This window comes from Loxodonta africana, chromosome 19, assembly GCF_030014295.1.
Source record: "Loxodonta africana isolate mLoxAfr1 chromosome 19, mLoxAfr1.hap2, whole genome shotgun sequence".
NCBI classification, from domain to species: Eukaryota; Metazoa; Chordata; class Mammalia; order Proboscidea; family Elephantidae; genus Loxodonta; species Loxodonta africana.
Window position 1 is genome coordinate 10,006,971 of NC_087360.1, and position 72,089 is coordinate 10,079,059.

General features: G+C 45.3%; 1 protein-coding gene across 1 annotated transcript; it reads left to right on the forward strand.

Annotated features, from left to right (window-relative positions):
- Nucleotides 1-17,847: 17,847 nt before the first annotated feature.
- ALDH2 (aldehyde dehydrogenase 2 family member) lies at nucleotides 17,848-54,628 on the forward strand. Its single transcript, XM_003420311.3, has 13 exons — nucleotides 17,848-17,988; nucleotides 34,947-35,051; nucleotides 37,738-37,878; nucleotides 39,343-39,422; nucleotides 43,110-43,221; nucleotides 43,778-43,906; nucleotides 44,756-44,869; nucleotides 45,385-45,487; nucleotides 45,946-46,130; nucleotides 48,813-48,977; nucleotides 50,826-50,983; nucleotides 52,700-52,814; nucleotides 54,175-54,628. The coding sequence occupies exons 1-13, from the start codon at nucleotides 17,863-17,865 to the stop codon at nucleotides 54,205-54,207; spliced, it is 1,566 nt and encodes a 521-aa protein (XP_003420359.1). The 5' UTR covers nucleotides 17,848-17,862; the 3' UTR covers nucleotides 54,208-54,628.
- The last annotated feature ends 17,461 nt before the right edge of the window (nucleotides 54,629-72,089 follow it).

A 72,089-nucleotide genomic window follows, 5' to 3' on the forward strand; every position in this document is an offset into this window, starting at 1 on the left:
AAAGACCAGAATGGGTGATGTGGGAGATGCTCTGGTGGAGACTAGGTTTGGGGGCTTAGGGCAGGACTCTTTCCAGGCAAGGCTTTGGAGCCAAGGCCCTGGGGCACAGCGCAGTGCATCTGGGGTAAGGGAGCCAAGAAAGGCAGGACTGAGGTTGGGAAGGTGAGTCCAGCCATATCACTTGGGGCCTTGGAAAGGGGTTTGATGTTGATTCTAAATGTGACAAAGTGGTGAGTTTAGGTAGTGATGTGACATGACCTGGTATGTTGATGTTAGGTGCTATCAAGTCAGTTCCGACATGTGTAACAGAATGAAACACTGCCTGGTCCTGTGCCATCCTCACAATTGTTGTTATGCTTGAGCCCATTGTTGCATCCATTGTGTCAATCCATCTCACTGAGGGTCTCCCTCTTTTTCACTGACCTGTTATTTTACCAAGCATGATGTCTTTTTCCAGAAATTGTTCTCTCCTGATGACATGTCCAAAATAAGTGAGACAAAGTCTTGCCATCCTCGCTTCTAATGAGCATTCTGGCTGCACACCTTCCAAAACAGATTTTGTTTGTTCTTCTGGCAGTCCACGGTATGTTCAATATTCTTCGCCAACACCATAATTCGAATATGTCAATTCTTCTTCAGTCTTCCTTATTCATTATCCAGCTTTTGCATACATAGGAGCCGATTGAAAATACCACGGCTTGGGTCAGGTGCACCTTAGTCCTCAAAGTTAGACCTTTACTTTTTAACACTTTAAAGAAGTCTTTTGCAGATTTATGCAAAATTTTTTTTCCTGAACTTTACTAATTTTGTTGTTGTTTTTGAGAATATACACAGTCAAACATACACCAATTCAACAGGTACAATTTAGTGACATTGATTATATTCTTTGAGTTGTGCATCCATTCTCACCCCCCTTTTCTGAGTTCTTCTTCCCTCATTAACATAAATTCACTGCCCCTCAAGGTTCCTATCTTTCAAGTTGCTATTGTCAATTTGATCCCATATAGATAATTCTTAAAAGAGTATAATGCTCAGTGTAGCACTTTACTAGTTAAGCTAAACTATTGTTCAGTTTTAAGATGACTTCAGGGGATATTTTTGGTTTAAGGTTTAAAGATTATCTCAGGGGAATAGTTCCAGGGGTTTGCCCAACCTTCGTGGGTCCAGAAAGTCTGGAGTCCATGAGAATTTGAAATTCCGTTCTGCATTTTTTCCCTTTTGATCAGGATTGGCTTATTGCACTCAGCATAATGTCTTCAAGCTCCATCCATACTGTGGCATGTATCAAGACTTCATGTCTCCTGGCTGAGTAGTAGTCCATTGTATGTAGGTACCACATTTTGCTTATTCATTCATCTCTTGATGGGCATTTAGGTTGTTTCCACCTTTTGGTGTACAAGTCTCTTTTTGAGTCTCTCCTTTCAAGTCTTTTGGGTATATACCTAGGAGTGGAAGTGCTGAGTAAACAATTTCTTTTATAAAGATCAGCACAGAGCTGGTTCGTATAAGGTGGAGGTTCAAGATGTCCCAAATGTCCAGCTTTTCCAAACTGCTGTACCACTCCATCATCTCTAACGTCAACTACTCTCTCTCTACTTAGTACTCTCCCTCCTGTCTTTGGGTTCTGTAATTTGCTGCAACGTCTCACAGAATTCACATGGTTGCGGAGGCTGGCAACTCCTAAATCTGTGGGTCAAGTGTAGGCTTGTCCCTGCAGGGACTGACAAACCCAAACTGACAGTTCAGGCCACAAACTGCTCGCTCACAAAGCTGCAGAAGCTGGCGAATCAGGTCAGATGATAGGCTGCTGGTCTGTGGAGCTGTGGAGGCCGGTGAATCCCAGAATCGGCCAGTCAGACAGCAGGCCTCTGGCTCAAGTCCCAAGAACTGGAGGTCAATTGATCATGAACTGGATGCGGGATCCAGATGCAGAGAGAGAGAACCCCACCAGGTCATCCACACATACATCTTAGACACAGGCTGCACCCCAAGGAAGGGTGTAACTTGAGTAAGAGTGGGACTTGAGTCATGCCCTCCTGCACCAATCCTGCCTCATCAACATGTAGAGATCAGGATTCACAACACATAAAATGGAGGACAACCATACAATATTAGGAATCAGGGCCTAGCCAAGTCGACACATAACCCCAACCATCACAGGTTCCATATACCTTGTTTGCATAGTCTCACTCAATCAGCATGTGAGTCACAAAGATCATGGCTAGAAGGGCCATATTAAGTAATTCCTTATACCACACTGGGTCGTATGGTAGTTCTATTTTCAGTTTTTTGAAGTACCGCTACATTGTATTCTACAATGGCTATAATATTTTGCATGCCCACCAGCAACGGATAAGGATTCCAATTTCCCCACACCCTCATCAACACTTGTTATTTCCTTTGTTTTTTTTTTAACCTTAGCCATCCTAATTACTGGTGATTGGAATGCAAAAGTCAGTTCAAGAAGGATTGTTGTTGTTAGGTCCCATTGAGTCTGGCTCCGACTCATAGCCACCCTATGCACAACAGAATGAAACACTGCACAGTCCTGCGCCATCCTTACAATCGTTGTTATGCTTGAGCCCATTGTTGCAGCCACTGTGTCAATCCACCTCGTTGAGGGTCTTCCTCTTTTCCACTAACCCTGTATTTTGCAAGCATAGTGTCCTCCAGAGACTGACCCCTCCTGACAACATGTCCAAAGTATGTAAGATGCAGTCTCGCCATCCTTGCTTCTAAGGAGCATTCTGGTTGTACTTCTTCCAGGACAGATTTATTCGTTCTTCTGGCAGTCCATAGTATATTCGGTATTCTTCGCCAACACCACAATTCAAAGGCATCAATTCTTCTTCAGTCTTCCTTATTCATTGTCTAGCTTTCACATGCATATAATGCAATTGAAAATACCATGGCTTGGGTCAGGTGCACCTTAGTCTTCAAGGTGACATCTTTGCTCTTCAACACTTTAAAGAGGTCCTTTGCAGCAGATTTACCCAATGCAAGAAGAAGGATTAGTAGTTTGAAAATATGGCCTTGGTGATTGTCATGGATTAAATTGTGGCCCCCCAAAATATGTCAACTTGGCTGGGCCATGATTCCCAGTATTGTGTGATTGTCCACCATTTTGTCATCTGGTGTGATTTTCTTATGTGTTGTAAATCCTATCTCTATGATGTTGATGAGACAGGGTTAGTGGTAGTTATGTTAATGAGGCAGGACTCAATCTACAAGATTGGATTGTGTCTTGAGCCAATCTCTTTTGAGATATAAAAGAGAGGAGCAAACAGAGAGATGTGTGGACCTCACACCATCAAGAAAGAAGAGCAGGAGTAGATGTCCTTTGGACCTGGGGTCCCTGCACCTAAAATCTCCTAGACCAGGGGAAGATTGATGACAATGACCTTCCTCCAGAGCCGACAGAAAGCTTTTCCCTGGAGCTGACAAGCTGAATTTGGACTTCTAGCCTACTAGACTGTGATAGAATAAATCTCTGTTTGTTAAAGCCATCCAGTTGTGGTATTTCTGTTATAGCAGCACTAGATAACCAAGACAGTGACAGAAACGAGAAGCTGGACTGTATGAAGAAGAGCATTAAGATTGGAAGAAGACTCATTAACAACCTGCAATATGCAGATGACAAAACCTTGCTTGCTGAAAGTGAAGAGGACTTGAAGCACTTACTAATGAAGATCAAAGACCACAGCCTTCAGTATGAATTGCACCTCAACACAAAGAAAACAAAAATTCTCACAACTGGACCAGTAAGCAACATAATCATAAATGGAGAAAAGATTGAAATTGTCAAAGATTTTATTTTACCTGGATCTATAATCTATGCCCATGAAAAGCAGCAGTCAAGAAATTAAATGACATATTGCATTGGGCAAATCTGCTGCAAAAGACCTCTTTAAAGTGTTAAAAAGCAAAGATGTCACTTTGAGGACTAGGGTGCACCTGACTCAAACCATGGTATTTTCAATCGCCTCACATGCATGCAAAAGCTGGACAATGAATAAGGAAGACCAAAGAAGAACTGACACCTTTGAATTATGGTGTTAGCAAAGAATATTGAATATACCATGGACTGCCAGAAGAATGAGCAAATCTGTCTTGGAAGAAGTACGGCCAGAATGCTCCTTAGAAGCACGGATGGTGAGACTTCATCTGACGTACTTTCAACATTTTAACCATCCCTGGAGAAGGAGATAGTGTTTAGTAAAGAGTGAACAAAAAATAGGAAGACTCTCAACGAGGTGGGCTGACACAGTGGCTGCAAAATGGGGCTCAAGCATAACAACAATTGTGAGGATGGTGCAGGACCAGACAGTGTTACGTTTTGTATATAGGGTCGCTATGAGTTAGAAATAACTTGACTGCACCTAACGACAACAATTGATGTGTATTACATTGATTGATTTTCTAATGTTGAACCATCCCTGCATTCCTGGAGAAATCCCACGTGGTCCTGGAGTATGACTTTTTAAAAAAAATTTCATTGTGCTTTAAGTGAAAGTTTACAAATCAAGTCAGTCTCTCATACAAAAATCCATACACACCTTGCTGTATACTCCTAATTGCTCTCCCCGCAATGAGACAGCCCGCTCCTTCCCTCCACACTCTCTTTTCATGTCCATTCCACCAGCTTCTAACCCCCCTCCCCTCTCATCTCCCCTCCAGACAGGAGATGCCACCATAGTCTCAAGTGTCTACTTGATCCAAGAAGCTCATTCTTCACCAGCATCTTTTTCTATCCCATTGTCCAGTCCAATCCCTGTCTGAAGAGTTGGCTTTGGGAATGGTTCCTGTCCTGGGATAACAGAATGGAGTATGACTCTTAATATGCTGTAAGTATTTCATTCACTAGTATTTTGTTGAGGATTTTTGCATTATATTCATAAGACATATTGACCTGTAGTTTTCTTGTGGTGTCTTTGTCTGGTTTGGGTGTCAGGATTATGTTTGCTTCATAAAAGGTATTAGGGAGTATTCCTTCCTTCTCTGTCTTTTGGAAGAGTTTAAACAGCGTTGGTGTCGGTTCTCTAAATGTTTGGTAGAATTCCCCAGGGAAGCCATCTGCTGCAGGACTTTTTTTTTCTTGGGAGGTTTTTGATCGCTGATTTGATCTCTTCACTTGTTATGGGTCTATTGAGACTTTGTCTTTCCTCTTCAGTCAGATTGGGTAGGTTGTGTGCTTCTAAGAATTTGTCCTTTTCATCTAGGTTGTTCAGTTTGTTGCCATACAGTTGTTCATAATACTCTGTTATAATTCTCTTTATTTCTATTGGGTCAGTTGTAACGTCCCCTCTCTGTTTTTGGTTATTTGCATCTTTCCTGTTCTTTTGTTTTTCAGTTTAGCTAAAGGTTTGTCAATTTTATTGATTTTTCCAAAGAACTTCTGATTTATTGACTTTAATGTTTTTCTGTTTTCACTTTTATTTATTTCTGCTCTGATCTTTGTTTTTCCTTTCTTTTGGTAGATTTAGGCTTAGTTTTTTCTTCTAGTTCCTGGAGTTTTTGAGTTAGGCTGTTAATTTGACATCTCCCTTCTTTACTTATGTAGGCATTTATTACCTTAAGTTTCCCTCTGATTACTGCCTTCCTGCATCCCATAAGTTTTGGTATGTTATGCTTTCATTGTCATTTGACTCTAAGAAATTCGTGATTTCTCTCTTGATTTCTTCCTTGACCCATTGGTAGTTTAATAGTGTGTTGTTTAATTTCCATGTGTTTGTGTATTTTCCAGTTTTTTTTCTTTTTTCTTTTCTGTTATTGATTTCTAGCTTCACTCTGCTGTGGTCAGAGAAAATACTTTGTGTGATTTCAATATTTTTAAATTTACCAAGGCTTGCTTTGTGACCTAAATCTGGTTTATCCTGCAGAATGATCCATATGCTCTGGAGTAGAATGTACATTGTTCTGTTTTGGGATGGAGTGTACTCTATATATCTGTTAATTCTAGTTGGTTTACAGTGTCATTCAGGTCCTCTGTTTCCTTGTTGATCATCTTTCAATATGTTCTGTCCAATATTGAAAGTAGTGTATTGAAGTCTCCAACTATTACTGTAGTACTATTTCTCCCTTCAGTTCTATCAGTGTTTATACCTTTAGGTGCCTCGATGTTGGGTGCATATATATTTATGATTGTTAAATCTTCTTAATTGACCCTTTTATCACTATATAATGTCCATTTTTCTCTCTTCTGACAGATTTTGTCTTATTAAAGTCTACTGTGTCTGATATTAAGATTGCCACCCCAGCTCTTTTTTGGTTATTATTTTCATGGAATATTTTTTTCCGTTCTTTCACATTCAACCTATTTGTGTCTTTGGGTTTAAGGCGTGTCTCTTATAAACAGTATATAGTTGAGTCATGGTTTTTTTAATCCATTCTGCCACTCTCTGCCTTTTGATTGGAGCATTTAGCCCATTTACATTCACTGTAATTACTGGTAAGAAGTGACTTACTTCTGCCATTTTGTTATATGGTGTTTGTGTGTGTGTGTGTGTATCTTAAGCCTTGTCTTTGTCCTTTAGTACTGCTTGCTTTTGTGTTTTTTTTTTTGTTTATTGTAGTGAGCCTTTTTGATTCCCTTCTTTCCTTTTGTGTATATTTTTTATATTTTTTCTCAGCAGTTGCTATGACCATTACATTTAAGAGCTTGTATTTATAACATTCTGAGGAGTCCTGGTGGCGCAGTGGTTTAAATGCTTGGCTCCTAACCAAAAGGTCGGCGGTTTGAACATACCAGTTGTTCCATGGGAGAAAGACGTAGCAATCTGCTCCTGTAAAGACTGCAGCCTTGTAAACCCTATGGGAGAGTTCTACTCTGTCCTATAGGTCACTATGACTTGGAATTGACTCAACAGCAGTGGATTTGGTTTTTGGTTTTACTTATGACACTCTACGGTAAGTTGGTACCAACTTAACTTCAGCAACATACAAGAAATTCTGTATCTATACCATTCCTCTCCCCCTCCTTTTGTTGTTTTTATTGCTAATTACATCTTCATATTTCATGTGGCCTGTAATATAATTTTATCCTTGCCTTTTATACATTTATTATTAAAAAACATGAAGGACAAAACATTTAGAATTATTAAGCAGGAATACCTTCTTACTAGCCTTTATACTTGTCCATGCATTTCCCTTTATTAGGGATCTTTCTTTTTATGTGTAGCATTGAATTAGTTTCTAGTGTCTTTTCCCTTCCATCTACAAACTCCCGTTAGTATTTTTTCTAAGGCCGGTCTGGTGGATATAAACTCTCCCAGCATCAATTTGTCTGGGAATATTTTAATTTCACCCTCATTCTTGAAGGATAGTTTTGCTAGGTATAGTATTCTTCGATGACAGTTTTTTTTTTTTTCTTTCAGCACTTTAAATATACCATTTCATTGCCTTGTAGCCTCCAATGTTTCTGAGAAAAAGTTGGCATTTAATCTTATTTTGGATCCTTTGTATGTGAGTGTTTGTTTCTCTCTCACTGGTTCCAGGATTCTTTATCTTTAATTTTTGAGAGCCTAAAAATGATGTGTCTTGGTGTAGATCTCTTTGGGTTTATCCTGCATGAGGGTCCCTGAGCTTCTTGGATTTGTAGACTCATGTCCTTCATTAGATTAGGGAAATTTTCTGTCATTGTTTCTTCAGATATTCTCTCTGTCCCTATCTCTCTCTCATCTCCTTCTGGAATTCTCGTGGTGTGTATATTAGGTTTCTTGACATTATCCCATAATTTCATTAAACTGTTCTTAGCCTTCTTGAGCCTGTATTCTTGTTGCCCTTCAGTGTCTGTAATTTTAACAATCTTATCCTCTAACCTGCTGATTCTTTCTTCCCCCTGATTGAATCTGTTGGTAAGTCCATCTATTGTGTTTCTCATACCAATGATTTCTTGCTTGCTGCTTCTATGGATGTCGATTGTTGATCCAAGTAAAATGAAATCCTTGACAACCTGAACATTACCAGGGTGTTGCTTATTGGTCCAGTTGATAGTCTGTCCTGCAGTCGGCTCCTGGCCTTGTTCTGACTGATGATATTGTGTTTCTCCATCATCTCTTTTCACAGACATAGTTGATTTGATTCCTGTGTATTCTATCTGGCAATGTCCATGTGTATAGTTGTCCAGGGTGAGGGAGCAAGGAAAGAGAGGCAGGAGGTGAGTCTGGAAAGATCACCTGGGACCTCACTGGCCTTGTTAAGGGGTTTGATGTTGATTCTAAATGTGACAAAATGGTTAGTTAGGTAGAGATGTGACATAATCTGATTTGGGTTTTAAAAATTCCACGAGGATCCAAAGTCTGTGAGGATGAAGAAGGAAAAAAGGAGGATTAAAGCCAACTCAGAGTTCCCTCACATTGCAGAAGGTGGCAAAAAAAAAACACTTACAGGAGAGGTGGCCCAAGATAGCAGAGTAGTCAGATGCTTCATAATGTCCCTCTTACAACAATAATCCAAGAAAACAAGTGAGTTGGATATAAATGGCAACTTTGGAACCCTGGGCATTAAAGACAAGGCTGAAGAATCAGACTGAGTGCCAAGTGGCAGGAGAGACAGTATGAAAACAGTGGGCACAGAGAATTACAGATTGCTGGCACTCTGTTAGCTGAACCTGCACAGAGTGGCCATATTGAGACAAAGGAAGCAGCATTCCCAGCCCAACCCCCATCACCTGGTCCAGCCAAGCAGGAGCAACTCTATCCTCACATCTAGAGCCAGGCAGGAGTGTTTCCTGCCCTGCAAAAGTTAAGAGCTCGCACCCCACTCACCACGCCCATCCTAGCCCCCTGTGCCAGAGGCCCACGGACCTGTGGGGCCCTCCTCATCCATCCCTCTTGCCCGCATGCAATCATAGTCCAGTGGCATCCACCACCACTCTGCTCCCTAAGCTGGGAGTCCATGGACTGGAGTCATCTGCCCCTTCACTCAGCCACTCACACCATGTGCCCATGGCTGTGCAGCACCTCCTACTCCCTCCAGCTACCTGCACTGGGGGCCTGAGGACCAACGGTGCCTCCTACCCACTCTGGCCACCCATGCTGGGGGTCTGAGGGCTGGCAGTGCCTCCAACTCCCTCCAGCCACCTATGCCAGGGCTCTGAGAGCTGGCAGTGCTTCCCACTCCCTCCAGGCACCTGCACCAGGGCCCTGAAGACCAGTGGTGCCCCCTACTCCCTCCAGCCAACCAAACCAGGGATCTGAGGGCCAGTGGTGCCCCCACTTCCTCCAGCCACCCATGCCAGGGGCCTGAGGGCCAGTCGTGCCTCCCAACCCCTATAGCCACCGGTGCTAGGGCCTGAGGACTGGCAGTGCCTCCTACTCCCTCCAGTCACTCACGCCAGGGACCTGAGGACCAGCACTGCCTCCTAGTTCCTACAGCAACTTATGCTAGGGACTCGAGGACCAGTTGCACAACCTCCCCCACGACATGCTCTAGCAGACAAGGGCATGCCCTCCAACCAGGCACCCATGGATGGGCAACATTCCATTTGCCTTTCCCTCCACATTGCCCACCCCTCTCGTGCAGCCAGAGGCTTGTCCCCATTCTGAACACCTCTGTGCAGCCCTCTCTGCCCAACACTGTCAGTGAGAGTTTCCACACCACCCACCTGGTGACCAACAACCCAGGCACCCTTGCCCTGACTACCCAGCAACTGGCAGAGCACACACATGACACCCAACCCAGCAACCAGGGAGAACACCCCCTGCACTCATGGCCAGGTAACCAGCTGGACAGATAGATCACCTCTCTAGGAATGCCAGCTACGTCCTCAGCAGCCCTGAAAGACCAGCGAACAGAGACCCGTGCTCACACACCCAGTTGATGCTCCACCTACCCAGAGACAGCAGATGAGAGCTTCAGTGTGGCCAGGTTAGTGACCAGAGTAGGACACATGCCCAGACTACTTAGATATATCAAAACAAAACAAAAATTCAGGACACAGCAAACAAACATAGAATAAATAAATAAGTATAATAACTTCTTTATGCCTCAGAGTCAACAGACAATATCAATCACATAAAGAAGCAGGACAAGATGGCTCCAGCAAGTGGCCAAAATAAAGAATGAGAAAACCTTCTGGAGGTAGAAATGGCAGTGGAACTACCTGATGAAGAATTCAAAAGACTAATATACAGGGCTCTTCAAGAGATCAAGGAAAACACAGACAAAACCAAGGAAAACATAGACAAAATCAAGGAAAACACAGACAAAGCAATAGAAGACCACAATCAACCAACTCAATCTCACAGACATATACAAGAGCAAAACAACAAAATAAATAGACAGTTAGAAATAATACAAAAAAAAAGCAACTAGAAATCCAAAAGATTAACAATAAAATTATAGAAATAGGCAACTCAGTAGAAGGGTATAGGAGTAGAATTGAAACAGTGGAAGACAGAATAAGTAAATTTGAAGACAAACCCCTTGACACCAATTTTTTTGAGGAAAAATCAGAAAAAAGAATGAAGAAAAATGAAGAAAGCCTAAGAATTATATGGAACACTATCAAGGGGAAAAATTTGCACGTGATCAGAGTTCCAGAACAGGGAGAACTGTGGAAGATTTCCTGTCAGAAAACATCACTAATATCATGAAAGATGAACCAAAAAAAAAAAACCAAACCCAGTGCTGTCAAGTCAATTCCGACTCATAGCGACCCTATAGGACAGGATAGAACTGCCCCATAGAGTTTCCAAGGAGCACATGGCGGATTCGAACTGCTGACACTTTGGTAAGCAGCCGTAGCACTTAACCACTAAGCCACCAGAGTTTCCTATGAAAGATGAGAAGATATAAATCCAAGAGCCTCAGTGGACTCTATAGAAGATAGACCCCCAAAAGAAAGTCACCAAGACATATCATAATCAAACTCGCCAAAACCAAAGACAACGAAAAATGAAAAGTCACCTATAAAGAGCAACCAACAAGATGAAGCTCTAATTACTTGGCAGAAACCATACAAGTAAGAAGGCAATGGGATGTCATATATAAAACTTACCAACCAAGAATTATGTATCCAGCAAAATTGTCTCTCTAATACAACAGCAATGAAAAGAGAAAATAGACAGTTCCACAATAATAGTAAGAGAATTCAACACACTGCTTTCAGTGAAGGACAGAACATCTAGAAAGAAACTCAATAAAGATAAAGAAGATCTAAAGACCACAATCCACCAACTCAATCTCATAGACATACACGGAACTCTCTACCCAACAGCAGCAAAGTATAAATTCTTTTCCTTATGTACATGGAACATTCTCCAGAATAGGCCACATTTTGTGCCATAAAACAATCCTTAACAAAATCCTAAACATCAAAATAATACAAAGCATTGTCTCTGATCACAATGCCATAAAAGTAGAAATCAGTAACAGGAATAGCAAGGGAAAAAATAAAATAAAATACATGGAAATTGAATAATACCTTGCTTAAAAACCACTGATTAATAGAAGAAATCAGAGATGGAATAAAAAAATTCTAGAATCAAATGAGAATGAAAAGACATCTTACCAAAACCTTTGGGACACAGCAAAAGCAGTGCTCAGAGGTCAATTTATAGCAATAAACTATACACCAAAAAACCAAGAAACGGTCAAAATTAAAACATTAACCCTAAAACTCAAACAAACAGAGAACATCAACAGAACCCCATAGTCACCACAAGAAAGGAAATAATAAAGATTAGAGCAGAAATAAATGAAATAGAGAAGAGAAAAACAATAGAATCAACAAGACCAGAAGTTGGTTCTTTGAAAAGATCAACAGAATTGACAAACCACTGGCCACAGTGACAAAAGAAAAGCTGGAGAGGAAGCAGATAACTCTAATAAAAAAATGAGATGAGTGACATTACAACAGAACCAACTGAAATAAAAAGTATGATAACAGAATACAATGAAAAATTGTACTCCAACAAATTTGAAAATCTAGAAGAAATAGACAATGTTCTAGAAACACACTGGCTGCCTAAACTATCACAAACTGAGGTAGAAAAACTGAACAGATCCATAACAAAAGAAGAGATTGAAGAAGTAATTAAAAAAACTCCTGGCTTAGTCATCCAGTGCTGCTGTAACAGAAATACCACAAGTGGATGGCTTCAACAAAGAGAAGTTTATTTCTCACAGTAAAGTAGGCTAAAAGTCCAAATTCAGGGTGTCAGCTCCAGGGGAAGGCTTTCTCTGTCGGCCTTCTCATCAGTCTTCCCCCAAAGTAAGAGCTTCTCCAAGCAAGGATCCTGGGTCCAAAGGAAGCACTCTGCTCCCAGCATTGCTTTCTTGGTGGTATGAGGGCCCCCTGTCTCTCTTTTATAACTCAGAAGAGATTGCCTCAAGACACAATCCATTCTTGTAGATTGAGTCCTGCCTCACTAACACAATTGCCACCCACCCCCCCTCATTAACATCACAGTAGGCAGGATTTACAACATATAGGAAACTCACATCAGATGACAAAATGGTGGACAATCACACAATACCAGGAATCATGACCCAGCCAAATTTATACATTTTTGGGGGGACATAATTCAGCCCATGAGAACTCCCAACAAAAAAAAAAGCCCTGGCCTGGATGGCTTCACTGGAGAATTCTATCAAATATTCAGAGAAGAGCTCACACAAATACTACTCAAGCTATTTCAGAGTATAGAAAAGAAAGGTATACTCCTGAAGTCATTCTATGAAGCCAACATAACCCTGATACCAAAGCTAGGCAATGACACAACAAAAAAAGAAAATTACAGACCAATCCCCCCCCATATCCCTCATGAATACAGACACAAAAATTCTCAGCAAAATTCTAGCCAATAGAATTCAACAGCATATATATAAAAAAAAAAAATCATGATCAAGTGGGATATGTACCAGGTATGAAAGGATGATTCAACATTAGAAAATCAATCAACATAATCCACCCCATAAATAAATGTAGGTAGCATAATCGAAAAAAAAAAAAAAATCTACCCGCACAAGTAAAAAGGAGCTTAAAAAGTACGGGCACAAAATTCAGAGAATTGAAATAAAAGGTGATGTAGCTTGGTCCAAATCTCATTGCTTGCACCTTCAGCAAACAACTGGCATTTCTGGTTGACCAGGTGTGGTCACTAATTATGCCCTCTGTTGAATGGAAATAAATATGTGGGTATGGGTGCCTGGTTGGGCGTGAACGTGTTTGGTTTGGTAATGATTGTGCCTGACCAGTTTTATTTGTGGAAGGCTTAACCTTTTGCCACCATTCCTACAAGGCTGGGCCTGTCTTCTCATTAGCGTGTCCTGGGAAAGGGAACAAAAGGGGATCCTAACACACGAAGGTTTTTTTTCCCCACAGCAGTATCACAAAATGATAGCACACGTGTGCTGATGCACCACTCTTGGTAAGATTCAGGGCTGGATTTCCATGGGATCAAGACCACTCCTGAGAGCCCATAGCTGCCAAAGCCCTACCATTAGGGTTCCCCATCTCTGCAGGGGGCTTTCACCCTTTCCGGTCCTCCCCCTCCTCCCCACCCCCGTTCTCCCTAGCAGTGACTTGTGGTCTTGTTATCCATAAGCTGCCTGCATGCCCCCAAGCCCTGATTGCAGATGCTGGTAGATCATTTCAGGATAATCCTTCAGGGGCTGAAAGAAGGCGATGGAATTCCAGGCAACTTGCCCTGCGGGGCCCCTTTAAGAGGCCCCTTCCAGACTGCAGCTGGGTGTGACCTGGAAGAGCGGACTCCAGAGTTCTCCACCAAACAGCCCTACCTGCAGTCCCCAGTGGGTGCCTCGGGATGGTCTCATCTGTCAACACTGGGCTTCTGAGTTCCCCAGGGGTGCCTCGGGAATGCCAGGGCCATGTCAGTGCTTGCCTGTCTGCAGTCACTGAGCAAGATTTGGGGTGAGCCCCTGCCACAGCATTGGCTGGGCATCGCCAAGGCACATCTCGGGGGGTTGTTGACATAGTGCCCTCCGTACTACCAGATATGAGAGTTCTCCCCTCGGTCAAACCCTCCAACATCTGTGAGCAGACAAATGTGGGAGTCCCAGGCGCCAACATCCTGGGCGAAGACCTAAGGGCTAATTCCTTCAGCAAGAATCCTGGGAGCAGAGTTTCATCAGGTTGACTGAGCAGAGGAGCGGCTTGAGGGAATTTTTTCTATCACATCAGAGATGGATACACGGAGGTTAAGAGCTTCAGACTGGATTCAAGCAGCCTGGGTTTGAATTCCAGCTCCATTACAGACTAGCTGGGTGAGATTGGGCAAGCGATTTCACAACTCAGAGACTAGGTTTTCTTATTTGGGCAACGGAGACAATAGCACTCACCTTTCAGGATTGTTTGAGGATTGAACAAGATGACGCGTGTAGTAAGCCCTCAGTACAGGCAACTTATTCGTATGTGGCTGGAGTCGGAAGGGGGTCGGCTAAAGAGGAGGAGGCTGTGCTGAAGTCGGCATACAGGTCCATAGGGGCTTATGAGGGTCAAGCACCAGCTTGAGCCAGCTCAGACTACAACAGTTCTCAAACTTTACTGTGCCAAGGAAGCACCTGGAAATCTGGTTTAAAGTGCAGAGTCGACTGCAGCAGGTCTGCCTTTCCAGCACGCTCCCAGGTGAGGCCCATGCTACTTGTTTGGGGGCCACACTTTGAGGGGGAGGAGAATGGCTAGCCTCTGCTGGCCTGATCACCTGGGAGTGAGGAAACACCACCTGGATATAATGATAATAGCTACTAGATAGGTAGGTAGGTAAGTAGATAGGTAGGTAGATGATAGATGGAGAGATAGGTAGCTGTTATCGAGCCAGCTCAAACTCACGGTGACCTTACGTACAACAGAACAAAATGCTGTGTCATTCTTATGATTGCTGGCACATTCGAGCCTATCATTGCATCTATTGTGCCATTCTAGCTCACTGAGCCTCTCCCTTGCCCTTGCTGGCTCTCTACTTCACCAAACATAATTTCCTTCTCCAGTGATTGATCCCTCCTGATTATGTGTCCTAAGGAAGTAAGTCGGACAACATTCTGTTGTGATCCATAGGTTTTCAATGGCTAATTTTCAGAAGAGGCTTGCTAGGCCTTTCTTTCTAGTCTTACTCTAGAAGCTCTGGGGAAACCTGTTCACCATGGGTGACCCTGCAGGTATTTGAAATACCAGTGGCATAGCTTCCAGTATCATAGCAACACACAAGCCACCACAGTAGGACAAACTGAGAGACAGCTGGTGGAATAGCTACTAGGCATTTAGTAGCCAAGAACTACACATATATTATTTTGAATCCTTACAATTGGCAGATACTTTTTTTCTTCCCATTTTAGAGATGAGGAGACTGAGGTGCAAAGAGATTACATAACTTGCATAAGATCCCACATTAGCCAGTCACTTCAAACCTAAATTCTAAAGACTCTGGGGCTCTTTCCACTCTGAGGCATGGCACTTTTAGGCTCTCTAAGGGCCGGGGAGCCCTGGAGGCACAGTGGTTAAGCTCTCGGTTGCGAACTGAAAGGTCAATAGTTCAGAAGTTCGAACCCACCGTCTGTTCTGCAGGAGCGAGATGTGGCAGTCCACTTCTGTGAAGATTACAGCCTGGGAAACCCTATGGGGCAGTTCTACTGTCATAAAGGTCGCTGTGAGTCAGAATCAACCTGAAGGCAATGCTTTTTTTTTGTTTTGTTTAAAGGGGCTTCCAGAGAGGTAGGCTGGCTGCCTCAGCTGGAAAAGGTGGAGGAGGAAAAAGAAGCCCCACCTAGCCAAGGACAGCATGCCCTGCCCTGAAGAAAATTATGTGAATTTCTCCTGGTAATTCTATTTCAAAAGCTAGCTTATCTTGGCAGTGCCTCCTAACTGCCTCTGAAGGGTCAGGCCTGCGTGGGTGTTTGCTTGTGGGCTGGGCTGCATGTGTGGGGCCTGGTGAGCCAGCTGTGTGTTGAAGTTTCTGTGTGTGTGCAAATAAGGAGGGAAGCTGGGCACAGGGCTGTACCACATCATTCCTTCTGTTAGGGAGCACGTCTTCCTGTTGAAATGTTGCTTTGAGTTTCCCCACCTACCATCCACTGTTCGCAAAGGAAAAGGAAAAAAAAAAAAAAGCTGAAGTTAGATAGAGCTGGTGTTCCAGAACCTGACTAAACAACGAGACCTCATCTGGCTTCTCAGCACTCAGTGACCCTGAAGGAGACTTCAGTTACCATCTTTTTAGCAAGCAGGTGGAGCTGGATTTTTTCCAACCTGAAAACACACAACTGGACCCTAACGACGTGATGTTCTAGAGTATTTGAAAGAGAAGAACTTGTCTGCTAAAAGGAAGTGAAGTGACTATTTCTTGCTTAACACAGGGTGCTTCTCCCAAAGATCTCAGCACTTATTTATGTGAAAAGGCTCACATCCCTCCCTGATGCAGCACACTCAGAAGTGATTTTTTGGGTTATTTTCTCTGCTTGCCTCGCCCCCCTGGCCTCTAAGAATATGTTGCTTTTGCCAGCTCTGTAGCTGGCAAGGAGTCCAGAGATGGGACAACGGCCTTGGCTTCCGGGACACTCACTGCCTGGATGCACCCCTTTCCTCCCTTCTCTGCTGACAAAACAGGCGCATCTTGGCCACAGTGCGGCTCCTCCCCCGGGCTCCTTCACCTTCTCCTTGGGCTTTTGCTGAGATTCCTCTGGTTGACACATTTGACCCTATGGCCATCTCTCTCCCTAGCCAGTGCCCTCTACTCTTCCCTGCATCCCCAGCGCCCAGATCTGGGGTGTTCGTGGAATAAAACCATTTGCAAAATCCTTATTCTACTCCTGTCCTCCTGTAGTCTGCTTCTCCATTGACCGTGGAACAAATCAGAGTTTAAGAACACAAATCAAGCAAGTTATCCATCCCAAACTCCTCACCAATGCCTCTAACCCCCTGCCCAGCACTCTCCCTGGCCTCCTATGAGATTCCAATCTTGCCATCTCTGTAACACAGGCCAGGCTGGTCCCATCTCATGCCCTGTGCACTAGCTGGTCCCTCCCCCGGAATGCTCTTCCTTCCATTAAAAAAAATTTCTTTTAAATTATATTTTTGGGGGAAGTGTACACAGCAAAACAACTTTTACACATATTGTTCAGTGATATTGGTTATTCTTCACACTGTGTCAACATTGTCCTTACATCCTGACCAGCTCCTTCTCATCATCCAAGTCTCACACTTCACTTCCTGACTTAGTGTTGGCGAAGAATATTAAAAATACTATGGACTACCACAAGAATGAACAAATCTGTCTTGGAAGGAGTACAGCCAGAATGCTTCTTACAGCGAGGATGACCAGAGTTCGTCTTACGTTCTTTGGACATGTTATCAGGAGGGACCAGTAGCTGAAGAAAGACATCCTGCTTGATAAAGTAGAGCGTCAGCGAAAAAGAGGAAGACCCTCAACGAGATGGATTGACACTGTGGCTCCAACAATGGGCTGAAGCATAGCAATGACTGTGAGGATGTCTCTTCCACTAGAGTGTAAGTCCCGGAAGTCAGGGCCAGGGTTGCTCTTGTTGAAGCCTGCACTCCTGGCACGCATTAGGTTTTCAACCTATGCCTGCTGAGTTCTTGAGGTCCGGTTAGTCCACTTACCCGGTTCTACACGTGGGGGTCAGCAGCGAGGCGCGATAGGGAAGGGAGGGACCCGGCGAGAACTGCGCCCCTCCAGCCCCCGCCTCCGTGGGTACCCCAACCCCCTCCCTTACCCCACTCCCATTGGCCGGCCGGCCTCGGGGCGGGTGGGGGATGGCAGACCCGCCCCGCGTCCCGCCCCGCGCCTGCCCATTGGCGGCAGGCAGGGGGCGTGGAGAGGTCGCGGGCCGAATGGCCCCCAAGTAGTGGCCGCTGCAGACCCGCCGGCACTCAGCTACCGCCGCAGCATGTTGCGCTCAGCCGCGCTGGCCGCCGCCAGCCTCGGGCCCCGCCTGGGCCGCCGCCTCCTGTCCTCCGCCGCCACCCAGGCCGTGCCGGCGCCCAACCCGCAGCCCGAGGTCTTCTACAACAAGGTGAGCCGACCGCCGCCGGATCCAGCCCGACCACGCTTTGTTCTTCCCGCCGAGGATCCGCAGGCTGCTGGGTGGACGGAAGCCCCGGTCCGTCGGGAGCCGGACCCCGGGACGTACCCGGCGATTTTGCCAGGCCCGTTACCCGCTTTGGGTCCGAGTTTATCCACTTGGGGCTCAAGGGGTTTACTGTGCTTGATCTTTACGCACACCTCCCCTTCCCGCGAGCATCTTGGCCCCTTTACAGTCCACGTTCCATTATCTAGCTGTGACTTGGGCCGCTTACTGGTTTTGTCCAGCCGTGGTCGTCGTCCAGCGCCAGGTCTCGTCGGGGTCCGTCCTCAGCCTTCGGGCCTCTTAGTCGCGCCGTGTCTGCAGCATCACCCACACAGACATGCATGTCTTTGTCCCTCTTTACAGAAACTTTAAGGTGTTCTCCTTAGTCATCTCTTTTAGCCTTTGGCTCATGACCTCGTTCAGCCAAGTTCAAAGGGAAAGGCAAGCTCGGGAGGGTAGGCGGGGTAATTTTCAGCTAAGGTCTGCAGTTTGCTAGGCGAGGCCAAGGCCACTCTGCGCTGGTGGCGGCTTTCCCCTCTGGGATCGGCAAGGGTGGGGTCTTAGCCTCGGGAGCGCCATCCCTAAACGGTGTCCAATGTCTGTGTGGCTTCCAGGGAGCTAGCCTTTCTTTGAACAAACCAAGGAGGGCCTTTCCAGATAAAAATCCATCCACAGGGGCAGATTTCTTGCCAGTCCTGGACTCTGGAACATTTTCTCTTTCAAGCTTTGGATTTGAGTGAAGTGCTGGAAGTCGCAGAGAGGAAACTGGCTATGAAAAAGTTTTGTTTGTGGAAAAAGTGTGTTGCACTTTTGAGCTTCAGTTTTTTCATCTGTAAAACGGGAAGGGGGGGTGGGTAATATACACATCTACCTCGGAGGGAGAAAGACCTGGCCACCTGCTCCCAGCCTAGGAAACTTTATGGGGCAGTTCTGCATTGTCACATGGGGTGGCTATGAGTCGGAATCAACTCAACACACGACCACCACCACAACAGAGCTGGCCCCTAGCTGGCGGCCTTCTACAGTGGAGTTGCTTCTCTGGCCCAGAGCTTGACTGCAAGTCTGCATATAGATGATGGGGTTAAGGCACAGCCGTGTGATTTTCAAGACGGTCATTTATGGAGGGATAAAATCGAAAGATAAAATATCTTTTGCATAACACAGGCCAAAAATGCCATGGCTGTTTCTCTCTTGCTATATGCTGCTTAACCAAGGAGTTCATGCGTGGAAGCCTTGAACGTCAAAAAGAACAAGCAGAAATATCCTCCAGGGAAAGGCAGCTGTACCTTGTCATTAAGATCTGGTTCTTAGTGCTCACATGGAGGTGAGGACGTGGAGTGCACACAAGCCCTGTAGATAACTGTTCTCCGGATTTAATTCAGGAATGTAAGTTGGGGGAGCAGGTGAATTCTCCCTACAGCTGCTTTTTTTTTTTTTTTACCAGAGTTTTTAAAATCATGTAACACAAGCTTATCATGTAAAGCTGCAGAGAGTTCTTTTGTAAAGCTGCCCAGTACCCCACTGCACTCCCTCCAAGAGCCCTGTTCACTGTGGCTGTGGGTCTTGCAGGCATTTCTTTGCATTTACAAGTTTGTGCAAGTGTGTGTGCACGCATGCCTGAGTATGTATATGAGGGAGAACACGCTCCAGATTTTTCTCATTTTGTATATCTCCTAAAAGGAAGTGACATGACTATTTCTTACTATTCTTACTATTTCTTACTCAAGCAGGGTGCTTGTCTTTTACATAAATGAGATCCCACCACTTACTACTCTAAAGCTCTGTCTCATAACCAATATATCTGGGTTATTTTTCTAAATCAGTACGTTCAGAGTTTATATATCCTTTTCAAGGGGTGCAAAGCATTCCACCCGATGGCAGCACCATGCTGGAACTGGCCCCACTTAAAGGCTCTTGGGTTGTTTCCAGTGTTCAGGTGTTGCAAACCAGCTTGAAAGTCGTATCAGAGGTGCTGGGTACAAACTAGATCATGTGCCTGGGCATCTCCCTGGGTCAGGAGCACCCTGCTCTTTTCAAGGATGGTGGTTATTGGTTCCTTGAAGTTTAATGGACTGTTCTGAGGGCAGCTTCCCAATAACGGCCTAAGCTTTGAAGCTGCTTCTGCTGGCACTGGGTTTTCTCACCCAAGGGCATTTGAGGAGGGAGGTTTATAGGCTCTTGAGGGGATTTCGTACCAGCTTGTTGACTTTTGCCTGGATAGGGGTGGGAGGCAATAGATCTGGTAAGTTGTCTTCTTCCCACCTTTATCTCCCAGCCCGAAAAGGTTGAATCGGACCTTTCTGGGGTCCAACTGCCTCTACTTGTCCTGGGTGGGGTCACGGGGTGGGGGAAACTTTTCGGCTTGGTTAGGAGGATCTTAGGACAAGTTCTCTTTCCCCTACTCACAAACAGGGACCTGAAGGGGGAGCTGAAGGCGGTCAGGCTTCTTGAAGAACAATGTTTCTCATCCTTGACAATTTCAGTGACACACCTCTGTGGCTGAAACTCATTTTCTTTTTTTCATTCCTTATTTCCTTTTGTTTTCTTCCCTAATTTGCAGAGTAATTAAAATCTGGAAAGACAACTCAAAGGAAAACCCAAGGGACGGTGGTCTCACCAAAGTAATTCCTCTGTATGGGGTGTGGCTAGTAATTCAGTCTTCAATATCACCAATCCATATTTGTCGATAATAATAATGAAGACGAGAATATTGCTAGACACCATTTCATGCTTTGGACTGAGACCGCCACTCACTAGCTGATGAAACTTGGGCAGGTTCATTCATTCAAAAGGCATGTACTGAGTACTCCCAGTAACAACGAACATAACAAAACAAGAATCCCTGCCCATGGGAAGGTGGCCTTCTAGAAGGTGGAGACAAAGAAATAGAAATGAAATGTACAGTGTGGCAATCTGCTTCATAAAGATTACAGCCTAGAAAACCCTATGGGGTCAGTTCTATTCTGTCACATGGAGTCGTTGTAAGTTGAAAATCAATCCAGTGGCACCTTACAACAACATGATAAAGCAGGGAAGGGGGTTGTGTACAGGGGTGGAGGGTGGTGTGATTACACGCAGTACCTCAGCTGCCGCATCTGTAAAATGGGCTTAAAATCCCATCTACTTCATAGGGTTGCTGTGAGGATGAAACAGGGTCCTCCTTGTACAGCATTTAGCAGGTGCTTGATTTATGGTTTCTGGTGCTTGCATATTTATTTCATGCGTAAATAAGAGCTAGGATGATAATAATGGTGTTGAGCTTACAGTATAGCAATGATATTAAAAACAGTTACCATCAAGTCAATTCTGACTCATGGTGACCCCATGTATGTCAGAGTAAAACTGTGCTCAGTAGGGTTTTGAATGACTAATATTTTGGAAATAGATCTCCAGGCCTGTCTTCCAAGGCACCTCTAAAACCCATTACCGTGCTGTTGATTCTGACTAATAGAGACCCTATAGGGGAGACTAACGGTAAAGTGTTTTTTTTTTTTTTTTTTAATAGGAGAGAATAAACCTGTCCCCCAGGGTTTCCAAGAGGGTGGACTCAAACCTGAAACCTTTTGGTTAGCAGCTGAGCGTGTTAACCATTTGTAGTACCCAGGGACTCTAAACTGGTTCTTTTGAGTCAATTTCTACTCATAGCGACCCTATAGGAGTAGAACTACCCCATAGGGTTTCCAAGGCTGCAAATCTTTACGGAAGCAGATTGCCACATCTTTCTCCTGTGGAGTGGCTGGTGGGTTTGAACCACTGACCTTTCAGTTAACAGCCAAGTGCTTAACCACTGCACCACCAGGGCTCCTATACCCAGGGACTCCAGTGGTAATGTAACTGTCTGATGTAGATGGTGGTGTATTTGTAATTTGTTTCCTGAAATGGTGAACTAGGTTGTGGTTAAGTTCAATGGGAGTTTGGGGTAAATTAAACTTGTATCTTTATTCCTAGCCTCTTGAGCACAACACTCAGGAACTAAAGAGAGAATTGAATAAAAGGGAATTTAAAAAGGATCTCCCTAAATAGAATTTTCTGATGATAATAGTAACATATCCTCAGTACAAAAGGGCAAGCATTGCAGAAGTCTGCAGGGTAGGAACTCCCTGGAAATTTGCAGAAACTCGAACAAATATTGCAATACAGTTTGCATCCACAGATACTAGGAAACAAGCCAGCTTGCCCTCAATAGGGAATAAAATGAACAAAATATTTCAGTTATCCAAACAAAAAACCCATTGCCATCAAGTCCATTCCGACTCATAGCAACCCTGTGAGACAGAGAAGGATTGTCCCATGTTTCCAAGGCTGTAATCTTTATGAGGAGCTCTGGTGGCCCAGTGCTTAAGAGCTACAGCTGCTAACCAAAAAGGTCGAAATTGAAATCCACCAGCTGCTTCTTGGACACCCTATGGGGCAGTTTTACTCTGTCCTATAGGGTTGCTATGAGATGGCAATGGGTTTTGTATCTTTATAAGTACTGACCGCCACATCTTTCTTCCGGTGAACAGGTGGTGGATTCATACCGTGACCTTTCAGTTAACAGCGGAGCACATAACCACAGGGCCACCCAGGCTCCTTCATTTCAGTTACAGAAAGGAATAATTCTATGTATGTAGCAGCTACCAGAAATTACCTGGGTTGTTTGAATAATGGATCTCAAAAACAAAGTTTCCAGAGGGGAAAATGTCCAGCACTCTGCACAATGTGAAACTAATTATGTAACACTTAAAACTAACCAAAAAAAAAAAAACCAAACCCATTGCCATCGAGTCAATTCTGACTCATAGCGACCGTATAGGACAGAGTAGAACTGCCCCATAGAGTTTCCAAGGAGTGCCCGGTGGATTCGAACTGCTGACCCTTTGGTTCGCAGCTGTAGCACTTAACCACTACGCCACCAGGGTTTCCCACTTAAAACTACACAAGACAAAACAGCATTGCATGTGGATAGACATAATCTTCACATAAAATGTATAAAACTGTGCTGGAAGGAAAACCTCCCTGTGGACTGCCTGGGCTGGGCGGCGGAGGGATTGTGCTCCTGGGTAGTGACTAATGGGGACTTTGGCTTTATTTAAAAGTCTTATCTTTTTTAAAAAAATAATTAACTGGTAAGCAAATTTAAAAACAGTCTTCTGATATCCCATCCCTACTAACAGTTGGTATACACAGACAACAAGGAATTGATTTTTCTCATTTTCCTTGGGAGAGTCAGCTGCAGGGCTGAGCAGTGGTTTGGAGTGGCTTCTGAACTGCCCTCACTGGGATCACTCCGGTTTTATTGTTTGTTGAGAAGGAATTTAAAGATCCGCTGCAGAAATCGGTTCAGGCAGCTCAGAGAATAGGACCTGATTCTTGGAATCCCAAAGACAAGGATTTTCACTGGGTTCCTTCCTGCTTCCTTCTGCTTCTAGCAATGGCTTGTTATGAGAACGTGAGTGGCAGGCATGCCGTACCTCCTGCCTGCCCAGGCTCTGTGGGTTGCTTATAATAACGTTTGAAGTCAAGTTGATCCCAGGATGTTTGTGTTACAGACATGCATAGTCCCTGATTGGATGAACATGGTTATTGATCACTATTATCTATCAGGGCCCTATGCTAAGGAGTTTGCCTACATTGTCACCTTATATCCATATCCTACCAACAACCCTGAGCCAAGTGTCCCATCTTAAAAAACAAAACCAAACCCATTGCTGTCCAGTCAATTTCAGCTCTTACAGGACAGAGTAGAACTGCCCCACCGGGTTTCCAAGGAGTAGCTGGTGGATTCGAATTGCCAAGCTTTTGGTTAGCAGCCGAACACTTAACCACGGTACCACCTGGGCTCCTGTCCCAGCTTATAGATGAGGAAAACTAAGGCCCAGGGAGGTCAAGGTCACATAAGGAGTGAGTATGAAACCAAGGTTTCAAACTCAACACTGTCCAACTGTACCCTTAGTCACGTGGCTTAGTGCTTTGTGGACAGATCCTATGGTCGGACAAGGAAGCGAATCATTAAAGCGCAATTGAATCGAATATTTGAAATCGGAGGGGAAGAGCTATGTTTGTTCACATTTGTATCTCAGCACCTAGCACCGAGCTTGGCAAATAATCACTGCTCAGTAAAATTTTTATTGAATATATGAATGGTTGCCATTTATGAAACTGTGTTTACAATTTTGCGCTCAGGTGTGAGAGAAAAGGTTGCTTACTGGAAACCCAATATTGCCACTCAAAAGGGCCCTCGTTGCAAAGCGTTTGAGGGTTAACATGAGCAGGGATATAGGGACACCCAGGGAGTTGCCGAAATTGGCCAGGGGAAGGCGTGCATACAAGATGGAGGTTGCCAAACCCCAGGCACATTGGCAAGTTGAAATCATGCCTGCTTGGCAAACAGTCCAAGGCAGAATCAACCCTTGAGTCTTAAAAGTGGTGAAAATCCAGGAATGCACAATGATAGGCCCTGTGGGGGCTGGGGTCAGGTGCCAGAATGTCTCCAGCAAGGCTGGAAAATATAACTGACTGCCCTTGGCCGTAAACCTGAACTAACTGCAAGGCTTTGAGAGAATTCTGTGAAGTGTGAGCATGTGCTACATTCTATATTGAAATTGTCTCCCTGGGAATCTTACGATGCAACAGACTGCATCTACTTTCTGTTGGGCAGAGTTACCAACAGTCAGCTAAAAAGCAAATGCCCAGACACACACAAATGCCAGCAGGAGTCACCCATGCGTTAGAAAGCCACAGCTTTGCTCATGTTTTTGGGAAAGTAAGGTGTTCTAGGGATGTGGATTTGAGGTAACAGATCCCTCATCCCTCCGTGCATCTAAGCTTGGTCTAAGATCTTTCCCGAACGTGCTCTGCCTTCTTAAATTGGGGCTACTAAACTGGGTTAAACATAATTTAACCTTTTAACAGGGTCCTTGAGCAGATTATGAATGTCCTTTGTCACCAGGGACTGAGTGTCATTCTGGCTGCCTCCCTGGGGTCCAGCCATCCTGCTCACAGCTCTGCTGTCCCTGCCCCAGCTTCTACACCACCCTACCCTGCCCCCAAGTTTCCGTTTGCAGTTACTAATCTGCTGGAGTCTGGAAAACAAGATAGCCAAGGCTTCATAGAACTGTATGTTTTTCTTTAATTCATCTAATCTAGTTTTTATACAGAAATCTGTCTGGAGTTTGCAAAGATGCTTGTATGTTCGCTGCAGCAGGACTGTTGGGAATGGTGAAAACTTGTGTGTTTGTAGAAAATGGTTAAATGAATCCTGGGCTGTCCATATTGAGAAGTGCTGTCTCTTTTACAATAACAAGGCTGTTTATAGCTGGAATGATGTCCAAGGCAAACTGTTAACTGAGAAAAGGAAGTTCTGAAATGGAAAGTCTGTCATCCCATCAAGGAACCCTGGTGGTGCAATTGGTTAAGCAACTGGCTGCTAACCAAAAGGTCAGTGATTCGAACCCATCAGCTGCTCCACGAGAGAAAAGACCTGGCAATCTGCTCCCTTAAAGATTAAAAAAAGAAAAAAAACCATTGCCATCGTTTCTGACTCGCAGCAACCCTATAGGACGGAGTAGAGCAGTTCCATATGGTTTCCAAGGCTGCAAATCTTTACAGAAGCAGATTGCCCCATCTTTCTCCTGTGGAGCCACTGATGCGTTCTAACCACTGAACTTTCAGTTAACAGCTGAGCACTTAACCACTGCTCCACCAGGGTTCCTATACCCAGGGACTCCAGCGGTGATAGAACTCTGTCTTACGTAGGTGCTGTTGTGTTTGTAATTTGTTTCCTGAAATGGCGAACTAGGTTGTGGTCAAGTTCAGTGGTAGTTTGGGGTCAATTAAACTTGTACCTTTATTCTTAGCCTCTTGACCACAACACTCAGGAACTAAAGAGAGGATTGAATAAAAGAGGATTTAAAAAAGGATCTCCCTAAATAAAATATTCTGATGATAATAGTAACACATCCTCTGTACAAAAAGGCAAGCATTGCAGAAGTCTGCAGGGTAGAAACTCCCTGGAAATTTGCAGAGACTTTAACAAATATCCATTGCAACATTGCTTGCATCAACAAAGATTAGGAAACAAGCCAGTTTGCCCTCAGTTGGGAGCAAAATCAACAAAATATTCCAGTTGTCCAAACCAAACACACACACACACACACACACACACACAAACTGAAACTGTTGCTATCAAGTCGATTCTGATACATAGCCACCCCACAGGACAGAGTACAACTGCCCCACCGGGTTTCCAAGGACCAGCTGGTGGATTCGAACGACTGACCTTTTGGTTAGCGGCCACCGAGCTCTTAACCACTGTCCCACCAGGGCTCCTCCTGGCACACAGCAAGTGCCAAATGGAGACCCTGCCTCCTCCCTCTTGCCAGCCCCAGCCCCTCCCCTCTCCCCTCACCTGCACCACTGCAGCCTCCCTGGTTCTTACACCTCCTTCTGTCCCCAAGCTCTTCCTTGCTGTGACCTCTCAGGTCTCCCTTAAATGGCGCCCCCCCCCCCCCAAGACCCCTCTGTCTGCTGGAGCCCATGAGTTTTGGCTTTTCACTTGGTAGGCTTGTTTGTTTCTCAGGTCTCCGCTCACTAGGTTGTTAGCTCCAGGGAACTGGGACTTTGCTGTTTTATCCACGATGCCCACAATGGCGAAGGCCCTCAGTTAAGCTTACTGAATGCATAGATGAATGCATCCAATTTTTACAAGACAGAGAATTATTTCTTAAAATGCACAGAAATAAGAGTAGTTTGATAGAAAAGCTCTAAACATTTGATAATTGTCCCGATTCAAAGCGTCACCTACCCGTCGCCAGCATCGGGAAACTGAAAAGGAAGTGAGCACGGAGGTGCCCACCCCCACCCAGGGTGACCTAGTTAGGCCTGTTACATAAGTCAAGCTTTGCATTTCAAGGCTGAGAGGTAAGAATTTGGCCTGGAGTCCCCCCTGGTGTTTATTCAAGAGAAGTTGCCATGAAACTCTCATCACTTCAAACAGAACTTGGCAGGGATCTAGGGCTCAGCTTAAGAATAGTTCCTAGTACCCCAGCTGCCCCTTGGCTAGGGCGGGGGGAGACCATGAAGGTCTGGCTCTAGGGGACGGGAAATGGGAAATCGAAATGGGAGGAAGGCTCCTAGTTCCTGGTGAGCAAACCCAGGCTTATTTTATCACGTGAGAGGATGGATTGTTCACCATTCAGCCTGCCTCTCCGTTTGAAAGCAAATCAGTTACCTGGAAGGGCACCAGAAAGCCAAACTCCTTGCTGTTGAGTCTATTCTGACTCATAGAGACCCTGCAGGACAGAGCAGAACTGCCCCATAGGGTTTCTAAGGCTGCCTCATCTTTCTCCGGAGGAGCAGCTAGTGAGTTCAAACCGCCAACCTTTCAGTTAGCAGCACTGTGCCACCAGGGCTCCTCCCCAGAAGAGCAGACCCCTGCAAATTCTGAGCTTTGAAAGGCAAATAGAGGCCTTTGAGTGATCTTTTCAGAGTCCTAGTCTAAGATCTTTGTGTCCAGGGAGAAAGGGGCAAGGCCAGGAGGGAGCTTAACCTGACAGGCCTGTGCCTCTGCTTCTTTTCCTGCTTTCTGATCTTTGTAAAATAATGAATGAAAACTGTGTCTCAGGACAAACTAATTTAGAATGCTGCTGTGCTGGGAACAAGACCGAAAGGTCATACAGATGCTGGCCCTTTCTCTAGAGAGTCTGTAACCTGGGAAAGATGGGGGGTCTGGAGTGGATAGTACTGAGTGCAGTGTGAGACCCGCTGGGTGTGAGGGCCTGGCTTAGGAGCTTTACATGCCGTGGTGCGTTCCATCCTCACACCAGCTCCCAGAGGCCTCATCCGCAGGGATGGATGAAGCACCTGCGAGGTGAAGAGATTGGCCCAGGTCACAGCTTGTGTGGGGTGCAGCTGGAATTTGGACTCTGGACACCACCCAGAATAAAGATGGGAAATCAGCATAGAAATGGAGTTTCGAAACTAAGAGCTCTAGCCTCTGTAAGGGCTGACCCAGATGGTGACTGGAAGCTGGAATTGGAGGAACAACTGGGCAAAGAGCACAGGCCTGGGAGGCCCAAAGGCCTGGGTTCAAGTCCTGCCTCTGCCACTTACTGCTGTGTGACCTTGAGTAGGTGGCTTGACCTCTCAATCATCCTCGGTGGATTGAAGAGTAAGAAGCTCCCCTTCTAGGTTTGCTGTTAGGGTTCAGTGGGAGTAATCTGCGAAACTAAAGCTCCTGGTACAGGGGCTGCCACGGAGTGAGCAGCTAGTAAATAATGGTTAGCTGTTTCCATGACACACAGGAGGCTGCGTGGACATCCTCTTGGTCAGTAGAGTAGTGCCGGGGCCTGCCCAGAGTAAACTTTCATACCCCAGAGCAGCCAAGCTGTCCCACCTGCTCAGCCTGTCTCCTGTCCCTGCTTTTGCTGGCACTCTCCCTCCTCAGATGCCTCACCTGTGAAGCCAGACTGATGGGGTGGGCAATGAAGGATGAAAGGGGTGGGTGGGAATGAGGCTGTCAGACAGGAGCCTGCACAGCAGGTGACAATGGGGACAGATGCTCAGCACATGGCTGTAGCCTGCTTGTGCCAGGCCCGCCACAGATGTTAACCAGTAATCCTCCTGGGAGTCCCAGGAGCTTCTCCTCCACATTCGTCAGGGAGCCAGGGTGGCTGGGAAATGGCAGCCAAAATTTGAACTTCTGCAACTCCACAACGGAAAGACAAACAATTAAAATATGAGCAAAGGGCATGCATAGACATTTCTCCAGAGAATATACAATCGCCAATAAGCACATGAAAAGATGCCCAACATCATTAGTCAGGAAAATGTGAATCAAAGGCACAATGAGATACCCCTAAGTGGCTATAATAAAACAACACAAGTAGCGTTGGTGAGGGTGTGGAGAAACTGGAACCCTTTTGCATTGCTGGTGGGAATGTAAAATGCTACCTCACCATGCAGTCTGGCGGTTCCTCAACAAGTTAAACATAAAATTACCATATGACCCAACAGTGTCACTCCTAAGTACATTCCCAAAACAATTGAAAGCAGAGACTCAAACAAACAAAGACTTGTATGCGAATGGCCATAGCAGCACTATTCATAACGGCCAAAAGGTGGAAACAACCCAACTATCCATCCATCGGCAGCTGAAGGGATAAACAAAACGTGGTACATAAATACAATGGAATATTATTCAGCCATAAAAAGGAATGACGTTCTGATACATTTTACAAGTGGATGAGCCTCAAAAATATTATGCCAAGTGAAAGAAGCCGGTCACAAAAGACTACGTATTGTAAGATTCCATTTATATGAAATGCCCAGAATAGGTGAATCCATAGAAAGCAGGTTAGTGGCTGCCAGGGGCTGGAGGGGAGGGGAGTGGGGACTGACTGCAGATGGGTCTGGGGTTTTTTGGGGGGTGATAAAAGCGTCTTGAAACTTGATAGAGACGGTAGATGCACAGCATGGAGAACGCGCTGCATGCCGTCGCACTGTTCACTTTAGAATGGCTCATTTTATGGTATGTGAGTTGCACCTCATTAAAAAAAATTTAAACTCAGGTTCTTCCAGCTTCTGAGCCTGAACCCCTTTTGCCATGCCCGTTACCCACCCCCCCTGACCCCCACTGTGAACACTATTGCTCCACCTCCCAGCCCTCCTGCAGGAAGAAATAAGGTGTCATTTCCCTAAAGATTAATGATCAACGAACTAATGTGAAATCACTCAAACATGGATTTCAAAACAATCTAGGTTAATGTTTACCCTCATTATTGTCTTATCAAATGCCCGGGGCCTCTTACTGGGGGAAATACTGAATTTGAGCCTGGTAATGGCAGCAGCCCTGTCACTGTCACATTGCATGCTTACCACGTGCTCAGTGTGATGCAAACATGGGTGCGTCTTCTCCCTGAACCCTTTCACCCTGCTCTCCGAGGAAGGTACTGTTGTTATCCCTGCCTTGGAGAGGTGAAGTGACACAAATGCATTGCTGCTGAGTCAATTCCAGCTCATAGCAACCCTACAGGACAGAACAGAACTGCCCTATAGGGTTTCCAAGGCTGTAATCTTTATGGGAGCAGGCCGCCACATCTTTCTCCTGCAGAGCGACTGTTGAGTTTGAACTGCTGACCTTTTGGTTAGCAGTCAAACGCCTTGGAGTGACACAACCAGGTGCAAAAAGAGCCTGGAGTCACCCAGATTCATGGCCACTGAGCTGTACCCCACCTCCCTGGGCTCTGCTGGCCCTGAACTCTTGGGTGTTGGCATGAACCGGGCTCCAGGCTTGGCTTGATGGCTTGGTCTTGTTTATGGTCACAGGCTCTGGCCAGAGTGACTGCAGATGACTCCCCAGGGTCTTAACCTAGGGCCAGGCCATATTGGGATGCTGAGGCTATGGAGCCTCCTTGAGAAAGGAAAGCAGAGTAAGCCTTGGACTGATGTCCTTGCCTGCACCTTGCCTGTTGGACTTTGCCAGGTGACATGGCAGGGAGCCCCTTCCTGAGATACCAGCTTTCCTAGCCTGAGGGAAACAAGTTCCTGGGAAATTTCTTCTCTGCGCTCCCCTGAGGCCATCACCAAGGTTCCTGAGGCAGAGAGAAAACTCAGCTCTTGGTAAGCAGCCTTTGGCAAGGACCATTTCTCAGAGTGAAGCCGCGCGCTCCCACCTCCCTGACATTGGCCTCTTTAAGTGAGCATAAAGGTTCACACACAGGGTGGCCTTGAGTCAGAACAGACTCGATGGCAACTAACAACAACAAAAAGTCTCTCCCAGATATGTCTGTTATTACTCAAAAGTAGCAATCACAGTGATTGCTAAGGAGACGGAGTCATGAGCCAGGAGCTGAACTGAGGGTTTCACAAGACCTGCCGTGTCTCTGATCCCATCTCCTATCACTTCCTTCCTGCTTCACCAGTAACTCTGGCTACCTTAGTTTTTCCTCAAATGCAACACACTTTTCCTGCCCCAGGGCCTTTGCACTTGCTATCCCTGCTGCCTAGACCACTTATCCTCTGTCACTTCTTTTTTTTTTTTAATAATTTTTATTGTGCTTTAAGTGAAAGTTTACAAATCAAGTCAGTCTCTCACACAAAAACCCATATACACCTTGCTACACACTCACAGTTACTCTACCCCTAATGAGACAGCCCGCTCTCTCCCTCCACTCTCTCTTTTCGTGTCCTTTTCGCCAGCTTCTAACCCCCTCCACCCTCTCATCTCCCCTCCAGGCAGGAGATGCCAACATAGTCTCAAGTGTCCACCTGATCCAAGAAGCTCACTCCTCACCAGTATCCCTCTCCAACCCATTGTCCAGTCCAATCCATGTCTGAAGAGTTGGCTTCGGGAATGGTTCCTGTCCTGGGGCAACATAAGGTCTGGGGGCCATGACCACCGGGGTCCTTCCAGTCTCAGTCAGACCATTAAGTCTGGTCTTATGAGAATTTGGGGTCTGCATCCCACTGCTCTCCTGCTCCCTCAGGGGTTGTCTGTTGTATTCCCTGTATTCCCTGTTGGTTGTAGCCAGGCACCATCTAGTTCTTCTGGTCTCAGGATGATGTAGTCGCTGGTTCACGTGGCCCTTTCTGTCTGTTGGGCTCGTAATCACCTTGTGTCCTTGTTGTTCTTCATTCTCCTTTGATCCAGGTGGGTTGAGACCAATTGATGCATCTTCGATGGCTGCTTGCTAGCATTTAAGACCCCAGGCGCCACTCTTCAAAGTGGGATGCAGAATGTTTTCTTAATAGATTTTATTATGCCAATTGACTTAGATGTCCCCTGAAACCATGGTCCCCAGACCCCTGCCCCTGCTACGCTGGCCTTCGAAGCATTCAGTTTATTCAGGAAACTTCTTTGCTTTTGGTTTGGTCCAATTTTGCTGACCTCCCTGTATTGTGTACTGTCTTTCCCTTCGCCTAAAGTAGTTCTTATCTACTGTCTAATTAGTGAATACCCCCTCCCACTTTCCCTCCCTCCCCCCTCTCGTAACCACAAAAGAATTTTTTCTTCTCAGTTTAAACTATTTCTCAAGTTCTTGTAACAGTGGTCTTATACAATATTTGTCCTTTTGCAACTGACTAATTTCACTCAGCATAATGCCTTCCAGGTTCCTCCATGTTATGAAATGTTTCAAAGATTCCTCACTGTTCTTTATGGATGCGTAGTATTCCATTGTGTGAATATACCATAATTTATTTATCCATTCATCTGTTGATGGGCATCTTGGTTGCTTCCATCTTTTTGCTATTGTAAACAGTGCTGCAATAAACATGGGTGTGCATATATCTGTTTGTGTAAAGGCTCTTATTTCTCTAGGATATATTCCAAGGAGTGGGATTGCTGGATCATATGGTAGTTCTATTTCTAGCTTTTTAAGGAAGCACCAAATCGATTTCCAAAGTGGTTGTACCATTTTACATTCCCACCAGCAGTGTAGGAGTGTTCCAATCTCTCCATAGCTTCTCCAACATTTATTATTTTGTGTTTTTTGGATTAATGCCAGCCTTGTTGGAGTGAGATGAAATCTCATTGTAGTTTTGATCTGCATTTCTCTAATGGCTAATGATCGTGAACATTTCCTCATATATCTGTTAGCTACCTGAATGTCTTCTTTAGTGAAGTGTCTATTCATATCTTCTGCCCATTTTTTAATTGGGTTATTTGTCTTTTTGCAGTTGAGTTTTTGCAGTATTATGTAGATTTTAGAGATCAGGCACTGATCAGAAATGTCATAGCTAAAAACTTTTTCCCAGTCTGTCGGGAGTGTTTTTACTCTTTTGGTGAAATCTTTGGATGAGCATAAGTGTTTGATTTTTAGGAGCTCCCAGTTATCTAGTTTTTCTTCTACATTCTTTATAATGTTTTCTATACTGTTTATGCCATGTATTAGGGCTCCTAACATTGCCCCTATTTTTTCTTCCATGATCTTTATCGTTTTAGATTTTATATTTAGGTCTTTGATCCATTTTGAGTTAGTTTTTGTGCATGGAGTGAGGTATGGGTCTTGTTTCATTTTTTTGCAGATGGATATCCAGTTATGCTAGCACCATTTGTTAAAAAGACTGTCTTTTTGAAAGGGACTGGACAGTAGGTAGGAGAGAGATGCTGATGAAGAGTGAGCTATTTATATCAGGTGGACACTTGAGACTGTTGGCATCTCCTGTCTGGAGGGGGGATGGGAGGATAGAGAGAGTTGGAAGCTGGCAAAATTGTCACGAAAGGAGAGACTGGAAGGGCTGACTCATTAGGGGGAGAGCAAGTGGGAGTACAGAGTAAGGTGTATATAAACTTATATGTGACAGTCTGACTTGATTTGTAAACGTTCACTTGAAGCTCAATAAAAGTTTAAAAAAAAAAAAAAAAGACTGTCTTTCCCCACTTAACTGTTGTGGGGCCTTTGTCAAATATCCACTGCTCATATGTGGATGGATTTATGTCTGGATTCTCAATTCTTTTCCATTGGTCCATGTATCTGTTGTACCAGTACCAGGCTGTTTTGACTACTGTGGCGTTAAAATAGGTTCTAAAATCAGGTAAAGTAAGGCCTCCCACTTTGTTCTTCTTTTTCAGTGATGCCTTATCTATCCGGGGCCTCTTTCCCTTCCACATGAAATTGGTGATTTGTTTCTCCATCTCATTAAAGAATGTCGTTGGGATTTGGATCAGAATTGCATTAAATGTATAGATCGCTTTTGGTAGAAAAGACATTTTTATAATGTTAAGTCTTCGTATGCACAAGCAAGGTATGTTCTTCCACTTATGTAAGTCTCTTTTGGTTTCTTGCAGAAGTGTACTGTAGTTTTCTTTGTATAAGCCTTTTATTCCTCTGTCACTTCTGGAGGCTGGTTCCTTCTCATCATTCAGGGCTTAAGTCCAGGGCTCAAGTCAAGCTCCTCAGGGAGGCCCTCCCTGACCATCCCAGCTCCCCTCACCCCCCAGCCCCTATCAATATCAGTCACTCTCTCTGTATCCTGTTTTTTCTCTGTTGCACTTACCATTATAATCTGAACTTGTTGTCAGTTACTTGTTTGCTTCTTTATTTTCATGAGAGCAGGGTGCTCACTGGTTTTGTTGTTCACTCTGTCCTCAGCCTCTAGCACAGAGCCGGGCACATAGCAGGTGTTCACTTTTGCTGAATGGATGAAAGAATAATCTACTTCAGTCCCCACAACAACCCCATGTAGTAGTGTGGTAAAGATGGTTACAAATTCTCTGCAACTCCTCCCAAGGAGAAGAGAAGGCACTTTCCCTACTCTAAGACTCTGGTCACTTCTTTCGGCCATGTGACTTCTGAAGCTAGGTCTTAGGAAGCCTTTCAGGCTCCACTGGGGTCTCTTGGAACACCCATCTGTAGAAGCCAGCTGCCACGTAAGAAGATGTCTGATTACCCTGAGACTGCCATGCAGTAAGGAAGCCCAAGTTAGCCACTTGGAGAGAGAGCGAGCTGCCTGCTAGCCCCATCTGAGGTTCCAGATATATAAGTGAAGAAATCATCCTGCCCGCCCAGCCATATGGAGCCTTCAGATGACTCCAGCCCCAGCTTCCCATAGACAGTAACCATCCTAGAGAGCCCAAGCGAGCATAGCCCAGCTGAGCCCAATCAACAGACACACCGAGAAATGATAATAATAAAACTTTGCATTAAGCCATTGAGTTTTGGAGTGGTTTGTTACACAGCTCTAGAAAATTGGATCAAGGCACCAAAAGGTCAAATGACTTAACCAAGGCCACTTGCCTGGAGTGGCAGAGTGGGCCCTCCAACTTGGCCTGTGCTTTTCAACCCTGGGCTACACTACTCTGAGGCTAATTCATATTTATTTTTTCTGGAGGTTTCTTTTTGGTTATTTTATTATTTTACATCTCTGGTGGTCAGTATTGTGTTGAGAGCTGATCCTGATAACTCTTTTCCTTCTCACTGTAGATCTTCATAGATAATGAATGGCACGATGCCGTCAGCAAGAAAACGTTCCCCACCATCAACCCATCCACTGGAGAGGTCATCTGTCAGGTAGCTGAAGGGGACAAGGTGAGAACCCCTTACTTACCTCGGGGTGGGGATGAGTGGGCTGAGGGATGGGCAAGGATGGCTTCTTTTTTTTTCAGTTGTGGTAAAAATTTTTTATGTGTATAATTCAGTAACATTAATTAGATTATGGTTGCATAGCCATCATCATTATGATAGTATCATTTTTTTTTTTTTTTATTAAGAAGAGAAAGAACTTTCAGTATTGAATAAGTATTAAACCGGAATGTGATGCATCACAGGCAATATTATTTATTTTATGTTGTTTTATGGTTGAAACTTTACCGTGTACGTGTATTACCAATTTAAAAACTTGGATACATGAATAAACAGACACTTTTCCCTGTAGAGAAAGGTACTAGATTATACCTGGGTTTGATAATTCATATAGTTTGTGGGCTTGTAGACTTGGGAGTGAATTTGGGGAACATCTAATCCAATCTCTGTTCTCCAGACCTGGAAGGTGAAAGTCAGAGAAGGTAAGTACACAGCTAGACTTCTAAGTACACAGCTAGACAGAAGTCATGGAAGAAGTCTTGTTGAGTAGAATTTGGGTCTCCTGGTAGTAAATCTTATTTGAATTATGCACAATCATGCTAATTAAAAAATTAGTTGTGTCGCTGGGCTAAATCAAAAGCTAAGAAGTTTCCTGAATACAGCCAAACACTTCGCGGGACAGAGTAGCAGGGGTGGGGGTCTGGAGACCGTGGTTTCAGGAGACATCTAGGTCAATTGACATAACAAAGTTTTGAAGAAAACGTTCTGCATTCCACTTTAGTGAGTGGCGTCTGGGGTCTTAAAACCTACCAAGCAGCCATTTAAGATGCATCAATTGGTCCCAACCCACCTGGAACAAAGGAGAATGAAGAACACCAAAGACACAAGGAAAATATGAACCCAAGAGACAGAAAGGTCCACATAAACCAGAGACTCCATTAGCCTGAGACCAGAAGAACTAGATGGTGCCTGGCTACCACCAATGACTGCCCTGACAGGGAACACAACAGAGAACCCCTGAGGGAGCAGGAGAAAATTGGGATGTAGAACTCAAATTCTAGTAAAAAGACCAGATTTAATGGTCTGACTGAGACTGGAGGGACCCCAGAAGACATGGCCCCCGGACTCTCTGTTAGCTGGAAACTAAAACCATTCCTGAAGCCAACTCTTCAGACAAAGATTAGACTGGATTATAAGATATTAAATGATACTCATGAAGTGTGTGCTTCTTAGCTCAAGTAGCTATATGGAACTAAATGGACAGCCCCTGTCCGATGCGAGATGAGAAGGCAGAAAAGGACAGGAGTTGGTTGAATGGACATGGGAAATACAGGGTGGAAAGGAGAAGTGTGCTGTCACATTATAGGGAGAAACAATTAGGGTCACATAACAATGTGTGTATAAACTTTTGTATTAGAAACTAACATGAACTGTAAACTTTCACTTAAAGCACAATAAAAATAAAGGAAAAAAATTTAACAAGCTATTTTAAAAAATTAGTTGTATCTCATACTCTTAGTAAAAGTTTTTTTTTTTTTAATAGAAAAGGCGTTAAAAATAATTCAAGAATGCCTCCTACCCTCTGTTAAAAGACAGTGCTCAGCATTCATGCAGAAGAATTTTCTTCCCTTGTTAAAAGCAGGAAACCCTGGTGGCACAGTGGTTAAGTGCTATGGCTACTAACCAAGAGGCTGGCAGTTTGAATTCACCAGCCACTCCTTGGAAACTCCATGGGGCAGTTCTACTCTGTCCTATAGGGTTGCTATGAGTTGGAATCGACTCAATGGCAACGTTTTTTTTGTTGTTGTTGTTAAAAGTAAATTTGACCATTTTTAGGTTTATGGGGTAGTCTGATGGTGTGTCTAACATTAATGAAAGCTGTGCTTCTTGCCTGCTAACGTGCATCTCCTGGTGGTGCAATGGTTAAGAACTCAGCAGTTCAAATCCACCAGCTGGCTCCTCGGGAACCCTATGCGGCAGTTCTACTCTGTCCTGTAGGGTTGCTATGAGTCAGAATCGACTCAACGGCAACAGGTTTGGTTTGGTTTTTATATGAAAAATGGAGCTCTGATGGTGGAGTGATTAAGAGCTTGGCTGTTAACCAAAAGGTCGGCAGTTTGAATCCACCAGCTGCTCCTTGGAAACCCTATAGGACAGTTCTAACCTGTGCTATGAGTTGGAATCTATTTGACAGCAATGCATTTTGGTGTATGAAAAATGCTAGTTGTGTGTATTTTACTGATTCCACAAGGAGAGAAAGATTGTTAAACCTGCATTTGTTGGAAAATGCCAGCTGTCATAGAAAGAATGGCTAATCCTGCTGGACTTCTTTCTTGGGAAGAGGAAAAATGGTCAGATTCCAAGAAGTGACCCTGAGGGTCTCTGTCTCCAAGGCTCTTTGGGGGATTTGGAAATGAAAACACAGAAATAGAAATGATTAGGATTCTCGTTCCCACCATGACACTGGAAAGGAGAGGAAGGTTGTATTATTCAGTCTTGTTGCTGAAGCCTGAGCTTGCCAAGCAGGACCCTTCAGGACTCGGAGGGACTGGTTGGGGCGGGTCTTCTGAGAGAGCACAAGTGGTTACTGTGTGGCCTGAGGCCTCAGGGGGTGTGTTTGGTGTGGGCTGGTTGGCACTTGGAAGCAGTTATGGAAGAGAAGGCCTGAAATGCCTCCACGGGTATTTTCCAGGATGACGTGGATAGGGCAGTGAAGGCTGCCCAGGCCGCGTTCCAGCTGGGCTCACCCTGGCGCCGTATGGATGCATCCGATAGGGGCCGCCTGCTGTACCGCCTGGCCGATCTGATTGAGCGAGACCGGACCTACCTGGCGGTGAGTCCTTGGTCTTCTCCTCTCAAGTAACAATTAGCTCCAGGCATCCTGTGAGCCACCAGGAACTACACTGCTGACCAGTAACTGATCAGCAGGGCAGAGAGTGGATACCTTTGGATTATGCCCTGCATTCAATCAGAAAAGCCTCCCACTGTCTCCTTTGCTGCTGTGGGGTTTGGCTAAGAAAGGAGACTAGAGGGAGGGAGGGGAGCCATGTTGGAGGGCCTTCCCGAGAGAGACCCCATGGATGGACACCTCTCCTTGTACCCCTCTGTGTGCTGCCCCCTTCTCCCTGGCTGCTAGAATGCAGAGGAATCCAAGAGGTAAACAATACCCTGCCCTTTTCCTGATCCATTCTGCACACAGCAGCCAGAGTGAACCTTCTAGAAGGCAACTTATACCATGGCAGTCCACTCCTAAGCCTTCCATGGCATCATGTATCTTCCGGATAAAGTCCTGCTCTCTCACTGTGGTGTGCAGGGCCTACCAGTGTGGCACCATCACCTGGCTCCTGTTGGATCATGCCCTCACCAGCCTTCCCTCAGGTTCTTGAGGCCAGGCTTCCTCAGGTCTTTGTACATGCTGTTCCCTCTGCCTGGGGTCCTCTTCCCTTTGTCGCCATTTGTACCTTCCCCTCTGCCTAGCGACCTCCTACATATCTCTCACGTGTTTGCTGAAAGGGCGCTCCTCAGGAGGTGCTTCTCAGACTGGGTTAGGAGGATGGTGTGAAGCATCTGTGAGCTGCCTTCTCCTTCCTAGCACTTGTGGGTGATTCGTGATATTATTTACTGTCTCTTTGCTCTGTAAGCTACACGTCTGTCTCAGTTACAAATGGGTGGCTTTAAAGAACAGAAATGTATTTTCTCATTGCTCTGAAGGCCAAAAGTCTAAATCAGGGTCTCAGCTGTGTCGATTTCTCCTCTGGGCTTCTTTCCTGGTTTCTGGTGACTACTGGTAATCCTTGGCAATCCTTGGCAGTCCTCACCTGGCATCTGTCTTCCCCTTGTGTTTGAGTCTAAGTGTATATTCTGCTTTTTTTTATAACTCAGAAGCGATTAAGTTTAGGACCCACCCTACTCTGGCATAACCTCATTAACATAACAAAAGAAAATCCTTTTTCCAAACAGGGTTACATCCGTAAGTACAGAAACCAGGCCTTCAAAAATAATTTTGGGGGACACAATTCAGTCCATAACAAGGTTCCTCACTGTATTCCCAGCACCTAGGTCTGGCTTAGAGCAGAAGCTAAAAATGTGAAATGACTGAAGGAGGAGTTGATACCTCATCCCTCCCCCACCTTTGTTTTGGAGAGTGAGGGGCAATGGCACAGATATGCCCCCCTACCTACTACTCCCTGGCTCCCACCAGCTTCTCAGTCCATGCCTCAGTGCTGTTCGTCATCCCTTTTGCTTTGTTTCATGCTGGCTCTGCTGTGTCTGTGCTGACCTCATTTTCTTTTCTCAGGCTTTGGAGACTTTGGACAATGGCAAGCCCTACGTCATCGCCTACCAGGTGGATTTAGACATGGTCCTCAAATGTCTCAGGTTTCCTGTTCTTCCTTCTTTTATTGGTGTCAAGGGGGTGGGAGTGGTGCTAGGGTAGTTAGAAACAGAATTGCAAAAGTGTGAAAGGCTCACAGGCCTTGGAGAAGCTCATCCACTTAGACTCTATCTCTTGGGAAAATCCCTCAGTATTAAAAGTTGTAACTTAATCATAAATATTTTCTGTTTCTTCTTGTGTCAGTTTGGTAATTTGTGTGTTACTAGGAATTTGTCCATTTCATCTACCAAAAGAACCTAGACCCATTGCCATTATGGCAATTCAGACTCATAGCAATCCTACAGGACAGAGTAGAACCGCCCCACAGGGTTTCCATAACTGTGATCTTTACAGAAGCAGACTGCCACATCTTCCTCCCATGGAGCGGCTGTGGGTTCAAACCACTGACCTTTCAGTTAGCAGTCCAGCGTTTTAACCACGGTACCACCATGGGTCCTACAGGTTATCTAATTTGTTGAGGTTCAATTGTTCATAGTATTGTCTTACAGTCCTTTTTATTTCTGTAAGGTTAGTAGTAATATCCCCACTCTCATTTCTGATTTTAGTAATTTGTGTCTTCTCTCCTTTTTTCTTAGTCTAGCTAAAAGTTTGCTAATTTTGTTGATCTTTTCACAAAACCAACTTTTGGTTTTATTGATTTCCTCTATTTTTTTTCTATTCTCTGTTTTGTTATCAGCTCCCTTATCTTTAGTTCCTTTAAAAAAAAATTCTTATTTTTTTTATAAGCAATAAGAGCTTTGTCAGAGCACTTTGGATTACAAATCACAGCAACTCACTCAGCTTAATTTAAGCAATATGGAGAGATAGGGGTTCTCAAGGAGTCCAGAGGCCTGTCACGTTGCACTGACCACTGCCCTTCCCTGCCCACCTGGTTCATTCCTCGCTCAAGCCCCACAGTGCCTCCTTCAGTGCCAGTCCACGTGTTGGAACCTGGCTGCCCACACCTCCTGGGCTTGCTTCTGTATTTGTGATGCCAGCAGACTAGCTGTACTCTCTTAGTCCCAATGCCAAATTCCTGGGACCCTGACTGGCTGGCCTTGAGTCTGAGCAGCTGTGGTCAGAGTGGACAGATCACTGTACACATAATGGCCGCTCCCCCATGGACTGTGTGGGTGGATGCAGTGGGAAAGTAGAGTCCAGAAAAGCAGGGGTTGGACCACAAAACAGTAGCTATCCTCTATAGCTGGGGTTCTCAGTCAGAGTGATTGTACCCTCAGGGAACACTTGGAAATGTCTGGAGACATTTTTGGTGTCACAACTGGCAGGGGTGCTGCCAGCACCTGGCGGCCAGAGGCCAATGGTGCTGCTAAACATCGTACAATACACAGAACGGCCTCCTACAACAAAGAATTATCTGGCCCTAAGTGCCAGCCACTCCGAGGGAGAAAGATGTGGCAGTCCCCTTCTGTAAAGATTACAGCCTTGACTGGAAAGAACCCATGAGACCATGGCCCCCAGGCACCCTTTTAACGCAGAACTGAAGCTACTCCCAAAGTTCACCCTTCAGCCAAAGATTAGACAGGTCTATAAAACAAACAATAACACATGTGAGTAACGTGCTTCTTAGTTCAATCATGTATACGAGTCCAAAAGGCAACACCTGCCCAAAAGCAATGATGAGAAGGCAGGAAGGGACAGGAAAAATGGACAGATGGAAACAGAGATTTGAGCCGTGGAAAGAGAGAGTGTTGACACATTGTGGGGATTGCAACCAATGTCACAAAATAATTTGTGTATAAATTCTTGAATGAGAAATTAATTTGTTCTATAAAGTTTCACCTAAAGCACAATTAGAAAAAAAAAAGATTACAGCCTTGGAAACTCTATGGGGCAGTTCTACTCTGTCTTATAGGGTCACTGTGAGTCAGAATAGGCTTGATGGCAACAGCTGTGCCCCAAATGTCAATAGAGCCACTGTTAAGTCACCCCGCTGTGTAAGGACAGCCCAGATACGGTGAGCCACCCCCTTCCTGAATTTTAGTAGCATGCCTTTGTCTGATTAAATGACTGAGGGGGCAAAACACATGTACTATAAACCATGCTTATCACAACGGCTCTGGGAGGAAGGGAGCATGATGCTTTAACTCGTGTAGGTTGGCAACTGCTTGCTATTTTTCTCTCCAGAGTCACAAACCCGTCGTTCCAACTCAGGTCAACTGGGGTCTCAGGCCCCGTCCCAGATGCCACTCATTTCAGAAATCTTCCTTTGGCTGCATATCCTTTATCCTTCCCCCATCTTTCATTTCTCCTGCCTCCCTGAAAACTTAAACCATTGCATGCTATAAACACCGCTGTTTTTTTTCCCCAGCTCTAATTTGCGGTGCTTTTCTGTCACTTGTGTCCCTCTGTGTCTAGTTTCTGTCTGTGTCCTGTCTGTCAGTTTGTCGTACTGTGGTGGCTTGAGTGTTGCTATGATGCTGGAAGGTATGCCACTGGCATTTCAAGTTTCAGATACCAGCAGGGTCACCCATGGTGGACAGGTTTCAGCAGAGCTTTCATACTACAACAGAATAAGAAGAAAGTCCTGGCAATCTAGTTCTGTAAACTAGCCAGTGAAAACCCTGTGGATCACATCGGAACATTTCCTGATCCAGTGCTGGAAGACGAGCCCCCTAGTTTGGAAGGCACTCAAAATACACAGTGGCCGCAGCCATGGATTTGGGCATGCCAGAGATGGTAAAGATGGTGCAGGACTGGGCAACATGTCATTCTGTTGTGCATGGGGTCACCATGAGTTGGAGCTGACCCTACAACAACAACATATCTAGATAATGAGCTTTTCAGGGGTTGGGGCCCAGTTGATGGTTTCTTTCTTTTCTGTGACTGTTCAATACGTAGTACAGTGCTCTGAGCACAAGAAGTGCTGGCCGTTAGGTAGGACCACACTTCTTTACCAGATTCAATCCATGGCTCTCAGATGCTGGTCTGTGGACTGGTGCTAGACTGATACCATGTTCACGTTTTAATCATCTGGGTGTTTATTAAAATACAGAGTCCTGGGCATTAGTCCCATAAAGCCGGATTGAGTAGGTCAGAAGGAGGCGCCAGGATTTTGGTGTTTTTAACAAGCAATGAAGTGGATTCTCATGCTTAGAGGTTACTTAAACCAAAAACCAAACCAAACCCACTGCCGTTGAGTCAATTCTGACTCATAGCAACCCTATAGGACAGAGTAGAACTGCCCCATAGAGTTTCCAAGGAGCACCTGGCGGATTTGAACTGCCGACCTCTTGGTTAGCAGCTGTAGCACTTAACCACTACGCCACCAGGGTTTCCTAGAGGTTACTTAAAAAAAAAAAAATTTTTTTTTTTTTTTAAATTACTGTGACCTTAAAAAAAAAGAAAAAACCATTGCCATTGAGTCAATTCCAACTCATAGTGATCCTATAGGACAGAGCAGAACTGCCCCACAGGATTCCCAAGGAGCAGCTGGGGTATTTGAACTGCCAACCTCATGGTTACCAGCCGAGCTCTTAACCACTATGGCATCAGGGTGCCACTGTTACCTTTGCGGTTATTTAAGTCTTTGTAGGAAATAAGCCAAAAGCAAGGGCAACCATGAGAAAATCTCAGTTAGGCCAGTTTGAATCCTTTTTTTTTTCCCTGCCAGAGTTTGCAGGGTTCCCTCATATTTGTTGATTAAAGCTATTTGCCTTTTTCTTTTTTTTAAGGTATTATGCAGGCTGGGCTGATAAGTACCATGGGAAAACCATTCCCATTGATGGGGATTTCTTCAGCTACACCCGCCATGAGCCCGTGGGGGTGTGTGGACAGATCATCCCGGTGAGTGCTGTCCTCTCTGAAGGTTTACCAGGAGTGAGGTGGGCTCAGTCTGGAAAACAGAAGTGAGATTCTGCAATCTCAGACAGACTCATTACAAAGGTGTGAGGTTGTATGCGGTTGAAGTCAGAAGGCAGCATGGCTGCAGGTTGAGAATGTGGGTTTTGACAAAGCCAAATCCAGATTTGAGTCCCAGCCATGCCATTCGTTAACTCAGTGCCCTCAGGCAAGTCAGTGATCCCTCCAATCCTCAGTTTCCCCATCTGAAAACGGAAAGTAACATTGCGCAGATCTTAGGAAGGTGGAGAGGATCGAATGGATATGCCTAATAAGGGCTTAGCATGGTGCCTGGTACATAAAAAGCACAAGTAAGTGTCAGTTGCTATTATTATCATCACCCACCTGCCTCATGCATCTGTCTTAAATTGTGGGGGAGAACACAAGGGGTTGAGAGAACTCAGCGCCCACCTTTACCCTGTGGGGTGCTGATTTCTGCTGGCTGGGGTAGCTCTCTGAGGAGGGGTCGGTTCTGGGGTTGGGGGGCTGTCGTATACTGCAGTGGAACTTCCCGCTCCTGATGCAAGCATGGAAATTGGGCCCAGCCTTGGCAACCGGCAATGTGGTCGTGATGAAGGTAGCTGAGCAGACTCCACTCACCGCCCTCTATGTGGCCAACCTGATTAAGGAGGTATGTTGCTTGTTTCCCTCTTCACCTCCAAATGTCCTTGTGTAGGCATCTGAGGAGGGGCCTCAGGGTCAAAGGGAGGTGGGAGTAGAGCAGGGACTGACCCCCACTCTGACCATATTCTTCTCTTACCTATTTCCTACATTGGGTTCCCCTGAAAGGACCCCTCTGAAGAACGAAAACCATTGTTCTAAATGAATGTCATGGGGGGAAGGGCAACAGTCACTAGTGTTTAGAATTCCTGTGCACTACCCCACAACACCTGCTTCTGCTCACAGACTGTCTTAGCCGCCCGTCTTAGTCTCCTAGGGTTGCTGTAACGAAGTGTCACCAACTGGGTGGCTTAAAACACAGCAATTTATTCTCTCACTGTTCTGGAGGCTAGAAGTTAGAAATCAAGTTGTCTGTAGGGCCGTGCTCTCTCTGAAGACTCTAGGAGAAGATCCTTTCTTGCCTCTTCCTAGCTTCTAGTGGCTCCCGGCAGTTCTTGGCATTCCTTAGTTTGTAGACACATCGCTCCAATCTCTGCTTCCATCTTCACGTGGCCATCTTCCCTCTTCATCTGACTGTTTCCCTTCATTTCTTATAACAACACCAGTCATATTGAGTTAGGGCCCACCCTACGTCAGTATGACCTCATGTTAACTAACTATATCTGCAAAGGTGTTATTTCCAAACGTGGTCACATTCACAGGTACCAGGGGCTAGGTAGGACTTCATCATATCTTTTGGGGAGACACAACCAAACCTGTAACGTCTTGGAAGGGATGAATTTCCCCTGCCCTCATCCCAACATCTGGCCCTTTTGAGCAGGAGAAGGACTCACAGTATCCCCCGGCTGTTTGCCCACAGGCTGGCTTTCCCCCTGGTGTGGTCAACATTGTTCCTGGATATGGCCCAACGGCTGGTGCTGCCATCGCTTCCCACAAGGATGTGGACAAGGTGGCATTCACTGGCTCCACTGAGGTAAGGTGTCCCAAGGACCTCGAATTCCCAGGAGTGACACAGGGCTGAGCCATTCATGGTTGGGTTGACACTCCAGCAGCTCCTGGGGAGGGCCAGCATCCCCTGTGGAATAAAGAGTCTGTGACCCTTTAGACTTTGCAAAGCTCAGAGTTGGTCATGGTTCTTGAGTGTCGGGCTCCTCGACTGGCACCACCGTTGTGCTAGGAGCTTGGGCTTCAGAAAGATTGAATTTAGTGCACACAAAGCATTGAGCACAGTGTCTGGTATGAGGCAGAAGCCACACAACAGTGACTACTGCTCAGACTGTTATCATCCTATCATAGAGGCTCAGCCGGGTGGGGCACCCATGGTGAGTGAATGGCTAGATTTGGGGAAATTCTGCAGGTCTTTTGACGCGGCAGCTTTCCCAAGTTGTGGGCTCCTCTGTTCTGTGTGTCTGTTGAAAGCATTTGCTCTCTTACTTGTACACAGACATGCACACACTGATAGCATGTCTCTGTTTCTGCTTCCCGAAGGTTGGCCACCTAATCCAGGTGGCTGCGGGGAACAGCAACCTCAAGAGGGTGACCCTGGAGCTGGGGGGAAAGAGCCCCAACATCATCATGTCAGATGCTGACAGTAAGCTCCCAGGGGGAGGCAGTTGCGAGCTATCGATACCCAGGTTCTGCACTCCCTTCTGCCGTGCTCAGCGTCCCATCCGAATTGACCCCACCCTGGAACCTCCAGATAAAGGCCAGACCCCATAGCCTGAGCCTCCATCCACATGACCCGATCTCTCCCCCAGCCCCTCTCCTCTTTTCTCCCTGGAATCCAGCCAGGCTGGGCCACACCTCACACTTTCTCTCTGACTAGACTGTTCTCCCCATCACATCCTTCTTCTTGCTCTTGCCTCCTCAGCTCCCAGATCTGCTCTCTGCAGGCTGGGTGGTCCCCACAGGGAGTCATCACCCCCACACTCTGTGGAGGCCCCAAACCATGTGGCAGGAAGGGGTTAAGTGAGCAGGGGCCACTGGGTGGAGCCAGGGCAGTGTCCTCCCTTCCTCACCTCATGCAGCCTTTCTGCCCTGTCCCTGCAGTGGACTGGGCTGTGGAGCAGGCCCACTTCGCCCTGTTCTTCAACCAGGGCCAGTGCTGCTGCGCCGGCTCCCGAACCTTTGTGCAGGAGGATGTGTACGCTGAGTTCCTGGAGCGCAGCGTCACCCGGGCAAAGGCACGCGTGGTTGGCAACCCCTTTGACAGCCAGACTGAGCAGGGGCCCCAGGTAAGCCGGCACCTGCAGTGGCAGGTAGATCTGGGCTCCCGTCTCGGCCACTGACGAGCTGTGTGGCCCTGGGAAGCCATGTCACCTCCCTGGGCCTCTATTTCCTCATCCGTAAAGCCTACCTTTCCTAACTCACAAGTGGCTGTGAAGTGGAAATTAAATACTTGCAAGCACTTTGTAAATTGTACATATATAACGAGTACTAGGAGTGTCTGTCCAAAAAACAATCGTGCTTTTTCATGTTGGCCATTATAAAAATGCACGTCTTGGTTGCCTGGAAGGGTACGCATGGATCTGTCAACCGTGGTTATATTTGTGGAGCAGGCTAGGGTAGGGATTTCTTGTCATTTTAAACTTGATAAAACTATAGTCAATAATAATTGTAATAAAGATAAATACACAGTTTGGTGGTTCCTCAATAAATTAAACATAGAATTACCGTATGACACAGAAATCCCACTCGTAGGTTTATACCCAAGAGAGTTGAAAGCTGGGATCCAAACAGATGTGTGTACATCAGTGTTCACGGCAGCATTATTCACAGTAGCCAAAAAGTGGAGCCAAACCAAATGTCATCAGCAGATGAATGGAGAGACAAAATGTAGTATATCCACAAGTGGAGTGTTACTCAGCCATAAAGAGAAATGAAGTCCTGATAACACTGAGTGAAGCACTCAAACGTTATGCTGAATGAAAGAAACCAGACATAAAAGGTCACATATTGTAGGATTTCATTCATATGAAATGCCCCATACGGTTTCCAGGGAACAGCTGCTGGATTCAAACTACTGACCTTTTGGTTAGCAGCCGTAGCTCTTAACAACTGCACCATCAGGACTTTATGAAATGTGCGGAATAGGTGAATCCATGGAGACAGAAAGTAGATTAGCGGGTGCCAGGGGCTGGGAATGAGGACTAGGCATGAGTACTGACGGGTACAGGGTTTCTTTTTGGGGAATGAAAATGTTCAGGAATTACAGGGGATGGTTACCCAACATTGTAAATATATTAAAATCCACTGAATTGTACATTTTAAAATGGTGAATTTTATGTTATGTGAATTTCATTTTAATAAAAAATGTATGATGAACAAAATATCAACATTTTACATACAGTCAACAAATAATAATAAAATAGTAAATACAGTGCTTCTCCCCACCATTTGCTCACATCTGGCCCTTATTCCAGCACTGTCCTTAGGCCCAGTAGGCCCACCCTGGCTCCCGAGGGCCCTGCGCTGGCCGCCTCCAGCTTCCCCCTCTCGTGGGGTGAGGAGTCAAAGCATTGGGGCTGTTCTCAGCCTTACCCACACTGCCCCTTCCAGACCTCATTCTGGTTACTGCCTCCCAGAACTTCCTCTCCACATGTCCCCAAGCCCACTCTGGGCCCACCAGAGCCTCTCCCCTGGCTCCAGCCCCACGTGGTCTGTGCTGCTGTTATCTGCGCCCCAGGCCCCAGGGTTGGCCAAGGGCAGCCATTTTTTGTGGGTGGCAGAGATGAGACTTGGACGTGGGCTGGGATGTCTGCACACTGACGAGCTGTGTGGCCCTGGGAAGAAGACCCCTCAAGGTGTGGGATGGAGCCTAGGTGGGAGGCAAAGGGGGCCAGCTGAATCCCTACAGCGCCACTTTCTAGGGACATGTTTTGAGGAACTCAAGAATTCTTAATTCAGACTTGGCCTTCTGGGTGTTATGAAGGCGAGAGAATATAATGTATTTTTCTTCACAGTTTGTTAGTTTGATTTAGGACTTTCAAATATCTGGTCTGGTGGCCAACAGCCCCCATTTCTACTCTTGCCCTTGGCCCTGTGCATGTTGCGGAGGCCGCCTTTTTCTGCGAGATGGCGAACACGGAGATCATTTTCCTGTTTTTCCCCATTATGGCAAGCACCAGGCCCCATGAGCGCTTGGAAGCCTGTCACAGAATGGGGTGTAACTATGGACGTTGTGGGGGGCCCACAGTTGCTTCTGAGGATGGACTGGAACTTCATGATGGGGACAAGTTATGTGCCCAACATCTGTCTCTGTCTGTCTCAATAGCTTTATTAAGGTGTAACGCACATACCATAAAATTTACTGTTACAAAGTGTACAATTCAGTGGCACTTAGTACATTCACAATGTCACCCAGCCATCATCATTATCTAATTCCAGAATATTTTGATCACACAGAAGAAACCCTGTACCCATTAGCTGTCGCTTCCCCCCCCCCACCCCCCCGCAAGCCCTTGGCAACCACCGGTTTTCTTTCTGTCTCCGGGATTTGCCTTTTCTGGACATTTCATGTAAATGGAATCCTACACTATGTTGCTGAATCAGTGGGCATGGGCACTTGATTTTCTGACAGGTATTAATGAACCACTTGCCAAAAACGCTGCCCCAGTCGACAGTCGTTCCAACGGTGTATATGACATACGCTCGCCATCAATGCATTTTCTCAATATTTTAAATGCCTGCTAATAATTGAAAAACAAGACCAATGGGTTTGATTTGCATTTCTTTGATTACTAATGAGCTTGAGCCTTTTTCCTAGGTTTCTTGGCCATTTGAATTTCCTCTTCCTGGCCATATTTATTCGTGACCTTGACCCATTTCCATTTCTCAGTTGTCTCATTGCATGCGTGGCCTAGGAGAGGTCTGACTGTAGCTTTGCATCCCAGATAACTCTGCTCCTTCTGCCGCAGGTGGACGAGACTCAGTTTAAGAAGATTCTTGGCTATATCCAGTCTGGGAAGCAGGAGGGGGCAAAGCTGCTGTGTGGTGGTGGGGCCGCTGCTGACCGTGGCTTCTTCATCCAGCCCACCGTGTTTGGAGATGTGCAAGATGGCATGACCATTGCAAAGGAGGAGGTGAGCATGGGGCCAGAGCTCCAGGGAATGGTCTTCAAGAGAAGAGGGAGTGACTCAGCCCGGCATTGTGACACTGATCCACCAGCTGGCTTTGGGCCTCATCCCATCTCTGTTGTCAAGTCGACTCTGACTCATAGTGAGCCCATGTGCGTTAGAGTAGAAATGTGCTCCGTAGTGTTTTCATTGGCTGACTTTCCGGAAGTAGATGGCCAGGCCTTTCTTCTGAGGCACCTCTGGGTGGACTTGAACCACCAGCCTTTTGGTTAGCAGGCAAGTGTGTTCAACATTTGTATCAGTTAGGAACGTGGCTTCTGTGCTTAGGACAAGTTATTTACAATTCCCATATGCTCTCCTTACTCTCCTCTTCAGCCCTTGATGGCTCCCCATTGTCTGGGAGGAATTTTAAATTCCTTAGCGTATCCTACAAGACCCTTGGTGATCTGGTTGCTGTGAGCCCAGACTCTAGGACTGAAGTTCCCTGGCCCTTTTGTGGCCTTTATATAAGCAGGAGATTGGGTTAGACCAAAGGGCCCAGCTCCCTGCAGGAAGTGATCCCCTCAGTGTTCTCCTCCTGGGCACTCATTGTGGGCTCAGGTCAGCAGCTGTACCTCATTCATTCATTCATTCCACAGAGTAATGAATGCCTACTATGCGCCAGACCCTCTACAGACCCTGGAGATACAGGGGTATCTAAGACATGTTCACTGCTCTGGTGGAGTTCAGATTCTCTCCAATTCCCTAAACTGCATTAAGACCTTTAGCTGCCCTATGCAAGGAAAATATGGTGCCACCCCTTTTTGTGTAGAATTCAAAATAAAATTAAAGTGCATAATCAGGGTAAGAAAGTCCAACAGAGTTCTGCCTTTTCCCCCAACCATCCTGACGGCTTTGATGCCGCTTTCTGGGTGGGGCAGGGGCTACCTCTGTTGTGCTGGTGTCCTGAGCCTATGCCGCCTGCTGTACCATCAGTGCCCTAGCCTCGGTGAACCCCTGGCAGTCTCCTCCCACCTCTGTCTTTACCTTCTTGAGTCCTGGGATCAGCCAGGTCTTCAAGAGGTGCTGGCTCCTTTGAGTGGAGAATGGGTGCTCGGTGTGCGACGTCCCTCCTCTCCGCTCCTCACCCTCTCTCAGCTGTGGCCACTTTCTGTTCTTGGGATATCACAGCTTAATTGCTGCTTCTGGACAGCCTTTCCTGATATTCCTCCTCCCACTGCCGAAGCAGGTGGTGCCTCTGGGCTCCCAGCACTCAAGGCACTGCATGTGAGCACGCACAGCCAGGGCCCCCACCCAGCACTCTGAACTGAGAGGACCCAAGAGCAGCGACACCCCTATAGCAACAAGCACGCTCAGCACCACCTCTTGGCTTCTCAATCTCATTCGCCACTAAAAGGACCCAGGGTTCCTTGGAGCAATAACTCATTCCAGGACTAAGCAGAGAAAATACAAGAATGCCTTGGAACATCTTGGGGGCAGACACTGTATTTTGTTTGGAGTTGTTTCTTCAGCATCTTGCTGTGTGCCTCGCACCTAGATTGTATTTGCTGAAGGACTGATTTAAATTCTTTGAAACGAAATCTATGTGTAACATGCAAATCACCTATATCTTGCAGGGTTGTGTAGAAAAGAGATTATATATTGTAAACCCTTGGCATATGGAAGGATGTTGTCCATGTTGGCTTCCTTCCCTTTGTGTTTCACTGAACTTGGGAGCACTTGTCTCCCTTTGGGACCGTTAGGTGTGTCTGGGGGCTTGTCACCACATCTGGACTCATCTGTTCAGCACTGTGAAAGCTGGGTAGCAGGAGTTGCGTGTCTGGCACATCCTCCTATTCTGCGCTCTGCCCCCAGATCTTTGGACCAGTGATGCAGGTCCTGAAGTTCAAGACCATAGAGGAGGTCGTTGGGAGGGCCAACAACTCCAAGTACGGGCTGGCTGCAGCTGTCTTCACAAAGGACTTGGACAAGGCCAATTATCTGTCCCAAGCCCTCCAGGCTGGCACCGTGTGGTAAGAGCCTCCCAACATCCTCTCCTAACCCCAGCAAGGATCCCCCAAAGCCAGGGTCTTCTGGAATCCAGTATTCACCATTCCAGAGTGTGGGGTGCTGGCCTCAGTTTCTCCCGAGTCAGGGTATGGTACAGCTGATGAAGTAAAGATTCCCGCTCCCCTCTCCTCCAGATTAAACTTCTCTGCACTGCACATGCCCCATCTAGCCCTTCTTCGGGGAGCAGGTGGATGACACGGCTCCTTACTAAGCTGTAAGGCGGGAGACCAAGGCTGAGGGCATATATCTTTGGAATACTGATTTTAAGGCTTAATACCTACTTCACATCCACTAGGATAACTCTAATGAACAAACAAAAAAGAAAAATTAAAAAATAATAAGTGTTGGTGAAGACACAGAGAAATTCGAACCTTTATCCATTGCTGGTGGGAATGTAATGGAAATGTTTGGTGTTTCCTCAAAAAGTTTAATACAATTACCATAGACCCAGAAATTCCACTCCTAGGAATAGACCCAAGAGAACTGAAAGCAAGACCTCGAACTTGTATACCAATGTTCATTGTAGCACTATTTACCATAGTCAAAGGTGCAAACAATACGAATGGCCATCCATATTTGAATGGATAAACAAAGTGTGGTATATACATATGATGGACTACTACTCTGCCCTGAGGAGGAATGAAGTCCTAATACATGCTATGGAAACCCTGGTGGCATAGTGGTTAAGAGCTACAGCTGCTAACCAAAAGGTCGGCAGTTCAGATCAACCAGGCGCTCCTTGGAAACTCTATGGGGCAGTTCTACCCTGTCTTCAGAGGGTCGTAATACATACTACAACATGGATGAACCTTGAAAGCATTTTGCTGAGTGAAAATGGCAACAGGCTTGGTTTGGTTTGGTTAGGTTAATACATACTACAACATGGATGAACCTTGAAAGCATTTTGCTGAGTGAAAGAAGCCAGACACAAAGACCACACGTATTTTATGACTGGCTTTCTATGAGATGTCCAGAATAGGCAAATCCATACACACAAAAAGTAGATAATTGGTTGCCAGGGGCTGCTAGTGGTGGTGGTGGCGTGGGGGGGCAGGGATTGGAAGTGCATGCTAACAGATATAGTATTTCTGTTTCGTGGTGATGGAAATGTTCTGAAATTAAGTAGTGATTATGGTCCCACAACACTGCGCATATGCTACACACCACTGAATTGTATACTTTAAAATGGTGAATTTTAAATTTAATTAAAGTTTTTAGTTGCAAAAAAAGTTTAAAATGCTACACAAAGCTATCACATTGTGTCCTTGTTGTTGACAGCCCTCTGTCCTGAAGGACAAAGATGATTTGAGGTCTTATTTCATGTGGTTTGCTTTGGGCCCTCTTGGCTAGCTACCGCTATCTACCACTCACTTTTCCTCAATGAGATTTTAGAGCAATGCAGGGGTCCCGGGGTATAACAAATATACCCACAAGAGGTATTTCTGGAATCTCATTTCAAATTTTAAGAAGCCCTGCTGGTGCAATGGTTCAGTACACGGGTGCTCACTGAAAGGTCGGGCGTTCGAACCCACCACTGGCTCCATAGGCAAAACAACCTGTCGATCTGCTCCTATAAAGATCACAGCCAAGAAAACCCTATGGGGCAGATCTGCTCTTTCAGTGCTGCTATGAGTTGGAATCCACTCGCCAGCACTTAACAACAACACTTGTAATTCTAGGATCAACTGCTATGATGTGTTTGGGGCCCAGTCCCCGTTCGGTGGCTACAAGATGTCTGGGAATGGCCGGGAGCTCGGGGAGTACGGTCTGCAGGCATATACTGAAGTGAAAACTGTGAGTAGGGCGCCCACCGCATACCCAGCTCCCAGCCCTCTCCTCGGTCACACTTGAGTCTGTCAGTATTTATTAATTTCTCATTCTAAGCTGGTGAAGCTATGAAAGAAGGTGAAGACCCATCTCTCCTCTGTCTCATGGGAAATAACTTGGGGACTGGCCTTGCCGGCACAGGCATTTGCGGGCCTTTGGGTATATGCCGAAGGCTATGAAACCTGAGAAAAAGGAAAGAGCCAAGTAGGCTGGGCCAGCTAGGAAAAGCTTCTGAAGAGAACCAGGCATTAGCTATCAAGGCCCTAAGCATACCCATAGCCCTTGATTTTGCAACTTTATCAATAGGAATAGTGCCTAAAAGAACTAATCAGAAATACCAAGAAAGTGTTATTTTCATAAATGTTCATCAGAGCATTGCCTCTAGTACAGAGCAGTTGGGTGTAACTTAAATGTCCAGTAAATAATGGAACACCCAAACCTTGGAGTAATTAGGCAGCCATTAAGTTTTTTTTTTTTTTTTGTAGAATATTTGATAGGGAAAATGCTAATCCTTGAAAGTGAAAAAGCAGGGCACAAAGAAATCTATGTAGTATGAGCCCAGTTTTAAACTATATATGCGTATATAGAGATAATCAGATACATTTGTTTATCAGTATAAACAAGGCGGGAGAAAAAAATATGCTCAAGCGATAATGATTTTCTCTCTACAACGATATAAACAAGGCGGGAGAAAAAAATATGCTCAAGTGATAATGATTTTCTCTCTACAACGAACACTTAGTTAACTTTGACCAGACAACATACACGCAAGTGGAAATTAAGAGAAATGGGCCTACCTGGGCTCTCCTAGCATTGGAAAAGACAAGGCACAGGGCAAGCCGACCAGCCAGGAGGAACAGGGGGAGGGAAGACGAATGGGGGAGGGCGGGCTTTGGTTCAGTACTATAGTGCTAATAAGCCCAGAGAGTGAAGAGACAAGCTGTGAGAAACAGATCATTTTTTGTTGTGGGGCTGTCCTGTGCATTGCAGGATTGTTAGCAACATCCATGGCCTTAACCCACTGGATGCCAGTAGCCCACTCCCCCCCCTCCTCCAGTCATGACAACCAAGAATATCTCCAGACATTGCCCAGTGTCCCTGGGGTGACATGATCACCCCTGTTGGGAACCACTGGGTTAAGGTGATGCAGGTGTGACCTCACACTGGATACAGCCCCAGTGATTCCTGGGATTGGCCAGTTGGCCAACAGGATGTTACAAGTAAGGGAACTTCCCTCTGCTCATGCCCAGGCTGCACCATGCTGCGGGTGCCTACAAATTATAGGGGAGAATGAAGATTTAACGGCTTCTCTGGACTCCTCTTACAGGTCACTGTCAAAATTCCTCAGAAGAACTCATAAAGACCCGTGCCTGGCTTCCTTCGTCAACAGCGATAGACAGTTTGATGAGATCAGCAACAAAACCAAGAAAAATGACTTGCACGCCAAAAGCTTCAAAAGAGAAGTTCCTCTCACAAAATCTCTTGGGTCAAGAACTTCCTGGAATGTGAACTGATAAACAGGTTGGGGAGGTGGGGTGAAGAGTATACGGGGAGTCTGGTAAACAGCAACAATACTACTAGCTTTCAGGGGGATTTTAAAAAACAGAGTCCAATCTCTCGTCCTGTCCATCTTCTACACTTCTGTAACTTGCCTTTATGGGGAGAAAAGCCACTGTTTTCAATTATATTAATATTAGGCAATAGCTAGCACCTTTGTATTCCAGACTAAAAATCATTAAAAACAGCTGTGCTCTTAACTTCCTGGGTGACTCCTCCTTTATCCCATCCCAGTAACCTAAGGAAATGCTGTCAGGCAGGTATCTTGTTCCTGCTGCACCTGTGTCACATTGTATACAACTATGACCCTCCCCTACTGTAGGTGAAGAGCTTTCTGTCTCATGCATTTCATTAACAAATATCTGTGGCCTGTTGCCAGATGGCAGGCATTGTGCTCGGCAGTAGGGTAGGACCAAAACGAGCCCCTAGCCTCAGAGAGTGGGGAGGTATGCCAGGACAGAGACACATGATCTCTGAGATTGGTTCTCAGTTTTTTCAGTTCAAACACTTGATCACGCCAAATGAGACAGATTCATAATCAATTACCTAAGAGACTGATTTGGAAGTCGAACGTCTGTTATTTTAAGTGAGATCCATATTTTTGGTGACCAGACCTTTAGGATCTCCTGGGTATCCTAGACATGGACTTCCTTGAGTCAAGGTACCTGGCAAATCAGTAAGAAGTATTTGTAGTTGTCTTAGGCTGAGTTCTCTAGAGAAGTAAAACCAGTGAAGTATATATAGAGAGAGAGAGAGAGAGATTTATCTCAAAGAAATAGCTCACACGGTTGTTGAGGCTGGCAAGTCCCAAATCTGTGGGTCAGGCATCAGGGTGGAGGCTTCTCCTGACTCATGTGGTTGCAGGGGCTAACAAACCCACAATTGTCAGGTCAAATGGCAGGCTCACATCCCAAGAACCAGAGGTCAGATGCAGGATCCAGGACAAGAGAGGGCCTTGCCACAGCATCTATATACATACGTATCTGTTTTTTTTTTTTTACTTTTCATATATAGGATGCAGGTCACACCCCTAAGGAAACATCTTCATCAGAGTGAGGGTGTGACTGGAGCAAAGGTGTGACCAGAGTAAGAGTGTGACTCAACATACACCTCACACTAATCCTAACTCATTAACTTATAGAAGTTAGGATTTATAACACATAAAATGAAGGATAATTACATATATCACAAAATGGAGGAAAACTGCATCAGGTCACAAAATGGAGGGCAATCACACAATACTGGGAATCATGACCTAGTCAAACTGACACATAACCATCACAGTTTACCCCTTGTCAACTTATCACCTGTACACAGCTCTTTAACCTATACATAAATAAAGACAATTATAAAGTCCTACTTGCACCTACTATGATACAACTAGCGTGCATACAACTAAAAATGCACTAGCCTCATTTACATCTTATATTGTATAAGTGATGAGATAAAGGAGAGAAGAAAACAAAAGTATTTGCCCTCTCTCTATATGTGTATACACACAGAGGAAACCCTGGTGGGATAGTGGTTAAGTGCTACAGCTGCTAACCAAAGGGTCAGCAGTTCAAATCTGCCAGGCACTCCTTGGAAACTCAATGGGGCAGTTCTACTCCATCCTATAGGGTCACTATGAGTCAGAATCGACTTGAGGGTACCGGGTTCTGGGTACACACACACACACATATATATGTATAACTGCAGGGGCTGATGAACCCGAAAGCATCAGGTTAGATGGCAGGCTGCTGGCTCACAGGCTGGAGAGGCCAATGAATCCCAATATTAGCAGGTAATACAGCACGCTGCTGGCTCAAGTCCCAGGAACCAGAGGTCAGATGATGATGAGCTGGACGCAGGATTCAGAGCAGGCAAAAGCCAGTGAGCTTTCCTAGAACATCCATATATATTGGATACAGGCCACACCCCTGAGCAAACTCCCCTTACAACTTAATGACTAATCACATCAGATCACATCATAGAGATGATTATATCACAAAATGGAGGATAGCTACATTATTACATAACTGCCAAATTACTGAGAATCATGGCCCAACCAAGTTGCTACAAATACTTAACCATCACAAAGGGATAATAGTTTTCCTGGGGGGGGGGGGGGTGGCTTAGCATACAAAGATGGTGTAATCTCTTCAGATGGGAGAGATGGTACTGTTGGCAGGAATGATTCAAAGGAATTTAGGGACCCAATGTCTCCACCTTCCTGACTGGCTGCCTATATGTCCCCATCCCAAGTTTCAGGATCCCATTTCTTCCCAACCAATGCCCTCCCTCACTTTAACTTCAGACACCATTTGAGGCTGGGAATTCAAATGATGTAATTCAGCCACTCTTAGGATAAGACTCTGGGTTTGGTTTTTGGCAATATCAGCTCTGTTACTACAGTAAATAAGGCTTTCTTACAAGGCACGAGTGAAAACTTTGAGGTCGTTTATGCAGCACTTGAACTTTAACTCTGAAGCCCTGAGCTCATCTTTTTCTTTCACCACTTTGTCTAGTAAAAGTAGGACCAACCAACCAGCTTCCTTATACTTCTCAATCTGACAAAATTATAGAAAAGTATCCAATATGCAATCATCTGGGACCTTGTTTCTCACCAATACCTGATCTATTGGTGGTGATGTTTGCTTATTTCTATTGCCTCCTCACACCATGGATTAGTGGTGCCCTCTTTACTACTGGAGGCAGTGTCCTCAGCACTTTTAAGACTAGCCAGACCTGAGAACCAATTTAGAAAACTCATCCATACGATTTTGTTTCTCTAGGACTACTCTCAGTACCAAATATCTTAGGCTCAGTTCTCTAGAGAAGCAAAACCATTGATGTGTATATATATATATAAATAGACTTATCTCAAGGAAATGGCTCACAAGGTTGTGGATGCTGGCAGGTCTCAAAATCAAGTCAGATGGCAGGCAACTGGCTCACAGGACTACCCAAACCAAACCAAACCCAGTGCCATCAAGTCGTTTCTGACTCACAGCGACCCTATAGGACAGAGTAGAACTGCCCCACAGAGTTTCCAAGGAGCGCCTGGTGGATCTGAACTGCCAACCCTTTGGTTAGCAGCCATAGTGGTTAACCACTATGCCACCAGGGTTTCCCACAGGACTACAGAAGCTGGTAAATTGCAGAATTGGCAGGTCAGACAATAGGTTCAAATCCCACAAACCAGAGGTCAGATGATGATGAGGTGGATGCAGGATCCAGATCAAGGGAGAGCCTTGCCAGAGCATCCATGTATGTACTGGATGTGTGTGTGTGTGTGTGTGTGTGTGTATGTATATACATATATACCCTAAATAAATAATTTGTTCTATAAGGGTCAGCAGAAACGTAGTTCCTGTGAGACAGAGGTTAAAGATGTCCCAAATGTCCAACTTTTCCAAACTACTGTACCACTGTATCACCTCTAACATCAATTACTCCTTCTCCCCTCGGCACTCTCCCTCCTGCCTTTAGATTCCCTGATTTGCTGCAACATATCACAGAACTCATGAGCCACATCAAGGAAATGGTTAGTGCAGTTGTGGAGGGTGGCAAGTCCCAAATCTGTGGGTCAGATGTAGGCTTCTGACTCACATGGCCACTGGGCCAACGAACTCAAATTGGCAGGCCAGGCAATAGGCTGCTGGCTCACAAGGCTATGGAAGCTCGCGAATCAGGTCAGATGACAGGCTGCCAGCCCACAAGGCTGTGGAAGCTGGCGAATCCCAGAATTGGCAGGTCAGACAGCAGGCTGCTGGCTCAAGTCCCAACAGCTGGACGCCAGGCAGTGACGAGCTAGACACAGGATCCAGATGTAGAGAGAGAGCTCTGCCAGGGCACCTATATATATACATTAGATGTAGGCCACACCCCAGGGAAGGGCATGACTTAAGTAAGGGTGGGACACCCCACAATAATCCTGCCTCATTAACATATAGAGGTTAGGATTTACAGCACATAAAATGAAGGATAATTACATCAAATCATAAAACAGGACAGCCACACAATACTGGAAATCAAGGCCTAGCCAAGCCAACACACGACCCCAACCATCACAGGTTCCATATACCTTATTTGCATAGTCCCACTCAATCATTGTGTGTGAGTCACAAAGACTATGGTTAGAAGGGCTGTATTAAGTAATTCATTGCACTGCGCAATCCCAAGGAAACTCTCCCTACGTTAGATTAAGGCTGTGACTCAAGGTACACCCACACTAATCCTGCCTCATTAACACATAGACGAGGTTGGGATTTGAAACACATAAAATGAAGGATAATCACATAATATCACAAAATGGAGAATAATTAGATCACAAAACAGAAGACACCACCACAATACTGGGAATCATGGCCTAGTCAAGCTGACACATAACATTAACCATCACAGTGGTGATCAACAATCAGAAGATTCCATGATGAGCGTGGACTCAGAGCAAAAAGAGTTGAACTGCAGTAGTAGCTGAGATCATTTGGGTCACAGATTCCTTAGGGTTTGAGGAAAACTTTGACCTTCTCCTAAGAAAAATACACCTCCTAGCCAATGTTTGCATCCTGTGTCATTGGCTGACCACTGCCCTTCTGGGATATTTCACCCAGGCTAAGCTAAATCTTGATAAATGATCCTTATTCCACTAAAGACTGCTTTTAGTTATTCAAATGGTGCTTCACAATTTTTGTCATTCTTTTTTATAGTGGTAAAATATATCTAACAAAACTACCATACTTCTGTTTGCCACATACCTGCACTGTGATTTACTTAATTTTTTTCTCTATATCAACTCATTTTTTATTGAAATAAAAATGTAAAAAAAAAAAAAAAAACACCTTATTACCATATATAGAAAAAGTAGCACTTAACTGCCATAAATAGAAAGCAAGGTAAAAAATAATGACAGCAAAACAATGATATTAAATTTAAAATAATGAAATACAAGTAAGTCATCATTCTATAACTATCTATACCTGGAAAGAAGTTCCTCAGTGAGAATAGGCTTTATGATCAGTCAGCAAGAAAGGAATATTCCAGCAGGTGTTGCCTGACAATGAAAATAGGGTTCATCATTGTCAATAAAATGGTTCTGTATTTTAGCTTGGATGATAACCAGCAACAACAATGCCAAGTGACTTGTGAACCTAATGGCAAAGGGCAAACTTGAACCCACCCCTCAGAGCCAATCCTTATTCTCCCTTCCTTCTTCTACCCTGCTCTGTTGACCTTTCAGTTAGCAACTACATGCTTAAGCACTGTGCCACCAGGGCTCTTGGTTAGTGAAAACTCAGACTTCCAGAAATTGTGGGATTATACTGTTTGGGGCTTGCATCATCCCCCTTGCATTAAACACACTTTTGCTTTAATGTTGGGTTTTACTGGTTAAGAGGAAGAGGGAATTAGGAACTATGGAAGGAAAGCTTGTGCTAACTAATATCTGCTAGTTTGGTGTCTCTTTCCCTGAGTAACAAGGTTCTAACTCCTTGTTTTTGCTCCCAGTCCACGTGTGTATCAGGTATAAATAGTAGTTACAACATGATAAAAGTTTATTTCTCTCTTAAGTAAAAGAGGTCCAGAAAAGAACATTTCAAGACTGTTAAACAATGATTCCACAAAGCCTTTGAGGGACTCCGAGTCTACCATTTAAATCTTCCATTATCTCTAAAGTGTGGCCCTCATCCTCAAGATTCAACATGGCTGCCAGCACTTCAGCTAACAGCATCAACATTCCAGACAGTAGGATAGAGAGAAGGATGAAGGAAGGAGCCTCCCCTTTAAAGAGCCTTCCCAAAAGTTGCATACAACACTTTCATTTGTATCTCAGCAGACAAAATTTAGGTACCTAGCCACACCTAGCTGCAAAGAAGGATAAAGAATTATCATCTTACCTGAGCATCAATGTGCCTAGCTAAAAATTGAAGTCCTTAATTCTAAAGAAGAAGGGGAAATGGATTTTGAGAGGCAATCAGCAATCTCTACTACAATGTGAAAAACCACCCTGTGATCTGACAGTCATCATGACAATGCCTTCTTCTCAACATACTCTCCAAACTAAAGAAACAACTCTACTGGAGATTTAGGGTGATGCTTTCCATACAGTTAATCTTACCATTGCCCCAAAACCAAACCCAGCGCCGTCGAGTCAATCCCAACTCATAGCGACCCTATAGGAGAGAGTAGAACTGCCCCACAGAGTTTCCAAGGAGCGCCTGGTGGATTCAAACTGCCAACCTTTTGGTTAGCAGCCATAGCACTTAACCACTACGCCACCAGGGTTTCCATCTTATCATTAGCTTAATCCAAATCTCATTATACAGGATGAGATTACTTCTGGGAGGGTTTCCTGTATTGACAGTGTATCAGATAGAAATATTTTGGTTGCAAGTGCCAGACAATCAAATTCACACCAGCATAGGCAAAGAGGGAACAACTCACATACTCCATAAGTCAGGGGATGGTTGGCTTCAGGCATGGCTTGATTCAGAGGCTCAAAAAGTTTCCATCTCTTGGCTCTACCTCTGCCATCTTGACTTATTTTCTTTGGTTTCTCACTGGTTTAGATCCAAGTGGCTTCAGCCTTATGTTCTTCCTGCCAGGCTCAAGTCCAGTGAGAAGGAGAAAACCCTTTTCACTAGCCCCTGCAAAGACCCTGAGAGTCCCTGGGTGGTACAAATGGTTAACATGCTTGGCTGCTAACTGAAAGGTTGGCAGTTCAGTCCACCCCGAGGCATCTCAGAAGGACTGGCTATCTACTTTTGAAATATCAACCACTAAAAACCCTAGGGAGCACAGTTCTCCTCTGACACACAAGGGGGTGCCATGAGTCAGAGTCCACTCCAAGGCAAAGGGTTTGGGTTTCTGTTTGTTTACCAAGACCCTGAGGTTCACTCTGATTGGTCCAATTGATGTGACAGCCCACCCCCTGGACCAATCACTGTGGCCAGGGGCTGAGATGTGATTGGCCTAGACCTCAGTCATGTAGTTTACTCCTGGAGTCAGGAGTGGAGTCCCAATTTACTGGCTGAAAATAAGAGAGGGATAGATCTCCAAAACTAAACTGAAACTGTTGTCTAAAGGAGGGAACACAGAGACTGGGAAGTCCCCTATAATGGACAATGATGTCACCAACTATCTTTTAATATGACATGCAAGGCTGCAAAGAACCCCTTGAGGGGCGCATTTGGAAAAAAATGGAGAAATGTAATGTTTAATGGCCCTGGGTCTGTGAATTAGGCTGACTGCACCTGTGAGAGAAACAGTTCCTTAAACCTATGAATGACAAAGGAAATGCTAGCTATGAAGAAATATCTACAACATTGATTTGACATCCAAAACCAAAAACGAACAAAAAAACCCATTGCTGTTGAGTTGATTTTGACTATGGTTATACGTCAACATCCTAGACACTTATTAATCTCCTTAACATCCTAGACGTTTCTTAATCTTCTTGTGCTTTTAGGGACAGGAACCAATTATTTGCCTTAAGTAAGAACAAAGCTCTCAGGTTACAACCAACTTAATCTCTCTGGGTATGTAGATGTGGGTCAGTCACAGGAGTATTGGGTGAAAAGCTGCTGTTTCTGCATTTAGCCTCGCTGGCTCCCCAAGAGGAAGTGCTCTGCTCGGGGGTGAACTATGGACACCGGGAACGTTTCATGCAGAGGACCCAGAGCTCCTATGCCACTACAGGCACTTTCTATGTGCAAGCGCCACCTCGTGGGACTAAGGAGAACTGCAAGGGTATCCTCTCCAAGAACTATTGTAATGGACCTACTCGCCAGATGTCCTTCAAAGCCTGGTGTTACATACAGCATGACTCTACAGGGGCAATATCTGGCAAACAATGCAATGAAGGAATCAAGAGTCCAAGGTCACATACCCCAAAGAATTGAAAACAAGTACTCAGAGCAAAGATGCCACTTTGATGACTAAAGCATACCTGACCCAAGCCATGGTATTTTCATGTGAAAGCCAGACAGTGAAAAAAAGAAGACAGAAGAAGAACTGATGCATTCGAATTGTAGTGTTGGCAAAGAATATTGATTATACCATGGATTGCCAGAAGAACAAACAAATCTGTCTTGGAAGGCATACAGCCAGAATGCTCCTTAGAAGTGAGGATGGTGAGACTTCATCTCTCTTACTTAGCGCATGTCATCAAGAGGGATCAATTTCTAGGGAAAGATATCATGCTTGGGAGAGAGTCAGTGAAAAAGAGGGAGACCCTCAATGAGATGGATTAACATAGTGGCTGCAACTATGGGCTCAAACACAGCAACCGTTGTGAGGATGGAGCAGAGCAGGCAGGGTTTCGTTGTTATACGTGGGGCTGCTATGAATTGGACTTGATAGTGCTTAACAATGACAACTGTCAGTACTTGTACACTCACACTCATAGCAGCACCATTCACATAGCCAAAAGGTGGAAACAAGCCAAATGTTCACCGTTGGACGACTGGATAAACAAATTGTGGTATATCCATACAAATGGGGTATTATTCAGCCATAAAAAGGAATAAGGAGCCCTGGCGGCACAGTGGTTGACACCTCGGCTGCTAATCAAGAGGTCAACAGTTTAAATCCACCAGCTGTTCCTTGGAAATCCTATAGGACATCTTGGAAATCTCTTCTATAGGGTCGCTATGAGTCAGAATCAACTGGACAGCAACAGGTTTGGTTTGTTTTTTGAAAAAGGAATTAAGTACTGATACATGCTATAATGTAGATACGTAGATGAACCTTGAAAACATGATGTTAAGTTAAAGAAGCTAGATACAAAAGGCTACATATGAATGATTCAACGGATACAAAATGGCCAGAGCAAATTCGTAAAGACAGAAAGCAGACTGGTGGTTACCAGGGGCTGGGGAAGGAGAGGAGAATAGAAGTGAGGGCTTAATTGGTATTGGGTTTTCTTTGGGGGTGATAAAAATGTTTTGGAACTAGATAGAGATGATGGTTGTACAACACCGTAGATGTACTAAATTGACCACTTTAAAATGGTTAATTTTATGTTATCTGAGTTTCACTTCAGTTAAAAAAAAAAAAAAAAGAGTCCTGGGTCACAGCAAGAGAACCTGGACAAGCCCCATAGCCTATAGGTCTCCATTTCCTTACAGTCCCTCAATCACTTCCTCACTTCCAGCTCATTCGCTGATTTTGTGAAAGGTAAAAGGAAATATTTATTGATTCCATTAGTTTTTTTGAAAAGGACATAAATGCGCATGGTTAAAAAAAAGAATTTGAACACTGAAATATGTCTGGCTCTCAACCCTGTGGCCTCAGAAAGAAATACTTATTGCACACCTACTAAGCACCAGTAACTGTACTCGGAACTTTACTTATCTTCGAGAGCTTTATTTTAAGGATGAGGGCTTGAGGCTCAAAAAGGTTTCATGACAATCCACAGGTCACACAGCTCTAGGTGGGCAAGTCAGGACTGGGACTCAGGCTGTCCGATGCTGAAGTTGGTGCCCCTTCTCCATTCACCCACAGAGTGTATCCAGAGTTCTCAAATGCACACCTGAGGGAGCCCCAGACAGCGTGTCCACCTTGGTATTCCCTTTCTGCTCTGCAGACAGTGCTTCTCACACTCCAGGTGCTGAGTATGCCCCGGATGGCTTTTGGGAACACAGGCTGCTGGGCTCACCCCAAACCAAAGAAACCAGACCCGTTGCCATCTAGTCAATTCCGACTCATAGCTACCCTACAGGACAGAGTAGGACTCCCCCATAGAGTTTCCAGGCTGTAATCTTTACAGAAGCAGACTGTCACGTCTTTCTCCTACAGAGCAGCTGGTGGGTTCAAACTGCCCACCTTTCAGTTAGCAACTGAGTGTTTGACCACTGGGCAACCAGGGCTCCTCTAGTGTACATTTGAACAGATTTGATCCAGCAGGTCTGGGGTGGGAACCGAGAATTTGCATTTATAATAAATTCAAGTGACACCAAGGCTGCTGGTCTGGGAACCATACTTTGAGAACCGTTGCCCAGAAACATATATGTGTTTATTTCTTGGTTCTTCCACAGAGAAACCTTCATCTCCTCAAGATGGAGGTGTTATGGATTGAATTGTGTCCCCCCAAGATGTGTGTCAACTTGGCTAGGCCATGATTCCCAGTATTGTGTGATTATCCACCGTTTTGTCAACTGATGTGATTGTCCTATGTGTTGTAAATCCTACCTCTATGATGTTAATCAGGCAGGATTAGAGGCAGTCACGTTAATGAGGCAGGACTCAATCTACAAGATTAGGTTGTATTTTGAGTGGATCTCTTTTGAGATATAAAAGAAAGAAGAGAGCAGAGAGACAGGGGGACCTCATGCCATCAAGAATGAAGAACCAGGAGAGGAGCGCATCCTTTGGACCCGAGGTCCCTGTGCTGAGAAGCTCCTAGACCAGGGAAAGATTGACAACAAGGACCTTCACCCAAGCCCAAAGAGACAGAAAGCCTTCCCTTGGAGCTGGCACCCTGAATTTGGACTTCCGGTCTCAACTGTAAGAGAAAATTCTCTTTGTTAAAGCCATCCACTTGTGGTATTCATGTTATAGCAGTACTAGATAACTAAGACAGAAGGCATCGAACTTTCTTCAGAAAGGTTTCTGTTGGCTTGTTTTTTACTTTCTATTTTGAAATTATTTCAAATTCACAGAGAAGTTGTAAGAATAGTACTATAAGCTCTAATATACTCGTCACCCAGATCCACCCATTTAAAAAATTTCGCCCCATTTGCTCTGTCATTCTCTTTCCTTTCTCCCTCCCCCCACCGCCTCCCCCTACTTAGTTGTGTTGTTACCTGCCCTGAGGTCGGCTCCTGACTCATGGTACCCCCATGTGTTACAGAGTAGAACTGCTCCATAGGGTTTTCTTGGCTGTGATCTTTAGGGAAGCCTTTTGTCAAGCCTTTCTTCCACTGGGTGGGTTTGAACCACCAACCCTTTGATTAGCAGCCAATCACAAACCACTTGTACCACATTTTCTCTCTGTCTCCTATGAGTCAGAATCGACTCTATGGCAATGGGTTTGCTTTTTTTGGTTTTCTCCCTATATATATATTTTCCTTTTTTCTGGTCCATCTGTGGGTAGGTTCCAGGCACCATGCCTTTTATTTCTTAATACTCTATGGTGTTTGAATTTTTAGCTAGAATATTCTCTTATATAACTACAGTTCAATTATCCACTTCAAGAAATGTAGCATTGATACAACGCTCGTAACTAATCTCTTTGTGGGAGTTTTTGCCAACTTCTGAAACATCTGAGGGACAGGATTACCCTGGGGGAAGCAGGGGACACTTCCTTGCCCCACTCTGCGTTCTCAAAGACTGTCAGTGAGTTTGAGGGAGGGGTCCACAAAGGCTCTCTTTGGCACTGTCCTCCTCTATTCGCCCCTCCTGCAGGGCTGGGCCTAGGCCGCCCCCTACACAGTATGGTCCTGCTCTTTGCCCTCGCCCAGCAAACTGCCCCAGGGTGAACGCCTGAGATGGCTGGGCCAATGGCTGGTCTGAGACCGTAGAATTGGACATTGAGCTGGGTGAGGTGGAGGGTGGACTCTGGAACTGACAGGTCATGTGGAGTTCAAGCCATGACAAATCAAAACTATGGAGATGGAGAAGTACACAAAGGAAGCTGGCAAGCAGATAGAAGCCGAGACAGAGGACCACATGTTCCAGAGAGCGAAAGAAATGGGAGGAAGCTGCCTGACAACTCTGCAGGCACGGAGCCTTGCCTGTGTTTCCTGACATTGAGAAAGCCACTGACCTTACTCAGGTGTCCCGTTTTACTTGTACTCACATGCATGTGTGTCTGTGGGTACCACTATTATAAAAACTCAAGAAAAAGTTTACATACAGAAAAAAAAATCTTTGATGCTTATGACGGAGGGGAGAGATGGGGAAGGGAAATCACGTAACTAGATAGTAGACAGGTGTTAACTTTGGTGAAGGAGAAAGCACACAATATAGATGCTTCCTACACATCCAAACACCTTGGGGGACCGAGTTACTGGTGCTGAGGGCTGGGGACCATGGTCTCAGGCGACATCTAGATCAGTTGGCATAATGTAGCTCATAAAGAAAATGTTCTACATCGTACTTTGATCAGTACCATCTGGGGTTTTAAAAGCTTACAAGTGGCCATCAAAGATACAGCTATTGGACCCATCCTGACCAGAGCAAAAGGGAATGAAGAGAACCAAAGACATGGGGAAAATATCAGTCCAAAGGACTAACGGGCTACATGAACCACAGCCTCCACCAGCCTGAGCCCAGAAGAACTAGATGGTGCCTGGCTACCATCACTGACCACTCTGACAGGGATCACAATAGAGGGTCCTGGACAGAGTGGGAGAAAGATGTAGAACAGAATTCAAATTCACAAAAAAAGACAAGACTTACTGCTCTGACAGAGACTGGAGGAGCCCCTGGGACTATGGCCCCCAGATACCCCACTAATTCAGAACTGAAGCCACTCCCAAAATCCACCTTTCAGCCGAAGATTAGACAGGCCTATAAAACAAACAATAACACACGTGAGGAATGTGCTTCTTAGCTCAAGCTAGTATATGAGACCAAATGGGCAACACCTGCCCAAGAACAAAGATGAAAAGACGGGAAGGGACAGGAAAATTGAACGAATGGACATGGGGAACCTGAGGTGGAAAGGGGGAGAGTGTTGACACATTGCAGGGACTACGATCAACATCACAAAAACATCTGTGTATAAATTTTTTAATGAGAAACTGATTTGCACTGTAAACTTTCACCTAAAGCACAATAAAAAAAAAAGAACCAAGCTGCAATCAGAGACCTGGGTGGAAACCGAACTTACCTACTTATAAAACATACGACCTTGGGCAAATCACTGCACCTTTCTGAGTTTCTTCATCCAGAAAATGGGCATACGCCCCATCCTGTCGGGCGCCTGAGAACCTGGAAATGTCACTTTCTTAGGGAGGTCTTGGGTGACTTCACAGACTAAGTTAGGTCCCATTTAAGGCCCATTTAAGCATAAGGCAAAGCTTATGATCTATTGCTTTATTGGGAGATGAAATCCCAGGGTAGCCAGAGTGTGGGGAAAGGAAGAAAGCTAAGACAAGGCAGGGGACTGCTGAGTTGGTCATGGCTTCCCAAGGAAAACAGCCCATTGCTGAGTGGCACAAGACAGCTCTGGACACGTGTCTGAGGAAGGGAGAGCCCGCCCCACATGTGCCCTTGCTGCTGGCTGGTCTCTCTGGAATGCTTGTTCCTCGGGCACCTGCAAGGCTTGTCCCCTCACTTCTTCCACCCTTGGCTCAATGCCACCTGCCCACAGAGACCTTCCTGTACCCCTCCCCCCACCCCACTGAACACAGACCCGTCCTTCTCCCTCTACTAAGCCATGCTTTTCCTCAGAGCATGTTACCACTCCTGGGCATCATTTGTCATCTATCTCTTCTAAGTAGAATGTCAGCTACATGAGAGGGGGGACTTTTTATTAAGAATGTATTCCTATAACCCAGGACGCTGCCCAACACACAGCTGCTATGTGTTGTCAGAGTCAATTTTTTGACTCATGGCGACCCTACAGGACAGGGTAGAACTGCCCACATATGGTTTCCAAGGCTGTAATCTTTACAGAAGCAGACTGCCACATCTTTCTTCCACAGAGCAGCTGTTGGGTTCGAACTGCAGGCTTTTTGGTTAGCAGCCAAGTGCTTTAACCACTGTGCCACTGGGGCTCCTCTAGCACTCAGAGAGGTGTGTAGATACATGTACTGGAATGTGACACCTGGCTCTGTGTGGCTTCCTTGCCAGGTGGTTTCTGACCTTCCACCCAGCTCTAACTCTCCATGCCAGGGGTGGGGGCAAGGATATCAGTTCTGCACATTTGTTGTTGTTGTTGTTAGTTGCCATTGAGTCAATTCTGACTCTTGGTGACCCCATGTGTTAAAGAGGAGAACTGCTCCTTAAGGCTTTCTTGGCTGTGATTTTAATGGAAGCAGATTGCCAGGTCTTTTTCCCACAGTACCACTGGGTGGGTGTGAACTGCAAACCTTTAGGTTAGTGGTTGAATGCAACCATTTGGGCTACCTAGGGATCTTAAACCAGTTGCCACTGAGTCGATTCTGACTCATGGTAGCCTCACGTGTTGCAGAGTAGAACTGTGCTCCACAGGGTTTTCAAGGCTGTGACCTTTCAGAAGCAGATTGCCAGGCCTTTCTTCCAAGGTGCTGCTGGATGGGTTCGAACCATCAGGCTTTCAGTCAGTAGCCAAGTGTTTAATCATTTCTGCCACTCAGGGACTTCTGCAATATTACCTTGCAATAACAATCTGTGAGTTTATTTTTAAAGCTATATCAAAATGTCATGGACCTGTGCATTTGAGGTAATTTCTAGGTCTCTCTTCTCAGCTGTAAAATGGGAGTAACAGCTGTGAAAGGAGGTATTATAATTCTTTGGGAATTGTGCCTTCTCAGCATTCCATTTTCCATTCTGGCTTTGAAAGGCAACCAATTGAGACATCTGAGAAGCTGTCCCCAGGGAGGGATGATGTTTGCTCTGTGAGTCAGCAGACGAGAGCCAAACCAGTCAGCCAACAGGGAAGCAGGTGGCTGACTGCTCAGGGTTAGACAGAGTTCTCCAGCAATGGGGTGAAGTGGCTGCTGGTTCGTGTGGGGTCAAGGGATGTGTCCCCACATGCCTGAGGAACCCCAGAGGGGATGGTGGCAAAGTGGAAACCAGCACCTTGGGGTTGGGACTGGGGGTGGGTACACCCTGATGATCACTAAGGTTCCTTCTAACTCAGAGTCAGGGATTTGAGTCAAGTTCACAAAAGCTACAGTCTCCTGTTCACAGATGGTCACATTTTACTGTTATATTTGAGGAAGAGAAACCTAAATCAGAACATGCATGCTGCCATGGGGAGCATCCAAGTGGGTACAAGCTTTCTGGGGGCAATACACGACTGAGAATTTACCCAAGAAAACAACTGGACAAGTGTGCAAAGTATGTTGGGACATGGCACTAGTTGCAATAGAGAAAACTTGACACATTAAAAGGACCAGTGACTACTGAACAGCATTCAGGGGACGTCACTTAAGCTGTCAACCAAAAGAGGTCATTTAGGGTTGGATATGGGGCTGGCTCACAGAATAGCAGGGCAGAAAGTGCAATGAGGGACAGGAAGTAGGGCCCAGTCCCTCCAGGGCTGCAAGGCCCCTCCTTTCTGCTTCTCTTAACACCTTCCTCCTCTCTGCAGACTGCCCATCACTGTGTTAATATTCATGCCTCAGCCTAGGACATTGCAACCTCTTGGCTCCAGTATCCAACAGTGACCCACAAGCAGCTCATGTTCCAGTCTTTATTCCCAGGAGCCTCCAAGGACCCAGCTTGGGTCAGATGTGCATTCCTGCGCCAGCCGGCTGTGGCTGGGGGATGGCACTCACAGGAAGCTAGGCCCATACCACAGAAGGGCTCTCTGCTGATGAGCGCCCTAGCCATGTCCTCCCTGCTCCTCAAAGTGGGCACCAGGGCCAGCAGCATTTGCATTACCTGGCAGCTTCTTCGAATCTGTATTATAATAAGGTCCTTCCTCCCTCGCTCCCTTCTTTTCCGTCTTCCCCTCTTGTGTCCATTCATTCATCCATACATCCCCCCATCCTTCCTCCCTTCTCTTTCCTACTTGCTTTCATTTCTTCCTCCCTTCCTTTCACAGCTTTACTGAGGTATAATTCACACATCACACAATTCACTCATTTGAAGTTTGTAATTCAATGGTTTCTAGTATAGTCTCAGAGTTGTGCAACCACCACAATGTTAAAACATTCTCTTTGCCCCAAAAAGAAAACTTGCATCATCACCACCTGATCTCCTCTCCATCTCCCCAGCCCCCGTGGCACCCACCAACCTACTTTCTCTATGGATTTGTCTAATCTGGACATTTCATATAAATGGAGTCACACAGTATGTGGTTTTTGGTGTCTGGCTCCTCTCACTCAGCATAATGTTTTCAAGATTCATCCACTTTGTGGCATGTATTAAGACTTCATTCCTTTTCTTGGCTGAACAATATTCCATTGTATGTATGCATCCCATTTTGTTTATTCATTCATCCATTGAGGCGCATTTGGGTTGTTTCCACCTTTTGACTACTGTGAATAGTGCTATGAACATTTGTGCATAAGTTTTTGTGTGGACATATGTTCTATTTCTCTTGGGTTAGGCTCTCATTTTGTTAAAAAAAAGAAAATCGCATAATGGAAACTAGGCAGCTTCTGATATTGCCCAGGGCTAACGGTGAAACAGGAGCTCTGGTGACACAGTGGTTAAGCTCTCAGCTATTAACAGAAAGGTCAGCAGTTTGAACCTACTAGCCACTCCACAGGAGAAAGATATGACAGTCTGCTTCCATAAATATGGCAGCCTTGGAAACCCTATGAGGTGGTTCTGTTCTGCCCTATAGGGTCACTAGGAGTTGGAATCCACTCAGCCACAACGGAGGTTAACCTTGACACAATGTGAATTAATTTTTTAGAGCCTCCTCAAAGCAAGTATGGGCCCCAGAGGAAATTTTACTGAATATTTTAGAAGCCAGATAAAGGGGAATTGACATATCACATGGGGTTCATATTTCCTTCCCTACCCTCAGAAATTCATTCTCTCTTCAAAACCATCCCCTTGTTCGAACAGAACAAGGGAATACTGCATGGTTTACAATCAGGAAAGGTGTGCATCAGGGTGGTCTCCTTTCACCATACTTATTCAATCTGTATGCTGAGCAAATAATCCAAGAAGTTGGACTATATGAAGAACACGGCATCAGGATTGGAGGAAGATTAATTAACAACCTATGATAAGCAGATGGCACCACCACCTTGCCTGGTGAAAGTGAAGAGGTCTTGAAGCACATACTGATGAAGATCAAAGACCACAGCCTTCAAAATAGATTACACCTCAACATAAAGAATATAAAAATCCTTACAACTGGACCAATAAGCAACATCATTATAAATGGAGAAAACATGGAAGTTGTAAAGGATTTCCTTTTACTTGGATCCACAATCGATGGCCATGGAAGCAGCAGGCAAGAAATCAAACCTTCTGCAAAAGACCTTTTTAAAGTGTTAAAAAGCAAAGATGTCACCTTGAGGACTAAGGTGTGCCTGACCCAAGCCATGGTATTTTCAATTGCTTCATATGCATGCAAAACCTGGACAATGAATAAGGGAGACTATTATGAATTGAATTATATCCCTCAAAAATCTGTGTCAACTTGACTAGGCCATGATTCCCAGTACTGTGTGACCGTTTTGTCATCTAATATGATTTTCCTGTGTGCTGTAAATCCTATCTCTATGATGTTAATGAGGCAGGATTAGAGGCAATTATGTTACTGAGACAGGACTCAATTTACAAAATCAGGTTATATCTTGAGTTAATCTCTTTTGAAATACAAAAGATATCAGTGAGCAAATAGATGGGAGATCTCATACCACCAAGAATGAAGAGCCAGGAGGGTGCTTGTTTTTTGAACTCAGAGTCCCTATGCTGAGAAACTCCTAGACCAGGGGAATGCTCACAACAAAGACCTTCCTCCAGAGCCGATAGAGAGAGAAAGCCTTCCCCTGGAGCTGGCACCCTGAATTCAGACTTCTAGCCACCTATACTGTGAGTGAATAAATTTCTCTTTGTTAAAGCCATCTACTTCTACTGTTTCTGCTA

What these genes read in the sequence shown, in the direction of transcription:
- ALDH2 (XM_003420311.3), top strand. Translation starts at nt 17,863, where the DNA reads ATGTTGCGCTCAGCCGCGCTGGCCGCCGCCAGCCTCGGGCCCCGCCTG. An exon ending in ATGGTCCTCAAATGTCTCAG is followed by an intron (nt 39,423 to 43,109) that starts GTTTCCTGTTCT and finishes CTTTTTTTTAAG; the next exon opens with GTATTATGCAGGCTGGGCTG. An exon ending in CATTCACTGGCTCCACTGAG is followed by an intron (nt 44,870 to 45,384) that starts GTAAGGTGTCCC and finishes TGCTTCCCGAAG; the next exon opens with GTTGGCCACCTAATCCAGGT.